General features: G+C 36.6%; 1 protein-coding gene across 1 annotated transcript; it reads left to right on the top strand.

The window, feature by feature from the left end:
- Window positions 1-30825: 30825 nt before the first annotated feature.
- Window positions 30826-62355, top strand: spata17 (spermatogenesis associated 17). The gene is made up of 10 exons (XM_051869263.1): window positions 30826-30978; window positions 31211-31300; window positions 33178-33259; window positions 34207-34257; window positions 37440-37543; window positions 42243-42366; window positions 44721-44906; window positions 47534-47682; window positions 51547-51682; window positions 62226-62355. The coding sequence occupies exons 1-10, from the start codon at window positions 30911-30913 to the stop codon at window positions 62304-62306; spliced, it is 1071 nt and encodes a 356-aa protein (XP_051725223.1). The 5' UTR covers window positions 30826-30910; the 3' UTR covers window positions 62307-62355.
- Window positions 62356-72089: the final 9734 nt, after the last annotated feature.

The following is a 72089-nucleotide window of genomic DNA, read 5'->3' as shown; positions in this document are numbered from 1 at the left end:
CTTCAGTCGAAAAGAAATTAAGGTTTTTGAAGAAAACAGGATTTTTCTCCACATAGTGGACGTCACTGGGGTAAAACGGGTTGAAGATCCAAATTGCAGTTTCAATGCAGCTTCAAAGGGCTCTACACGATCCCAGACAAGGAATAAGGGTCTTATCTAGCGAAACGATCTGTCATTTTCTAAAAAAAAAAAAACATTTATATACAAATGTTCGTCTTGCACTGCTCTGTGATGCATCACGCATTACGTAATCATGTTAGAAAGGTCACACATGACGCAGGCGGAGGTATGGCGGTAGGGTGAAAAACTCCATCTCATTTTCTCCTCCAACTTCAAAATTGTCCAACATCGTTGTTTTACCTTTTTTTTGTAAAGGCCATTTGACTTAAGCCCTGGGTATGATTCGTTTTTTCTACGCGTACGCTAATGTACGTGCACAGTCGAACGCACAGCTTTGGAAAGTATATTTCATTTGACTCGTACGCATACACAGGCATTTGACGCACGCGCAGTTTTGAGCAATCTCTCACCACGAGTTACAACATGTACAAATGAGGGTACTTTCTAACCTCTTCGCACAATATCTCATCTATGTAGGCCTCCATTGTCGCTGTAGCTTGCATGCGTTCCGGTCTGTTCTGTTTATGCAGTTTTTCTTTAACTACCTTGTGAATCGACGCCCCAGCTGCCACCTTGTGGATAAACTAATTACTACAAAAAAATAAATGCACATGTGCAACCTGCGCGTACAAGTACATGCGGTTACAAAAATCCAGCGGTGCGTGTACGGTACAAGCATACTCTTCTAATGACAAAATTTGCGTCATGCGCACCGTACGCTGACCCTTGAGTATGCGTAAAAATTGAACTATAATTTGGGCTTTAGTCTTTGCACGTTTGCTTTGTAGACACAGGATTGGTACTTCCGCCTACGTCACGTGTGACCTTTCCAATGTGATTACGTAATGCGTGGCGCATTGTAGAGCTAGTGAAAGACAAGCATTTGTGGTTAAAAAGTATATAATTTTTTTTTTTGGTAACACTTTATTTTAGGGTCTTTTAACTAGTTGCTTATTAGCATGCAGTAAATTAGGAGTTTATTGAGGGAAAATTCGTAATTTTTTTTTTTAGAAAATAACCAATCGTTTCGGTAATCATTTCATATAATTTCTTAATATTAATTTAACATTACTTGTCAGAATTAGTCTAATCCTCACTGATGTGTGAATTGACTATAAAATTAAATAATCTACCACAGTTGATTTTCTCAATTTGCCCAACATTAGCAAGTGTTGCAAAAATTTCATTTTGGTCACATCTTTGTCTTTAAAACAGCACAAGGGTAACTTCAAGAATAATAATTAATGTTAATGATACTCAGCAATAATAATGAGACTGTTGAGCAAGAAAGTCAAGAGAAAAAAATCAAAGGGGTGACAAAAAGGGGGTGGGATAAGAGAAAGGGAGAGAGAGAAGGAGAGAGAAGCAAAGAGACAGAAAGAGCAAGGGGAATAAATGGATAATAAAGGGAGAGTGCGGAGGGAGAAGTGCATCTGACTGGAAGGAGGGTGGTGATGTATGCGGGCCTGTCAGCGGGGGGAAGATGCAGTGCGCTCTTCCTCAGGGAGGCTATCTCCCTCCCACCGCGTGCCGAGTGTACACACACCAGTAATGAAGTGGTCCACCAGCAGACAGCACAAACACACACATGCACACAAACTCTTATCATCTTGGTCTCCCACAACCTCCTGCTAGGCCCAAATTACACACTGGCAACTAGACGGCATTCGTATTTAATCATACTGTAACCTAATTGCACCAGAGACTGACTGTATAGTAATTTGTTATTGTTGTTATGTGCCATTCTGTTCTAAGTGATTTAAATAAGGGCGTCAAACCCACAACTTATTGAAATTGCCGCCGAGCACCAGGAGGCAGCTCGATGTGGAGATAAAGAGCATGTGAGCACTGTGAGAACGGGAGAGGAGGCGAATGTGTGTAATCCGCGAGCGAGAGTGTGGAAAGGCAAATGATTCATGGAATAAGCATTAAAAAGTGAGAAAAAATGAGGGAGGAAGAGAAATCGATGTAAATGGGTCCCTGAGGACTGTGGGTAATAAGGATTACTTCTGTGAATATACCAATCCATACAACAGGCCAATGAAAACTTGTCAGATGTAGTCTTTGGGATTGTGCGAGTGTTTCTCACATTGTGTGCTGTGCATATGCGCCCGTGGCCTGCAGACTATCGAAGTGTACAGGCATGCAAGCGAATTGATTTGCATATTTTATTATGATAATGTGTATATACTGTATGTGCCTAGATGAAGTTTGACAATGGATGTATGACTCTGTGGATGTCTGTGAGTTTTGTCTTTTAGTCCCTGTCTATTAGCTTTGAGGTCCTCTACATTACCCTTCAAAAGTTTGAGGCATTTTTTTAAAGCAATTAACACTTTTAAATTCAGCAAGGACGCATTAAATTGATCAAAAGTGACAGTAAAGATATTTTTGTTACAAAAGATTTCTATTTTAAATAAAGACTGTCCTTCCTATTCATCAAAGAATCCTAAAAAAAAAATGCATCACAGATTCCACAAAAATATTTAGCAGCATAACTGATTTTAACATTGAATATAATAAAGTTTTTCTTGAGCAAAAAAAAAAAAAAAAAAAAGCATATTCAAATGATTTCTGAAAAATCATGTGACACTGAAGAGGATTAAATTATATGTGGTTACAAAAATTCCAGCGTACAGTACGCGCATACTCTTCAGATGATGAAATTCACGTCACGCGCACTGTACACTGACCCCTGCGTACGCGTAAAAAGTGAACTATACTTTGGGCTTTATCTTTGCACGTTTGCTTTGTAAACACTGGATAAGTAACGCATGGCGCATCGTAGAGCAAAAAAAAATTCAGCTTTGCCATCACAGGATTAAATTACCTTAAATTAAATATATTAAAATAAAAAAGTTATTTTAAAGTAAATTGTAATAATGTTTCACAACATTACTGTTTTTACTGTATTTTTGATCAAATAAATGCAACCTCAGTGAGCATAAAAGAACATTAAACTTTCAAAAACATTAAAAAACACTCAAACTTTTTAATGTTGCTGCATATGCTAACATCCCCCTAAATATTCACTTTTAGCAAATACTGTATATATACACACATTTAAAAAAAGACAGAATTTTATACAATCAAATGCTTTCTGAAATGAGGATGCACCGCCCTCTATTACCACCTTCTAATGACTAGCAAGTAGCAAATGATGGTTTGTGGCTGACTAAGTTAAAGACTATTAACCATCTAACCTCCTAAGACCAGGGGGAAAAATGTTTTTTGAATTTAGCATTTTTTCATGTCATTACATTGTTTAGAGCATAAGAAACAAAATGGAAAAAAGGAAGAAAAAAATTTTTTTTTTGAAAAATGATATTTTATTCATATGTTATGCTATGTCCTCGTAAGTGGACACCAGGACTCAGTTGTTTAAAAAATGAAATGACATGAAATGACATGTATAGGCAAAAACAATGGGATTTTTTTTTTTTTTTCATTCACCAATCATTTTTTAAACCAAACTTTATTTAAAGATGATTTTCAATTATGTTATGAAAAATTGCCATACATGGGTTTTCCCATTCAATGTAATATGTCTATACACTGTATCTAATTTGCATATTAATGTGTTCTTTGAGCAACAAGTAATGAAAAAAAAGAAGTGTAATAATGGGAGTAATAGTTGGCAACATCTAATATTTCATAGGAATACTGATATGTAATTTCTTTCCCTATTCACTGGTGTCTCCTAAAATGCCTAACCCAAACTGTTTCTGTTTCAATAAGAAACACATCAACACAAGTTGCTGACCAATTCATAGAGTCTTTAATGTATATATATACTCACTTCTACTCATGCTTGTGTACTGTATGTCAAGTATGTGTGTTCATGGAGTGTATGGACAAATGTCCATGTTAGTGTCATATCTGGTCCTGTTCTGGCTGGCTACATGTGTGTGTATGCATGTGTATGTGCAGACTTTAATCTGGCAGCTATCTCAGTGGCAGGTTGAAAATGGGTCTACGGCGTGCCACTGGAGCTCTGTAATCCATTCTCAACAGTGAAGCATGGAGGCAGAGAAGCCTGCGCCCATTGTCATGCTGAGTTACATGGACTCATGATCACATTATCTGGCCCTGGACCCCACTGATTCATTCAGTTTACAGTATTCTCTGTTCACAGCCAACTTATTTCCTTTAGCCCGGCCTGCCGACAACCTCCTCTATGCCGTATTAATCTTATTTATGGACTTATCGTAGCACAAATATCACAATACCACTCTGCGCTGGGCTCTCTCCCCTCGCACTGCTCGAAAATAAACATGTGGGTTTAAGAAAGTAGTCTTTTGAGAAGTGGAAGTAACAGAGTGGAAAGGATGTGTGTATGCTAGGTGAAGCTGTGCGAGACACACACTATAAATACACTCAAATGAAAGCTTAATGATGCATAGATTTACGCTTACCAATTAATTTTTTTTAAATGTTAAAATACTTTCACCAATCTCATCTTAATTCGCAAAATATGACATTGACAAGTGTGAACAATTTGTTCCTAGTGTTTTTTCCAACTAGTCTAACAATAGAAACAGTGGCTTGACCAATGGCATGAGTTTGGGGCGTCGCTATAGGATTGTCCGGCCAACGATGGTGTTTGGAAAACTAGATACAATACATTTTTGCTGGTAATTCTTTTTAGTTACACTAGCGGCATAGAAATTTAAGTGTTTTTTATTTAAACCTATTGTTTATTAATATTAAATTACTGTAAATGAGTGGGAAACCATTATTAAAAGTGAATGAAACCCATATTCACAGTGGGATTATGGCCAATCACATCATTGTAACATTACAGGTCAGCTGCGTGACACAGAGCGTCTGATCGTTCTCACTCTGCGAACCCGAGAGCCTGGGTTTATGATGCGTATGATTATTGGAATGTCATTATCGTGATACTGTATACAGAATTATGACACAGCCTCAGGGACCGATTACAGGAAAAGATTCATTCCGAAGGCTGGAATTTCCTCAACCTTCAGAGGGAGAGAGAGGGAGAGAGAGAGAAAAAAGAATGTCAGAAAGAAAAAAGGGCTGAAGAGTGATTAGGTTTATTCCCTTATATGCCTTCATCAGTGAGATATTTCCTTTACTTACTGCCAATTGAATAAAGCATGCGGAATGAGACGAAATGCAATACACGAAACTAGCACATATGTCTTCATTTCTGAGGCTTTATTTCCTGACGGTTTTCAAAGCTGTGGACTATATTGATTCGGCTTCCCTTTCCCTTGGTAAAGATAGGATAGTGAATGAATGTGCATTAGGAGGGTGAGGGGAGGTGGAAGGATTAGGATGATTTCATTAGTCCTCCGTGGTGGATTGGGTCGTGAATCCTGGGCTTAGGTTGACAGAAACACTTCCCTTTTTTTAATTTCTCAGGCGGATCACGGCGTAACGCATGCTTTTGTATAACGGGATGAGCCGCTGAGTTGATCGGGGAGACAAGACTGGCACTGTGCGTTTTACACCAGAACTGTTCTCTGTTTTTAAAGCATAAGTGCAAATTGTACAAGTATTGTTAGTTTAAAAAAAAAAAATAAATCTTATAATTTGTTCATTAACCAAAGGGAATATTTCTTCAATTTTCAGTATACAATTCTCAAACTAGAAAAAGAATGCATTTATAGATATTTTGTTTATATAAACATTACAGGCTCATGGAGGACTACAATATAATGGCATAAAGAGACGAGGATAAAAAAGCCACATGTGAGTGTGATGAATCTATAAGATGACACTCTTAGGTGATTTTAGAGTCGTGTGATGGCAGCGTAACATGGTGTGCTTCAGCAAAATGACACCTGTATTTACTGCCTTTCGGCTCTCCCCTGTAATCCACATGCCACGCATTCATCATCGGCCGATCAATTGTCCAGACTCCAGTTAATATTTTTTCATGGATAAATCATTTATCAGCTTTTACGAGCAACTGATTGATGATTTTTTTGCATTTGGATCTGCCTAGAAAGCTTTTTGAAATGCTAAAAGGGAACAAAAGACTAGATGCATATTTACAATGCATAGCTAAAGATATAAAATATGAATATTGTAATTCTAAACATAAAAAATGCAACAAAAAAATAATTCAGAAAGACATCATGATTGGTATCAAATAAAGTTAATGTTAAAATAATTAGAATACAGATGCAAATTTAAAAAGTGAATTAAAATGTAATGCAGAGCTCACTTAGAGGAAATGCTTTATGTACACATAATATATTAATGACTATGTATGTGGACGTTTGATTGTGGGAATGTGTGTGTGCTGGTGAACGTAGTCAGATCTGTGTGTAGCGTCTGACTGTCAGCTGTATGATATGCTGTGAGTGGCCTCTGCTGGCTAACTGAGGGCAACATGAGTCACAGAGCAGCAACCCTGCAATCATACATACACACATACACACAAACACACACAACATACACAAATCTATTTTTCATACACACAGCACTGTAGCATGACATCTAGGAGACTATTGTTGTATCTGACTTCACTGAAACAAAAGACTGTGCTAATATGAGGGGCAGGTTGCTGGAAGGTTGTGTGGGGTACAATATAACATGCCCCTGGCCGTCACATGCTATTACACTCACTGCACCAATCCACATTTCTATACACTCCCCTCCATACACTTAGTAAAAAGTAAAGCAACAAACTGACAACTTATTAAAACCCCCACTGCTAGATCTGTATGGGTGCCACTTTTTTTTTTTTTTTAAGTGATCTAAAGTTCGGCTTCCACAAGCCAACAGGAGAAACGTGGTCACGCAGTGGTTTCATACTGGATAGATATATTGATGTGAACGAATGGCAATATAAACACAGAGTGGGTCCCCAGGGAAGCTTTTTGGCAGAAATAATCAATACCACGGTGCAGTAAGAAAATTTATCAGAGGCTTAGTTTTGATTCTTTCTGTTTTTGTGAGGTATTACAAAAGTGTACCGCTTTCAGTGTTTTAATGGAGACTGAGTTCATTCCCGCAGAGGTCTTTAAACAAATGAAATCATCTCAATGTCAAAGTGAGAAGTCATTCCTCAATAACAAAAGGCAAATGTTTCCCAAACTGAATGTGTAGAAATAATAATTCATAACACACACACACTATATATTGCCTGCATCAAAATAAAAAACAGAATATAATACCCAAAATGATGTGTCATTCTTTACTATTGTTTAATTCAACAATAAGCCTAATAGTTTCAATCTAATCATTTAATCTAGTAATTACATCATTCTCTTACTGTGCCACTTTGATAAAAATAAATTGTGCTACTTTTCTGTATTTACTTAAATCACAAATGAAATGGATATTAAGTGACGATTAATAAATATTATATCTACAAACATTTACCCTGGTTTCACAGACAAGGCTTAAGCCTATAGACCTAGACTAAAATGCATGTTTGAGCTGTTTTAACTAAAGGCACCATGCACTGACATATCTTAAAATATATCAGTGCCATTGTTTTGTCTCAAAATTCATTATTAACAGTCAGCAAACTTTTCATGTGGTGAAACTAAAATCTAATCACAATCATGCATTCTTCTGTCAAAGTCATATTAATAAAAAAATTATATATATATATATATATATATATATATATATATATATATATATATATATTATATATATATATATATTCTATCTGGCAAATAAGAACAAGTGTTGAGGTGACAATGTCATGACCTCATATGAACGCAATCATGTGACAAAAAACAGCAATCCACGTCAGTGTACATCTGAAGGTAGGGGATTTCCAGTTTCACTTGAAAACCAAATCTTTGATGCTGATGTTTATAAATGTAAGGAGGATGAGTCAGAAACACATGGCTATGCTGTCTGTGAAGGTTACGACTCCAGCACATCAGAGAGGGAGACATCAGTAACACGTCTCATCCATTAGCTAAACACAGCCAGACTGGTGCTAAGCATCACTGAATATCTCTCAAAGAGTCTCAGTGAAAAATTACAACATGTGCCTAATAAGTGCAAGTGTTTTACACAGACACATGCATGACTGACACATAAAATATGACACTGATACTAAAGAAAATAAGAACACAATTTAAATAAGCGTAATGTTTACAGTTTTAATTTCATAGTAATCCAGCACAATTAATTACAATTTTGAGCTAGGTGTATTTTTATGCAAATATCCAATAAAACTGGAGTATTTATTTTAATGACTAATAAATTAGTAGCAAAGATAAACTAAAATATATTTTTAAAAATACTTTAGTGATTGATACTATTAATGCTATTTCTTTTAAAGTTAATATTGAAATAAACACAGGGAGAAATACAGATTATCACAACATCCATGCAAGAGCTTCTTCAAAATTAATTTTAAAATAAATGCATTTTGCTCATTTTCATTTCAGTGATGCAAGCAATGATCAATCATTTACATTTAGTATGACAAGGCTTCAGTAATGGCAGGAAATGCTGTGATAACACATAAATATGTCACAGTTGTGAGCCGGTATGAAGCTAGTTTCTATGCAACATACACAGAACATGCAGTCCTTGAAAAGGTGTCCAGTCACACATCAATCACTCTTCTCTCATACCATCATCAGAGCTCTTAGAGACATCAGCCACGTAAATGGCGGCAAATTACCAGACAGCGTTACAGTGATAAATCTAATGTGTGCTGGCCGCTGTTTAATTAGCAGTGTGTTAACGTATACTATACATATAAGTATGTTCTCTCTCACACACACACACACACACACACACACACACGAACACACTCTGAATCAATTTTTTAACTTGAAGATTTTGCTTTACTTCTTTTTTCTCCAAGTTTTGCAGTTCCTTATATTTTTTGTCTACTCCAGAAAGTACATAGTTCATAACAGAATTTAAATGACAAATTATATCATATAGAGCAAACCAAGGCTAAGTTGTATGTCAGTATCTTTGAAGTTTTGCGTCTTAACTCCAATTACAAATGCGTTTTCTTAAGCAATGGTTTTGTATGTTGGTTTCAAATACCTAGTTCAAGGCCCTCTTGTTTTAAATTAATTTCTGTGATTAAACTAATTTCTTTTGTCCTCCAAACTAAATTCCAGTATCATTATATTTTTGTAATCGCTAATCGATAAAAAGTGAACACCATAAAAACTATGCTGGTTGAATTGTGCTCTCAGACGCGTCTCAGGATTTTTATGTCGGTCGGGGCAAGTTGTCACATGTTTTAAATTTTCATTTTATATATATATTGTATTTTATATATATATATATATATATAATGAAAATTTAAAACACTAATATATATATATATATATAAATTAGAATTAGAAATTAATTTAATCACAGAAATTAAAATAAGAGGGCCTTGAACTAGGTATTTGAAACCAACATACAAAACCATTTCTTAAGAAAACACATTTGTAATTGGAGTTATGACGCAAAACCTCAAAGATACAGCCTAGCTTTGGTGTGCTCTATATGATATAATTTGTCATTTAAATTCTGTTATGAACTATGTATTTCTGGAGTAGACAAAAAATAAAAGGAATTGCAAAACTTAGAGAAGAATTTAGGAAAGCAAAATCTTCAAGTTCAAAAATTGATTCAGAGTGTGTTTGTGTGTGTGAGAGAGAGAGAGAGAGGAAAAGGAAGAAAAAGAGAGAGAAAGAGAGAGAGAGAGAGAGGGGCCGGACAGTGATGAAAAGTCCATATGTTACAGTGCCACCATAAATTATGTGGAAACGTATGGTAAGGCCACCAAAGGGGCTTCCAAAAATAGGCCACAGAACAGCCTTTGACTGGGTGGAAACAAATTGCCTAAATTTCACTTCGTGATATCTGTAGTTCCTGACACCCCTGTTTATACAGCAATCAGAGTCCAGAGAGAGAGAGAAAGAGAGAGAGAGTGTGTGTGCGAGAGGGTGGAGGAGAGAGAGGGGCCATGGTTAGGTCCTGCTTCATCACCCTCTCACCCATCTGCATCAGTCCCGCACCTCTCAGGGAGCTAAAGATTTATCACCACACACAGTACAAAGAGGAGAGGGGATTCACAGGGTCTGGGTCCAGGACTCACAGGTCACTGATGAGCCATGTACATGAGCGCTACGGCAAGCTGCTGCATCTCACAGAGAGTTTATTACTCACAGGAAGTATTGACTCAAGGCATTTGTGATCAGTTAGTGCTAACTGTGTGAGAGATTAATTAAAAAGAAAAACTGCTTACACAAATGACAGGTTGTCTACTTTATATTCATAGTTTTATCAAAAATAAATATTTTAATAAATGGTTTATAATTTATTATTTAAAAATTACACTACTCATTACAATATTTCTTATAAATAAATCTTTGATTTAGACCATAAACTGTATGTATAAAGGACAATTATATATTTTTAAATAATTAATTATATAAAATATAATTATTATAAACCATAATCAATAATATTTCTATCATTAAAATATTTATTTTTGATCACAAAGTACCAGTTTTCATTAAAAATAATAAGCAGCACAACTGTTTTCAACACTGATAAGAAATGAAGTGACACTGAAGACTGGAATAGCGGCTGCTGAAAATTCAGCTTTGCCATCACAGTAATAAATTAGTTTAAAATATATTAAAAAGGAAAAAGTTATTTTTAAATTGTAATAAAAATAATATTCCTTATTTTCACTGTATTTTTGATTAAATAAATAATAAATATTAATAAAAAAATTTAGAAGACAGAATTCTGATCCATTGCTGGAGTCAAGTTGTAGTGGTTAGCAACAAAATGTGCCGTGGTGCTCATACAAGAGTCTGAGATTGGCTTGTTTCGAACTTGTTTCCTCCCCTCTCCTTATCATTTCCTGTCCTCCTCCTACTATTCAAAATGTAAGTGGCATCTAGACCTAAAAATAAAATATAAAAATTAAAAAGAAAGAAAGAAAAATCAATTCATTGAAGTAAAAAGTACAAAACTATGTTGCCTAGTCTCGAGGACATCATTGAGCTAATATGCTAAAAATAACCAGAGCACACAGCCTGGTCTTTTCTCGCCGTGACTGGACGTCCGAAACCTACCTGAGGTGACAGACAGCTTCAGTCAGACTGGTCTGAGAAGGGGGTAGGAAGACGGGGGGAAAAAATCCCATTTGCAGCATGCCAGATGGGACTGGCTGGATGCTCCACTGCAAACAACACATCTTTCTTTTGGGCCTGCATGTCCGGCTCACCTTAGCGTGGGGCCTGGCAGGTAATGATGGATCTTGAAAGCCTGGCGTAAGTGGGTGACACTGGCTGCCTTGTTATAGCTGCCAGTCTTCTCCCTGCTCCTGTCATTATTACACGCTGAAGATTTATTTGAGTTTGGAGTTGTGCGCTGGGTGCCAGCCATTTGCAATTCATCACCGGCCCTACAGAAGCAGCCGGACGCGGCCAGTAGTCGGGGCTGTAATTGCCAGCGTCACCTGCCGGCGGAAATGATGAGGGGTCAGAGGAAGGGTCAAGCCCCTGTCCCGGCCGGCCCTGCTCACCGGGGGGACTGCTCCCCTCATGCATCCCTGAACTTCTGAATGCACACATACACAAAAACATACCAAGGACTCAAAATATTTTTTCAAAAGCATTGCCACCATGTCAACTCTAAAAAGTTAAATCCAAAGCAGCTATATTTCCAGTATTTTACTTGGGGATGCAAAAAAGAATGTAAGCAAACACTATATAAACATTTACATAATTAATGTAATTGAATTGCAATTTAAACAATGATTTCATATCTCTACCGCTATGGGAGGTTTATGACACCAGCGACATTTCATTGGAGGTGAATCCTCAAGCTACTAATCTATGCTTTATAATAATTTTTATTTTGATATTTATTCCTCCCTTCCTTTGCAACAGCTAATGAGCATACAGTACTTTATTTATTTATTTATTTTGCTTCATGTCCTATTTTTCTTTGGAATAAACAAAGCAAAAAAAAAAAAAAAAAAGCGGCAGAATTAAAGTGCTACCTTTTTTCATCCCGATAGAGCAGATGCTGTCCTCGCAAATATATTTATTTACTCTATAAATCATCACAATTAAACATCATAAGTAGGCCATCATAATTAATTGGTCTAGTGAGAGTTGGCGTGACAGGCAGGCACCGGCAGTGGGGAAACTGAAGCGGCTTCACCCACATGGCTCCATCCATCTCCACACACTGTGCCGCAGCTAAAGACAATGACACAGAAAGCAGCCAGCGAGTGGAGGAAACAGACCGCCTGCCACCACAAGTACTGAACCGCTTTCAGGAACCATCATCCCTAAAACAGCGCAATCCATATTGTCACATTGAAATGTCTAGTGACATAACATAGGGAAAAAAAGAAATGGAAAGCAATGAATCTTCCTTTTGATTAGCCTGGGAAATTAGTGTGTTCACTAATGGGCATGACTGCTCTGGAATGTGATGATTATGCAAAAATACTCTGGCATTACAATAAGTTTAATCACTTGCCAATAGCTTTACTCACCATTTACTGTTTCTACTCAGAATATATATATTCTGTAAAATCTAATGTTCAGAACATAAAATATAGTTTTGCTCATATCAAATACAGAGGAAATATAAATAAAAAATAAGAAAAATAAGATAGAAAAATACAGTATTAAAACAACATAAATTAAAAATGAGGAAGAAGCTGCATAACAGATATTTACATATATTCAAATTCTGTTCAAACATTTACATACCATTGGTTATTAATAATATGTTTTGCCTCCTTGAGCATCAATAAAATACATAACTACACTACCTTTCAAAAGTTTGGGGTCAATAAGATTTATCAGCAAGAATGCATGAAATTGATTACAGAGCATTAAAGTGACTATTTTAAAACTAAAGTGATTATTTTAAATAAATGCTATTCTTTTGATAATTTGGTAACACTTTACAAAAAGGTTTACATTAGTTAACTACTTTAGTTAACATGAACTAAGAATTAACAATAATTCTACAGCATTTGTTAATTTCAACATGTACTAATGCATTATAAAAATTGAAAGTTGTGTTTAACATTAGTTAATGCACTGTGTACTAACATGAACAAACAATGATTTAGTTTTAGTTTTATTAACTAACATTAACAAAGATAAATAAATACTGTCACAAATGTTTTGTTTATTGTTAGTTCATGTTAGGTAATACATTAAGACTTAACTATTAACTAAAAAGTTAACTTTAGTATTATTATTAGTTCTAATAGTATTATTAGTTCGTCATTACGTCATGCGTCGGGTCAGAGGTTACTCTTCCGCCGCAAATGGATGCGTACGGCCATCTGCCGGAAGCTAGTTATTATAGTTAATAAAGTTTTAAATATGGATATTTTTCTTACAAAAACCCATTACTTCACTTCAGAAAGCCTTTATTAACCCCCTGGAGCCGTATGGACTACTTTTATGATGGATGCATGCATTTATTTGGGCTTCTAAATGTGCCCCCCCCATTCACAACCATTTATAAAGCTTGGAGGAGCAAGGATATTTTTTAAATATATATCGCAGCTAGTTTCACTGCTGTGTTCGTCTGAAAGAAGATAGTCATATACACCTAGGATGGCTTGAGGGTGAGTAAATCATGGGATAATTTTCATTTTTGAGTGAACTAACCCTTTAAGCAACAACTATTTGCAACTGTGAAATGTTTCTTCAGCGTCAAATCAGCATTTTTAAAATATATTAAAATAAAAAAAGTTATATTAAACTGTAATAATATTTCACAATATTACAGTTTTTGATCAAACAAATGTAGCCTTAGTGAGCATAAGAGACTTAAACAAAACATTTTATCAAAACATTCTTACCAACCCTAAACTTTTGAATGGTAGTGTACATATAAATTAGATGGCAAAGCTGAACCATACAGTAACTGTGGAAAAAGAACTCAAATGTGCAAAGCATGCTGGGAAACCAAAGAACTTACAGGACCTGGAGGTGTCACTATTAAGACAAACCAACACCTCATGCACAACTATCGCAAAAGACTACAAACAATCACTGATGCTCATAAAAGGCAACGTATTAAGAGGTGTCTTTATAAGTCTTAATAGGAGCTTTTCTTAAGTTCACACACAGACAGATGGATCGCAGCTGTCCTTCAAAGGCTCCTATCTTGCCTTTCCATGTTAATGAATTCTCTGTGCTCGGTCTGTGTGTCACACGTACACACACACACACACTCCGGAATACTCCATGCTACTTTCAATCTCTGGCATCTCATTGTGCCCTTATCCCTTAGATGTCCTCTCCTTCTTTCTGTCCCCTCATTGTGTCTCTGATTAAATCCTATACCTCGACACCCGCACACACACACACCTTCCACACGCTCCTCCTTTTCTCTTTCTCCTAATGATACGGGCAGCACATTGTTTCCTCATGCTTAGAAGAAGTTGCGTTTCAAGCAATAAATTTCCCGCACAGTTAGGAGAAGGTCACCAGGGCCTGGATGCAAAACATAATGAGAGTGAGTACAAGGTAAAAGTTGTCTTTTCCTAAGAGCAAAGGTGCTTTCGGAAAAAGTCTAACTGAGACGGTCTTTTAAAGGGAGAAAGGAGAGGTCACCTTTATCTGGAAGAATGGATGACCTGTGATATCCATCTTTTGATCGAGGGGAAACAGGTGTGATTGTGTTGTGAATTATTTAAAAGACATTCTGAGAAGCGGCGGGAAGGATCTGTTCCAGCACGAGCACTAAAGCAAACAAGACAAGAGCTTTAGAAAGCCATTTTCATTCCGCTTCGATCAAAAAACAGTTTGTACTGCATGTGCAAAACACCATTTGCCCGCACACATGGACTATGCATGAACGATGTCCTCGAAAATGACACCAAAGTACAGCTATGGAATGGCATGCTCAAAAGTTAACGTAAGGTTTCACACGAACATTCAGGAAACACCGGCTGCATTTACATTTAGACAAGAGTCAAAATTTGCAAACGTCCTGTTTTAATGTAAGTGATGTCTACAGCCGTGGAGAGGCTGAGAGATTTATTGGCTTAATTTGCTGACCTCTAGCACATGGATCTTGAGGGCAGCGCGAGTGCGAATCGGCAGCCGCCGGTGCAAGTGGGTCTGCGAGGAGCGACGGAAGGGGGAGGGGGTTCAAGGTCAGCTCGTTTTAGCTGGGTCAAGTTCAGCCTACTTCCACTGCCTCCCTTATGCATTCAATTACACAGTCACCTGACACTAAATTAGCATGACAACCTAATTTACCTTTTCACCCCGTTCAAGTATATGCTCTTCCCTCGCTCTTCTTCCCAACACCGGTGAAAACCTGATCGAGATATACTGGAAGAGACAAACGGACAGAATAACAGACGGAAGGGGAAAAAGACAGAGAAAGAGATCGCTTGGTCAGCACAAGTTCCTCCTTAAGCCCACTGACTCAAGACCAATAATATTTTCAAAATGTCTGACTATATTAATTATTGAGGAATTGGAAAATGGCCTCAATCAGGTCCTTAAGTCCATACTCAGTCCCATTAAGCTCCATCAGCGCAGGGGCGCTGGAGGTACGGTGTTCAGTAATGAGTGGAACCTTCACGCCTGCAGGCTGACCTAATGAAGTGCTGCCTACTTAGAACAGCTCCGCACCGCCAGAGCACATGAAACAAAAGACAGGCAACCATAAAAAGCAACTGTAAAAAGGGAAATTAATCCCAGTCTGTGAAGCCTGTTCTCATCACTGACCTTGTTACCATACATGGTTGGATGTGGCCTTGTGTTGAGGTGGTGGGCCCGTGCGGGGAGTAGATGTATCATAATATGAGATGAAGGCAGCTGAACATGGAGGTTTGAGGTGCTAGACATGTAAATTCAGGGACGGAAACTGGAAAATTATTTCAGAGCTGCAAGTAGTGTGGAACTCCACAAATGAGATCACTTTAATTTCGCAATTATTCCTCCTAGATCAAGGGTTTTCAATTTTTCATTGCCAAAAACTCTCAAATATTATGACACCCTTTTGAGGGACCTGCTTCCTAAAATATAAAGGGATCTATACATTTTACACTTTTATATTGTGAAAAAAATAATGAAATAAACATTCTAATTCTAATTTAAACAAAATTAATAAATTTTAAAAAATGATTAAAAAAGAATCTGTAAAATCTTTATCTATAAAATAGTTTCTAATTTCTAATTCTAATTCTTTTTTTCTTCTTTTTTTCTTTTAAAAATAAAATTAATGATTCCTGATCAGTGTTTACAAAAACATAACACAATCCATACAATTTAAAACACTATATTAAAAGTCAACTTGATGACAGAAATTTGAAAATACATTCAGGTGTTAGAATCTGAAATATTTCGGTCACACTTTAGATTAGGGTCCAATTCTCATTATTAACTAACTATTAACTATGACTTTTGCCTCAATAAACTCCTAATTACTGCTTATTAATAGTTAGTAAGAGGGTTGTTAAGTTCAGGTATTGGGTAGGATTAAAGGATGTAGAATAAGATTATACAGAATAAGGCATTAATATGTGCTTTATGAGTACTAATAAACAGCCTATGGATGCTAATAAGCAACTAGTTAATAGTTATAAATGGAACCTAAACTAAAGTGTTACCAATATTTCAAATAAATGTTTTCTGTAGTATCATAAAAATTACGATCCAATGACAATGAAAGTAAATAGAGAGCAAATTGAAACTTTCGCTGAAGTCTCCTACTTCATATATTTTACTCATGAGATAAAGACCCTCAATAACTTCACACAAGTCTCTTCTAGAGTTGATATTTAAATGAAGCAGTTTTGAGAAAATAAATCTTTAAAGTTAGAAATAAGCAACCTTGGAGCAATAAAAAAATATTAATTTGGGTATTTACTAGAAACAAGATGAAAAAAGTGATATCAAAACCTCTGTTGAATAACTACGACACCTACTGTAGAAGTGATAAACATGGGAGTAAATATGTATCAAAAGAGCTGAACAAATATGTAACGTTTAGGTCATTTGTTAAAATAGACTTATCCTGTTGAGAAATATGAAATCTGCTTCCCAGAGGACAGTGTTTTTAGTACACAATGTGAACTATTTCCAGTCGCAAACAGACGGCCTCTTGCCCTTCACAGTCCTTACAAGGTAACTGCACTCTCATGAGCCTAGCCGTGGCTCAGCTATATCGGGACGGTACAGTGTACATCATCCTCCGAAACCCAGCCCAACACGAAGACACAATCAATTGTGTGTTCCTCTGAGTTCTCTCCTGCGCTCTTTGTTTCAGTTGAAACTTAGTGTGCGAGCACAAACCGTCCTCCCTCATTGATCAGAAATTCAATTCAAAAGTCTATAAATAAAAATAAATGAGCAGTAGTCACCCGGTCCCTCCCAGAAGATGCCAGCTGTATGGAAATCAAATCTATAATCCTTCAACTGTCGACAGGAATGCATCCAATAATGGCCCAGGCCAAATAATTCACATGCAAGAATTGAATGTCGCAGAATTAAATGAATTCTGTAATAATGGAATGAGCGCCTTAGCTTGAAAGCGCTGCTCACAATTTCTCATACATGACTAGTTTAAGAAGAAAGATGGAATGAGAGAGGAATAGTCGAGAGAGCACTTGGGGGTGGGGGGGAGAGATGTCTAAATCTAAATTAAGATGTTAGATGTGTAGTTTCCAATAGGACCTTGACATAACTGTTGACCTACTCATGACACGATCACAGTGGCGAGGATTTGGAATTCTATTAGTATTACCAATGGAAAAAAGTCAAGGAGTCATCAGGAAAGCAAATCTATAGCCTCTACTCTACCAGACAATTACTGTTGTTAAAGTAGAATTAGATGGGTATTGACAATGAGAGGAGGAATAGGATTAGGCTGACAGGGCCACTGCACTGAGGTGAGAGAGAGATGAAGGATGTGTCATAAACTTCATCTTGCTGGTTCATGTTTTACTTTTATTATGCTTGGTTAAATTCATGGAACAACTTGTAGATTTTCCTTTCTGCAAATAATGAAATAATCTCTGATTTCTACAAGGAGATACTATTTTGAAAATAGTCTGTTAAGAGTTATGCAAACCTTGTTGAGTACACATGAAGTTGTTTACTACATGAACTACATGGGTTCCTTTGGGAATCTCTAATGGATCTGTCATAGGGTCTTCATGTTTGAGGTTATAAAGATTTTTATGTTACAAAAATTAATATTTAAAAGAAAAATGCTGTTCATTTGGACTTTCTGTTCAAAGGTTCTTGAAATAAATTGTATTATGTGGTTGAAAAAATGTTTATTGATCATTAAATCGACATATTAGAATGATTTCTGAAGGATCATGTGACACTGAAGACTAGACTAGGCTGCTAAAAATTCAGCTTTGTCATCATCTTTGTCTCATTTTTTTTTTTTTTTTTTTTTAATTGAGAATTTTGTTTCAGTTTCAGGAATACAAACTATAAGGTTTCTTGTCAAGCAGTTTGTTGTCATTAAACAGTTTATGTGTAGTGTGCATATAGATATAGTCAAATGTCCACTGAAAAAGAATTAAAAAGCTCAAGGATTATAGATGTGCAAATGGGTGGTGGATTGGGGACAAATAATTGCAACAGTAAAAAATTAAAAGACAAAAAGCAAGTGCAGAGACATTATTGCACACTCTGATATTTAAAGATGTTCAGACACTTCTAAGATGAAATATCCATCAGTATACAGCATATTCAATGACTTCAGCTGCTGTGTTATGTTAAAACTTGAGACAAGTTAACTCAGATTTAATAGAGAGAGAATGAACAAGAGCAAGAGTAAGAGCGAGAGAGAGAGAGACCCACTCTGCTCGTCCCGTAGATCTTTACTTCTTATTGAAAAACTAGCTGCAGTTAATATTGACACAGCAAGGTGTGAATCAATACATTGAGAATGAGCAATACATTTTAATTTCAAACTGCTCAAACTTCAGCAGCAAATCCATGCAGTTAAGCTGTTGTGGGAGTGGGTGAGAAGGGGCAAGGGAGGGGATAGATGAGATAGAAATTTTCTGTAGATCAGATCCAGGATCAGCCTCCTCCAGCATGACATTTCCTGTCAGATGATATAGACTTGCTGAAGTGACTTTTTAACCTGCTGTTCAGCACAGAGTCACACAGGCCTGTTTAGCACCTCACTTTGTGCTGGCTGACTGCAAAGAGTCCATTATATTTAATACATATTCATAGCTAAAAACTAAGCTTCTCAACTAAGATCTAGTAAAAAAAATTCTGAAAGATCATGTGACAATGAAGACTGTAATGGCTGCTAAAAAATTTGGCTTTGCCATCAAAGGATAAATTCAATTTTGAAATATATTAAAATAGAAAACAGTTATGTTAAACTCTAATCATATTTCACAATATTACTGGTTTACTGTATTTTTTATCAAATAAATGCAGCTTTGGTGAGCATTAGTGTTGTAAGTACTTAAGTAACGGTCTCAGTCTCAAGACAATTTTTTGAAAGACTTGGTCTTGTCTTGGTCTCTACCACATTTGTACTCAGTCTCAGACTACAAGGACTTTGGATTTTACTTCAAAACAGGTCAAGACCACAACTGCAGGGATAATACTGAATTGCCACTGTCTGATTTATTTGTCAAAATCAATCATGTGTTTGGATGTAAAACTTACTGCTTCAAATGCAATTAATAACTTATTTCTAATTTGATTTATGTTGTTACTGTTGTGCTGGGTTTGAAATCAATGAGGGATTGTGTCAAAAATGTCATAAAAATTAATACAAATTGCACGATTTGCAAATTGCAAATTTTCTTTTTTTTAGCTAGATCTTAGTTGAAAAGCTTAGTTTTTAGCTATCAATATATGTATTAAATATAATGGACTCTTTGCATAATGGACTCTTCGTAAGATATGATTGCAAAAAAAGTACTTATATGAGATCTTGTTTATATAATATCATAGCATATTATATACTTTAGCAATATCTCAAGAGATAAAGAGCTATTTTCACAAATGGTTTGGGGTCAGTAAGAAGTCTCTTATGCTCACTAGTAGACTTGTAGTCAAGACCACCTAAACCGAGACCAAGTCAAGACCTAGGGCCTCATTTATAAAGCATGCGTACGCACAGATTTGATCTTAGAGTGTGCGTACGCTTAAATCCACACCAACGCTCATATTTATAAAAACGGTCTTTGACCTGGAAAAGTGCTTAGAGCCACGTCAGGGTCTGAGCAGACATACGCACTTTTCCTTGTCAGATTACTGCAGGTTTTTGGAAATCTAAGCTATTCTTGCAGCCTCGCTAAGGATTTGGACGATGACTGTTGATCTTTTATATGTAAATGACATTAATTAGGTGTTGTTTACAACACGGGGAACTGAAACCAGTCAGCTGCGTGCAAGTTCAAGATCATTTGCGATTTATAGATTTCACATCTGAAAGAGAGGCGTATGCTTCTTTTCTGTGTGTACGTTCATTCTATAAATCACACGTATGCACATCTGAGAAATGATCGTAAAAAATCTAATTTAGGATGGTTTCTGCACAACATTTTATAAATGAGGCCCCTAGACTTAGACCAGTGTGTGTTGAGACCAAGAAAAGACCAAGACTTTGAGGAGTTGAGACCAAGACAGGACAAAGACTAAGATCATCACTCCTTAAAATCATCTGAAAGATCCACATTTACTGCCAGAGAAATGTCTTATATTTAATCAATAAACACAAATAGAAGAATAAGACATTATACATCTTTAAAATTTCAAAATTGAAAATCCTTACATTGCTAAATGTACAGATATGCCCTGATTATCACGTGTTAAGCGTAAACGTTAAAACAGTAAATGTCTTGTTGAAGTCATTGCCTGTAGCCACACCTCTCTGCCAATGAAGCTAGATGACATTGAGGTTGAGCGATGTGAGAAACGGCCTCACGCTCACAGAATGTACACGGGCATGCGCAAAAATACACTCCAGAATGATCTATGTCTCCTCCTTGCTATCGATAACAGTTTAACTACATCACAGCAGACAGCTTGTGTCTCTTTATCAGCAGCTCCTCTCTCGCGCTCCGCATGCAGGACGTCACTGGCTCTGAGTTTCGGAATCAACCTCTATATCATTACATTCCATTATGACGTCAAACCGGTAGAGGCCTCCATGCCTGGATAAAAAAAAAAAAATCGGCTGTATTGCTGAGGTTATAATATACAAAAAGGTATTTTCTTTCATTATGAATTGTACTTATAATACAACCAAATGCAGGCTGACTTAAAACATCCTCTGCTTTTATGTATCATACTAATAGCCATACTAACACACAGAGTTGGATAATGAAATGCAGTCATTATGTGCATTATTCACAAGCAATTAGTTATGTTTATGTATCATTTATGAGCCTGTCATAAGCAACACGAAAGCAATTAAGACTTATTAGGAACTTGTATATTGCAATTTGTTTAAAGCTCTTCTAAATTATATATTAAAGGCAGATATGCAGATGTGTATGCAAGAAAGGGCTGCAGCCTACCATGACATTAAAATCAAATATATTTCATAAGGGCTCTGATTATATAAACTGAATATAAATAAAGAAGCAAATGTTCAAGTCTGCTGCAACAAGGCTCATTCTGTGATATGTTCAAGTCGAGTGTGCTAATGTGGTCGTGGGACTGACAGCAGGGGCCTCCAGGCAGTCACACAAGGGTCAGTGTGGCTCTCTCTGGTTTAGTGGGGCCAGGCAGAAGAGCTATGCACTTAATCACACCCAGAAGACTGGTCATTATTGCAGTCAGTCAGGGTGAATTACCATATCAAAGCCTGACAGACAAGAGAACAGAATGATTGGCACGTTATGATGACAGCTCCTGTTGAAGGAAGACGACAGGCCTATCAGCACCAAAGAAACGGGGAGAATCCAAAAACGTGTTTGCCATTTGTGTAGGTATAGTAGGCCTACTGATTACAGGAAGAATACATTTACCGTTTCATTTAGTCTAAATGTATGCAGAATATAGCCATCTTTTTTTAGGGAGGCACCAATTTTAACATTCTAGATACTGATAAGTTGATAATTATTTTCACTTTATGGCCAATGAGCAATAATATGGCCACTATTAAAATTCTACAGCATTTTGTTTAAATAACTTAAAAACAAAACAGTAAAACTAAAATCAATGGTTTTAAATGCTTCAAGTGAATTTCAGCATCACAACATTATAATGTACAGTTTGAAAAAATGATATTCAATTTTGAGATTTGCTAAAGATTACATTTAACAGTGTTATTAAATTATTTGTATTTTTAATGATTATCTTTTAGGGAACATAAGATAATCGAAATGTAAAACAAAGAGGGGAAATGAGCATGCACAGTTAAATATTTAATATAGAATGATACCCATAAAATAATAAGAAAAATATGTCTGCTAACCAATATAATAATGATAAATTGCACATTCCTATTTTTGTTAACTTCATAAAGGTGGGCCACACTAAAAGATTTTTAAAATCTTGTAAGATTTTCAAAATGTGAGAGACCACAAATATGATGATAAGAAATCAGATTTAATCGTTTTGTTCCTCTAGTGTGTGGAGTGCCGCGATGTGACCAGGAAAGCACACCACACACACTAACAGATTCCATTCACAAACAACCAGTTTGGGAACAGTCCCGTCTGGGAACACAGGAAATCTTGTAAAATTAACTGTTTTCACATTTCTGGGTTTCTCAGAAGCGGAAGTCGTCATAGTTGGGTAACCATCTATAGTGGTGAATGAGAGACTGCATTAAATATATTTTTGTGTTCCTATTTGCTCAAATAGCAATAGAAAAACTTCACCATAGTGTTTTCACAACTTTCAGAGAGAGATTGATAACAGCAGTCAGAAGAGAGAGAAATGTCCATTGTTCTGTCACTCCCACAGCCACTGTATTAGAAACACCCTCACAACAGCGTTAAAGGTCCGCTGAAGTGTCATGGAACGCGCCGCATTATTCAATGTGTTGACGTAATTTCAACTGAAACAGGAAGACAGATATATTGAACAGCCCCGCCCCTTTTTTTAAAATAGCCAATAGCATTTCGTTTATATCACAGCTCGGCCAGAGCCGTTAAACTCAGTAACACCTCTGTTTCCTTTTAATATCTAACCGTTTATCCTCCTAATCTCCTCTGTATCACTTTAAAATATAGCATTCTGTGCAGAATTTAAATGGGTCCGATACCTTTCCTGGTCTGAGCCGACTCGCGGCCCGCGGATATGATCTGCTCTATACTCTCGTGTCCCTGGGCCACAGCAGACTGTGCTCACACTGCGGCGGTTCATGTGACACTAATGCGAAAACGAACTTCATTCACGTCAATGGAAAGCTGTCTGAATCATTCCCTATCCTCTATATAGTGCACTATGTGCCATTCACCATGTAGAATCTAATAAATGTGTGAACAAATGACCGATTTCAGCTGCAGCGTCAGTGTCTGTTTATAGTGTAAGAAGGGGCGGGACTTCAGATTCTAGAGAGCATTTGATTGGACAGAAGATTTGATGAGAAGCTGAAGCACGATGTGATGTCATTAAAATCCGTGATCCATTTTAGCGGAAGTAAGAGACTTGATGAGATTTGAATGCTTATAACTCCTAAATGCGAATTTTGTCATTGTTTTGGAACACACCAGCTTATTCGTAACATTAAGGCTAACATATTCATACTAAAAGCTAAAAAAACTTAAATTTTGATTTCAGTAGGACTTTAACCAGTTTTTTGTAATTTGATGCAAAGGTAATATAATACAAAATATAGCGTTATAATTTTACATACATTTTTTAAAAAAATGAAAATATAAAAAACTTACAACGATACTGATGACCATTAAAATGTGCAATCACAGAAAATGGTCCATCTCTCACATCAAACGTGACTTTAGAGTAAACAAACATGGCAGACGACCAGCAAGAAGAAATGGCACTTATAGTGTATGGACTTTTTACAGAAAATTTGCAGGAAATAAAAGAAAGAAAAATGTTTAGATGTATTCGTGGAGATGGTGTGAACACAGACTTTGCATGTTACAGCACGAGCTGGAGGTGAGTCTTCCATCAGCTTGCTTTCTGATTGGGTGTTTAGTTTCACATGATAATCTCCAGAGCGTGAGTGCGTTTGTTGAATATTTACGAATTGAGATCGGGGCGGCTCTAATGTTCTTCTGAGCAGATTCAGTCACTCTTAACACACCTCACACCACAGGAAAATCTGATAAGATAATCAGTAGAACCATCTAGGAAATCGGGACTTTACCTAGGATTGTCGAAAGGGGAGAAATCAGTCCGAAATCGGTCCAAAATCACCTCAAATATCTTGTAGTTTGTGGCGGGCTTAGGCAATGCAAATTGTCATGCAGCATTAATTCTTAAATAATGGGTTTACTTAAACAGCTTAGAAGATTTTAAAACTGAACTAAACTACTTTAAATGTTGTTTTCTTGGTAAAGCAAGAGTATGTAATTAAAGTCTTAGAAGGGGAAACATCTGTTTTCGTCCCATATAATTAGCATAATTAATTAATCCTAACAAATTATTTTTTAACACCTAGAATAAATCACAAAGCCCTGCTTCTCTCGACTGACCCTGTCTGTGTAGTATGGGTAATTGATCAAGAGTAAATTGGACAATGTGCAGCAATGAGGCGTATTGTATCCTCGTATTTGAAACACACCCAAATCATTAGTCTGAGAGCACAGATGGATTGAGGACCATCTTTTTGCAATATAAAATCTTGGCTTGATAGCAACTACCAAAGTCTTAGCTGGTTGTTGACAGCATCTGATGAGGTTTGCATCATATTTTAAATGGCACTGCTGTGCAACATAACACAGCCAATCAATTCATAGCCTCAGGTAAAGATCTGACGACATGGAATAGTGTAAATGATTTCTAAATATACTGAATGCAGTTATTAGGCCCGAAAAATAGTCTCTCTAGCCCACCTTTGTTGGACAAAAAGAAAACTACAATCAGAAAAGCATGTACAGGCTCACATGTGCACACACACACAGGCCAATAAAAACTCTTTCAAAAATGTCTAGAACGGTTTATGAAAAGACAAAAAGAGGGCCTCAGGGAATACCTCCCGTGAGCAGCACCGGTATATTGCTGTCAGGTTCACTGTCGGATGGGTTAATCAAAAACTCAAGGGGAAAGGTGCTATCTTCACCGCACACTGCCATCTTTATCGATTCTATTTACAGCACCTCACCGGGATCGCACTTCTTTAACTATTCAATTGGTCCAAAATAGATTTTTCCATTTTACGCAGGAGCGACAGGGAAAACATTAGACCAGAACAAACGTGATAGAAATGTATCACAAAAGCAGATGAACAAACATTGTGGAAGATTTATGACTGGGATTTTAATAAATTCGAGGGAGATGAATTGATTTTGGTTAGGGGTGTAAGCAGCAATTTATTGGGTGGGAAAATGCATTATTTTCCAATTGTTATCAAGCTACAGTAAAACTGATTTGTGTCCTATTGCGTTTTATGGATAAAAGGAGGAGGAACCTTCACATGATTTAGATTAAATGTATTAATCAAAACCACCCAGTGTGAACAATATATCTACAACTTGAGAAGATTTTTGACATTTAATTCTGTCGCAACATTTTGGCTCTGTACCTCTTCCTCCAAATTCAATGGCTGCCACAGCTGAGGGAATGCTCTGTTTTAATTTTATGAGGCTTAAAGTAGCTTTTAACCAGCCAAGCGGCAAATAACATAGGATTAGAAATATTTAGTGTTTTCCGACTCCTTAACAAGGATAATCCTTTAGAAACAAGTCTGACCTTTGCGGCTTAATAACTTGGCAGTAGTTAACTCTTTAAATGATAGCTGGGTAATTTAAAGAATGATTTCGTAGCAATAATGATTGGGAAAGAGATCAAGTGAGACCGAGAGAGAGAGAGAGAACGATAGAGAGCGAGAGAGAGGGAGAAAGAGTTAGATATGCAGAGATAAGCAGTCAAAGAAAATTTCAGGAAATTTATCTGGTGTGTCGTTGTCAATTAATTTCAAATTACTGACAAGCCACTAGACTGGAGATGCAAACATTAATTTAATAAACATGCATTAACACAAAGTCAACTGTTATCCATTAATGACACTGCAAATAGAATGTTGCATGTTGCAGAATTGCAAATTCTGATGTTCAAACAATAAAGGTCTACAAAATGTACTAAATGGAAACCCAATTTACAATATAAGCTAATATTCAATTATTTGAATACACAAATACTCATTTGGACTTTTCCAAACCACTATTCCTAAAACTGACCACAACAAACCACTCTATTATTCCAGTCCATAATAATGATAAAATGCCCACCAAGGTCTCTGAACAGAAATCCATTTTGTTCCAAGAGTGCCTGTGTCCAGCCACTGTGCTCCACTTACTCTCTTGATTTGATAGTGAAAGCAGAAAACTTTTCAGTGTCAAATAGTATTTTAAACCAACAACTTACTAAAGTCCCATGTCATCAGGCCCATGAAAACTAATCTTTCAGTAGTAATAGCTCCTATAAAAGTGGACAGAGCCATTGATATAGAAGCAAGTAAACAGGCAACAAATCCTTTGCTTGGCTCAGGTGGGCAATGAAGCAAACAAAAAGCTAGAAATGGGATCGGGCCCTGGATGGAGCACACTGGACCATGACTAAAATAGGCCAGAGTTCATAGGTCAAGGTCTTTACGAGAGCTGCCCCCCTCCCATCCACAAGATGGATAGCTTTGTATACTACTCAGTTTAAGATTGGATTCAATTCAATTCCTAGCAATTACAAATAAGCCTGTAACAAACAAGAAATCTTTTTTTTGTTGTTGTTGTTTTTGTTTAAATCAGTTCATGATAGCATTTTATAATCATTAATAAGGGGAAAAAAACAATGTCTTGTTTGTTACTGGCCTATATACAGTCAAACCAAAATGTATTCAGACACCTTGAACATTTTATTCATTAATAGTTTATTCACTATAGTTAAAAAAAAATGGTGATAATATATGACAAGATCTCAGAGTTAAACTGACCAAAACATGGTCAGGTCAAAGTGTTTGAATAATTTTTGATTCCAAATTTTTATCAGTTTTATCAATTATCAATATTTTGCTATCCTCACTTAAATAAATGAACTATAGTGTCCTGTACCCACTAGTAAAAATATATCAAAAATATAAAAAATGTCTGAATAATTTTTGGTTTGACTGTATATATATATATATATATATATGTGTGTGTGTGTGTGTGTGTACATATATATAATATTAAAAAAAATTATAAATGTATAAATTCTTATAAATTTATATAAATACATCTAAAATATATAGGCTAATGGTTCTTTCTCCTTAACTTTATAGATACATTAGATTTTAGAATATATTTTATGACTATATAAAATGTAATGTATAATCTAATATAAATCTATACAATAAAATTCAGAACAAAATATATTAATATTTTTGCATACACATTTTTTCTCACTTGCTTTATTTTACAGATCTATTAGATTTATTTTTTATATGATTATCTAATATCCATCTCTCTGTATTGACTGAGTGAGTCTTGTTTTTATATCTGGATGAAACTGCTCCTCTCTAGTCAGGTAGATTGAACTACGTTGCCTTAGACATTCTCAGCCCTACAGATATTGAAATAATCAAAACCAAAGTCACAACCAAAGTCGTCACATTTGATTACCGATCACACTACACAGCAATGTTCGAATAAATGCACTGTCATGTTTTTATCATCAGAAAGATACTCCCTGCAGGAAAGAAATGTCATTTTATGTTTCAGTGAGTGTAAGTAAAGTACACTACAGACAAAAGAAAAGTGCGTACAAGGGGATTTGTATGACAATAAAATTCACAAACCCAAACAACACTGTGACAAGCAAATCCCAGGAGACTTGTAGTCTTATTCACTCTCAAACCACCGTTATTAACAACAGCACAGTAATTCTGGCACTGGTGAGCTCCTGAAATCAAAGTCTTGCTTAATCTTGGCAACACAGAGCCATTCTACTTTTTTGCAAATGTTTCAAGTCCTACGTTCCTCTCCTGCAAAAGGATTTTAGAGTGGAAGTAAACACCTCAGAAATACAACTACGATGTAACATTGCCCAGGAGGATTTAAATTGGGTTTCTTTTTTCATGGCCTCTAGGCAATACCTATATGACAACAACACAACAGCCGCAAAACAAAAACAGTCTGACTCAATAGAGAGATGAAGGGGTAACCGACAGATGAATGGTAAAACGATAAAAAGAAGCAAGTTTGTGCTTACGGTGGACGTTCACAGCCAAAGCGAGATAACAGAGAGCAACATGGCTTGATTTATTTTCTCTTCAGCTCTTTTCAAAATTGGATGGCAAACACTCCCTATTCCATTAACTACAGTCCATATGATTTTTGGCAAATAAAACTGTGCGGTAGCATCTGTGCGCCTGATACAGTGGAGGAGAAACTGCAAACGCAAATGATACGTTTTATTATTTGCCGCCATCAAATAGGCCCTTGCATCTGCTTCTCTGGCACCGTATCCGCAAACACAGCGCCCGTGTGAGATGGGAGAGACCTCAATCAAACGTAAGCTAAGCCTTTCTTCAGGACATGAAACAGAGCACTCCTCTAGCTGATATTATGTCTGCCAGAGAAAACAGGAGAAGATGAAGAGGGAAGAAAGGAAATGCAAAACAGAAGGAGGATGGAAAATAACATGAATTACCTGATTATGAATAATAAGCAGCAGGCGTACACGCTGTACTTATAGCTTGCATGATAATCCCATCATGCATGGTAGCGTAAGTTTCTAATGAAGTCGTATAGAGTTGAAGCATAATCACATTTTTAAGCTTTGTATAAACGCAATGTATAAAAGATTCTTCTCAATTATATTTTGAGGGGACAAAAAAAAAAAAAAGAGTTTGCCTTTCCATTGGTCACCCAGACAGAAGCACTGCAGATTGTTTGGAGAGTAGAGGAACGGAGAGCTATGATGAAACTGTGAGTACGCAGGTGATATATCCCTGCACACTAGCAGTGAGGCCGGCAGCACTAAACGCCCTTCTGCATGGGGCAGAGGAGCCTCAACTTCATCAAACCCCTCGCAGGATCAGCCCCCTTCTTAATGGATTACTGCTGTCTCAGTGGAACCACACTGCAAATAATGATAGAACACCTGCAGATTAAACCATCTTACACAATACTCAATTCATTACCTTTTTCCCCAGATAAAGGCCAGCTAATAAAAATATGATTTTCTCTTGCACCGGAACAGTCACACCTTTATCCTTTAAGGGAAACAAAAGGAGAGGGGGAAGGTGATATCATCCAAAAGCAATAACGGCTATCATTGCAATTACATGGTTGCTCCATTGCAAGGAAAAAGAAAAATGTGCAGTGGTTTCGAGTGAAAATTTCAACAAAACTTTGGTACTTGAATAAAGTGTTTCACTATTTTTCTAAACTGACATTTTTTGGATTATTTAGGAATGTTACATTTCAAATATAGCATACTAATTAGCACTTTTTTTTTTTTTTTTACAAGTGTTCATATATTTGTACCAGAGCAGAATCTTTCATGAGTCAACAGATAAGAAAAATCTGACATTAAAAAAAATGAATAAACAAATATGTCGCACTATTTTGAGAAGCTTCAATATAGACTATGAAAAACCCCCCTCAACCTTGATGCATTTGGCACTGACAACCAATTCAAAGTGATTCACATAATCAGTAAAGTGTGATCTAGAGAAGTGAAACCAATGTGAAGAATGCAGTGGTGGTCTGATGCAGGGCAAAACTGGGTCACCTGGCTGCATGTAAACATGTGGGCTCTCAACAGCTCTCTCCAGGTGACACCTCATCACCGTGCTGCTAGAATGATGGCTTACACCCGTCTGGCTTGTCAAAACACTGTTTCGCAGGCAATTACCACGGTGGCCAGCCCACCACCGGGTTCGGATGGATGGGCGACACAGCCAAAGGGTCACTCCTCTGCCCATATTTCTAATGCTTTGCTCTGGTGCGGCGGGACAGCAAATTGGCTGGCGTCTGTCAGCGGTTATCTGTATTGCCGGGAACTCACAAGACATCTTGTATCTTGCCTGTATCACATCCAGACGCATCTGAAAACAGAGAGAAGTGTTTTGTGAACATATTGTCAGTTATCCGTTCCAAATCATGTTATGTTGAAAAAACAGGATGTTGTCTTGCAGTAAGAATTTATTAAGTGTGTATATGTATTTACTATGAACCAATGATTTAAATAATAAAATATATATGGCGTATATATGGCCTTACTTCAATTTGCAAAGAAAAATAAGTTGGTTTGTACTAGTTTACAGAGACTAAATAAATACACATTAATATACAGTTTATGGCAAATCCTGCAAAATCCTTTGTGATATACTTATTTACTTATTAAATACATATTATAAATTTGACTATAGTTGTATTAATTAACTGGTTATAACAGGCTGTCCGTCAGGAAATAACCTAAAATCACGAATGAATTGCATGCAAACATTCGTTTGCCATACGTATAATGTTTAGCTGTTTGAGGCAAAAATGTGAAGGCTTTTAGAGAATTTATTAAGAAGAAATATCTTTACCAACTTCGAACAGAGCTGTTTTCCTCCAGTTCACTCAAACAACTTCCCGCTCATTTGAATGGACGAGTGCACTTCACTTCCTTCACTGCGCGTGACTGACTAGCACTCGCTCTACCCGCGCGCACGTTGACCTTTCCGTTGTCATGGACACCTATAAACTTCCGGAACCATGGCGAGACTTGTGAAACTTTACAGTCAAATTGATAACATCAAACAGCAATATTTTATCAGAAACAGGTGATTAAATAATATTCGGTTCGTTACATTTGAGAACGGTCTTGTTGTGTTGTATCAATCGATGTAGGCGGGAAATAATGCGCATTTCAAAACGTTTATGTCAACAAGTTTCTTCTTCACAGCTGTTTTAATAAGATAAGAATAACAAAGACACATTGGTAAAACGTCAAGGGGATAAGATAAATCATTAATTCGGTGAACTCATACCTCTCATGTTACTCTCACATGTTAGGATTGCGGAGGAAAACAGACAGAAAGAGAATGAGGCTGCAGTCAGAATTCAGAGCTGGTTCAGGGGCTGCCAGGTGAGGGCATACCTCAGGTAAGACAACTTTTGTGATCTCATTTTCATCTGACAATATGCGTGAATTATATGATCAGTTTGTCAGTGTGTACAAACAAAGAATTAACTCTTTAAGCCAAGATTTATTTGTTTGTTTAGAGGGGAAATAAGTGGCAGTCCTGTTTCAGTTCATTCCCTAAGCTATATAAGACATGAAAAAAAAAAAACAGTTATCTGCATTTTTATAAACTTGTTACATATAATAATCATGTACTTTTATTTTCATTAATTTCTAATTTATGTATGTATGTATTTATTTATTTTAAAGTTGGCTATAAAATCTGAAGGCAGACAATTTAGAGTGCAACAGTGTAGTCCGGAATTAAAAATCCCACTCATTTTCTCCTTAGGGAAGTTGATTACTTGATTACTATTGATTATTTTAACAATAACTTATAAACCTTTAAAGACAAAACTATTTGATGGTAAATGCTTTTGTTGAAGCCATCAGCCCTCATTATTTCAACTTATTTTTTTAAATAATCACGTTTAACAGTGTAATTCTTGGTAAAAAAAAATTATTCTGCTAAAAAAATCTCCAACAATCAGGGAATCGAAACAAACAAATTGCACGTTTTGCAACTATTTAGCGTGCACTGATTCCCACGAAGCACTGCAAATGACGAAATCAAGTCAACCTCCCTATTCTATCAAAATATTCAGTCATCATGAAATCTAAATTTTTTACAATTCTTATTTTTTATGGAATATTGCAGTATTTATTATAAATTATCCCCGCACACCATTATTTTTTAAAATTATTGTGCCCTCATAATATTTAATCAAAATAGCTTCCCCTCTTTGTTGCAGCGACATCTCTTCTCTTCTCTGATGACATGTTTACTGACATGAGGGAGGAACAACCGGTCACTCACATAAGATTGCAGCAATAGCAAACCACAACCATCTAATCAATTTCAGATGGGCAAAATCAAAATCCGCGCTTTTTCTTGTTTGAGAAGCCGTTTCCCTCAGATATACGTCACAATAGGGAAGAAAAGACTAATGTAATATTGCAACTTCCATTTCCATTGTTTTTATTTTATGTAATTTTCAATGGTTTATGAGATTGTAGTTCTTTCCCTTATTGAGGCCTTTGTCTTTATGTCTGATTTTAAATACTTTTTTGCTTCAAATAAAAGATTGTAATGTTGTATTTCACCTTGTAGCTGGTTGGTTTGGTCATGGCTAATAACTCTTTAGTGAAGACTTTTTTTTAAATGCCTATGGGAAAAATGTTTCCCGAACCACTGAAAAAGTGGGCGGGCACTGTTGCACTCTATAGGCGTGACACTTTTAGGATCCATATTGTATAGGGTAGACAGATGTGTTAATGAGGACAGGCCGTATGATTCTATATTCTCAGCATATACCTGTAAGTGGTCGCTAAAGCCTAAATCTAAAGCATTTGGTCTTTAGAAGCAAGAATTAGCCAGTGCACAGGGCGCTACAGTGTGTAACCTCAACATATTTCTGTGCAGTGAGCAGACAAACTCCCAGACAGTAGGTTAATTTAGATTACTTTAGTTAATTGATCAATGTGTTAAGTGCCTAATTAAGCACAATCTAGGCTTCTTGAGTGCAGCTCCAGGGTTGCCACCATCCCTATACGCATTGATTTTTTTGAGTTATAAATGGCCTTTTGGAAATTGATGGCCATGTTGAGTTCAGAGTTGCCATAGACATACATTTAGAGGGTGGTTAATGATGAATGCAAATGTACAGTTGTCCAAGAAAGACCTACCGCGGGCAGGCAGAAGAAAAAAAGGGGACTTTGAGGAAGGAAGTTTTGATTTAATCAGTTTGAAATTACATAAGTATAATTAAACCTTGTCAAGTGTTGTTTTATTTTTCAGTCATCTGCATAAAAACGCAACATTAATACAAAAAACATGGCGTGGTTTCACTGCTCGGGTGCTTTTCAGACAAAGGGTAAAGGTAAGTTGTGGAGACATGTAATATTGATTATGTTATGATAACCCTCATTAACATTTAGCAGTTAACAGGCATGCCATGACTTATATATATATCTGGCGTAAGTTTGTAATTTGACAATTCGTATTGATTTTCAGTGGAATGCTTTTATCTCGTAGATGTTTTAAATTAGTGCTCATATTTCCTATCTTCATTTTTTAAATAAAACCTAATGGTTTTGTGGTAATAGATTTTACTTTAGACTTAATTGTTCAAGAAATTGTTGTTGTCTCAATTTTTTGCTTTATGTTCAATCATGACCTGCAGTTGGTTGCCTAATATGTTATGTCTTTCCAAAATGTACAGTTACAGTTATTGTTTTGAATTTTTTCTTTACATAACTTCTAATTTCAGTAAGTGTAATATGGAAAATTCTGGAGTGAGACAATAAATCATGGCCTCTTATTAAATATTTTCTTTAAAAAAAGGAAGAACATTTTACATGGTCTTATTTTTTTGTCTGATTTCTTTTGTTTGTGATCAAAAGTATGTATGTCTTTCCTCTACCATCATATAGAGCAGTTCATATCAAGTTTCTTTTTGAATGTGTCCCCATTGAGTGAATCATTTGTGCCTTGTGTGTCTCGTGAATATTCCTCACTGTGTTTAGTCAGTCCATTCTCAGCGGCATTCCATTGATTATCAAACTCAGCAAAGAGTATTTTACCTTCATACATCTCCATTAGTTACCAGCCTGACTTTCATAGATTTTCCCAGCCATGTCTGCATTATGTATTAAGAACAGGCACTTCCCTTCGATACAAAGTATGACTTGCCACTCCACCCTCTTATCTGCTGGTGCTTCTCCATGACTTTTATGTATTATGTATAAAGAGGATTTTATTCCTCGCATGTTAGGAAAACATCAGAGGGCCCAGTCACAATGTAATGCTATCTCCCTCTCTTCACAGACAGCATATTTTATCATGAAGATGAATTTCTACAATAAGATGGCTGTCAAGGTAAATATTTCTCTTGCTGTTTAGTGAGTGAAAAGTCAGTGGGTCACACATTTGATTTGGATGAAACCTGTAAACAGATTTTACTGGTGTGTGATAACTGCATTGAAATGTAAAGTGAAAGTGGTGTATAAAATCAAAATAGGTTTAAATATATTCAATATTTTTGAGTGTTTTTAAAATACCTTTGTTTTCTATTTCAAATAAATGCTGTTTTGAACTTTCTATGCATCAAAGAATCCTGAATTTTTTTATCAGGTTTTCCACAAAAATATTAAAGGGATAGTTCACCCAAAAATGAAAATTATTCCATGATTTACTCACCCTCAAGCCATCCTAGGTGTATATGATTATCTTCTTTCAGACGAACACAAACAGAGTTATATTAAAAAATATCCTTGTTCTTCCAAGCTTTATAATGGTAGTGAATGGCGCTCCTGATTTTGAAGTCCAAAAAAGTGCATCCATCCTTCAGTGGGTTAATAAAGGCTTTCTGATGCAAAGTGATTATTTGTAGTAAGAAAAATGTCCATATTTAAAACTTTATAAACTAAAATATCTATAGCTTCCGGCAGACTGCCTATGCAAGTCGACAAGCTCCTCTTCTCTTATCAAAATCTTCCGATATTTCTCTTTTAAAAATTCTAATTTTAGACTTCTAATTCATTACCCGTGTTTTGTTTTGTTTTGCTCTATCCTCTGCGCTTCCGCGTTCATCAATGCGTCATGCGTCAGGTCATAGAATACACTTTTGGCGTAAGTCGATTTGCATAGGTCATCTGCTGAAAGCTAGTTATTTTAGTTTATAAAGATTTAAATATGGATATTTTCTTATAAAAACCCATCACTTCACTTCAGAAAGCCTTTATTAACTCACTGGAGCCATGTGGATATCTTTTATGATGGATGGATGCACTTTTTAGACTCCAAAATCGTGAGCCCCATTCACTTAAGAGCCAGGATATTTTATAATATAACTCAGATTGTGTTCGTCTGAAAGAAGATAGTCATATACACCTAGGATGGCTTGAGGGTGAGTAAATCATGGGATAATTTTCATTTTTGGGTGAACTATCCCTTTAAGCAGCACAACTTATCTCAACATATTAAGAAATTTTCTTGAGCACCAAATCAGCATATTAGAAGGACACTGACATAATATTACACAATATTTCTGTTTTTACTGTATATTTGATCAAATAAGTGCAGCCTTAGTGAGCATTCTTTGCATTGAGAAAACATGAAAAAATCTTAAAAACTTCAAGAATTTGAATGACAGTATATTTATTTATTTATTTTAATTATTGTCCTTATCCATATTGACAAGGTAACTGAAGTCAAATCCAAAAATGAAAGAATTTGCTATCATATTTTCTCATCTTTTATAAGACCTAAAGTTGTAAAAAGGTAGCAATCTTGCATGTTCTGTTTCACAGCCTATAAATCAAACACGTTTATATTTGAGTGAGACTTTGGCACTTTTATAGAGCTAATGGTATGCATAGAAGCTTTAGTTTTACAATTGATTTTCCCTGAGGTGAAACTTTTAAAGAATTTTATAAGTCTTACAAAATTTCATAGCTTATTGAAGAATGTTGCATTTCTATGGAGGATTGCATATTTCTACTGTGATGATTGGACATCACAAGAAATGTGAACTGAGGAAGTGATTTATACGCAAATCTTTTGTGTTAAATCTAGGGCCCACCCTGCATTCTTCACTACCGCTTCTGTTATGTGAGTCTAATTTGAAACATGAAGCTTGACCTCTTCTCAGAGGTCACAGAATATAAGACTAAAGGTCCTGTCACCACTTAGACACAAACAGAAGTCGCTTAACAGGACAGACAGCTTTTATAGCCCTTGTAAAATACGGAGTGCTATGTCCGGGAAGCACTGGTAATGTAAAAATCTGATGAAGGAAAAAAGAAAAGACGACTGTGAAAACAGTCACTGAAGTATTAGTTTCAAGCACAGACTGGGTGTGTTGGATGGAAAATAAATGGACTGTCAGTTCTGTTAGAGTTTGGAAAGCTTCATGGGAACGTATGCATGATGTTTACTAATGAATGTCACTTTATACAATTGTGGTCATAAGTTTACATACCCCCCAATCAGTTGTCCTCAGTGTGTAAAGATGGATCTCAAAATCATAGTCACTGCTGGAAAAGTTCAAAGATGCAGAAAATGTTGGAAAACCAAAGAATGTGCAGGACCTGGAGGATTTTTCTGAAGAACATTGCACAGTTTAGCTCAGGACAAACAAGGGACTCATGAACAATATCAAACAGTCTTTGATCATCCAGGTATCATCACATAGTATTAATAATTATGCGTATGTAAACTTTTGAATGGGGTCTTTTTTTCGTAAATTCAGCTGTTATTTTGTCTCGTGGACTATATGTAAACATCTGTGTGATCTTTTAGAATTGATTATTCAAACGTATATCAAAAAAGCCTGTAGATTGCAACTAATCAGATGCACAGATAAGTATATGATGACAGAAAGCATTAAAGCAGAAAGGAAAGCTGTTTTCATTAAAGCTGAAAACAACAACCACTGACGCTTCAGTGTTGAACTTCTTTTTAGTCATTTCCTTTATCCTATAAAGTGTTTATCGCGCTTTTTATCAAAAGCCAATGTGTTAGCCTTTTAATAGAAATCAGTGTTTACAAGGGAGGCCTGATTTGTATTAGATCTAATTGAGCAATATGCATCATTGATTTTACTAGTCTTAAGAGGTCACAAAGAACTCAGAAACCAAGCCTGCAATTACTTTATTTAAAATTATCTATTGACTACTGATCAATGGCAATTCTTGTTTTGTTTAGTTTTTGCCTTATTATTCTTTTTTTTCCACTTTTACCTGCTATTGTTTAAGCACCTAATTAGCCTGAAGGACATCTGTCCTTTTTTGTTTTGGGTCCTCAGTGGTGCTGTCATGGTGGCACTAGCTAGCACTCTCATTCTTCATGGAGTGACAATGACTGCAAGCTCGAAAGTGACAGGGAACTTCTTTAATTTGCTCTGACTTTGATTTGTCTTTCAACTTTTAAATACTTTTTGCAATTCCAAATAAAGCTCAACTTCCTACTTTTTAACAGCCATACAGTGGAATAGTAAAGGCAACCAAATAATAATCAGGTACATGTATTCATAATCAGAACTCGTCCTTCTTTTGCAGATACAGCAGAGGTGGCGAGGCTATTATGTGAGGAAATATGTACACAATTATTATGCACGCAAGAGATATTTGGAGGGATTGACGAGGAAGAATGCGTACATCAGGTGAGAAGAATTAAAATTATTTCATTTTTTATATATACTGCTCCAAATGAAGTAATATTTGTACAGTACATAGCATTACGTTAAACTAGTGTTCACAGATGACCATTGTCTGAAATTCTTGCAAAGACAAAGGAATGTCATGCCTTTAACGGCATGTTTGAGACATATACATTAGCAGCATGTCATGCATTAATCGCCTCTGGTTACTTGAAAATGAATAACTTTATGAAATTTAAAATTAGCCTCTGATTTGCGTGTACCCCCACATTTATTAAAAAAAAAAAAAAAATCCTGCTTCGGGGGCTGAAGGAAGATGCCATCTTTTACTTTTGATAAAAACGAAGTCACTTTTTTTAATGTGACCAATATATTTTGTGGGAAAATATCTTAAGGGTTTAGCTAAAATTAAATGTAAATCTGTTAAGTGCTCCTTGGATCACTGACTCCCATACCCTGCCCCCTCCCTCCCTACTCCAGCATCTCTTTAAGTGGGAATGTTCTCTTTTAATAGGGTTTCTCACCTATGAATCACGTTAACACATTGCATTTCTCTATAAAAACACTGGACCATCATGTACTACACTGTCTGAAATGTTGGAAACTTTCTTTTTTTCCTGTTTCCCTTTTCAGGAGAGGCTAAAATTTAGTGTGGGATTGTCATGATCAATCATTCTGAGTTTTTTAGTAAGCCAATATCTTCTGAGCAGAGTGGGAAAAGAACAATAAAATGCAAGATCTGCCAGTAACTGATTAACAGAAGTCTAAAATTCAGACCGTAAATTTCCTGTTTTGTTTTATATATATATATGTATATATGGACAGATAAAAAATGTTAATTATTATATATCAGTTATTGGCTCAAGCTCACTCAGAAATTCCCAAATATTGTCTGATTAATCCACCTGGTCAGTATTAAAGTATTTTAAGTCAAAGTTGCTTGATGTGTAAAAAACCTAGGAATAGTTAGTCTTGTCTCAGTGAGTTTTGGATATCTGTCCAGCTGTGTTTTACAAACAACATCCCATTTTTTGATTGTCTGTCCTTTCTCTCTCATTCTCCCTTCTCTCTATCCGTCGGTAGACCCTGTCTGTTAGCGCATTAATTAGTTGTTTATGTAACGCTTCTGAGGTCATGATGAATCAGTCATAGATGTGAAGTGAAAGATCACTGCGCTGATTCTGACAATCTGTTCCACGTTGGGCTCAGGATCACCCACTGACTGATTAGTCACCCCTCAAAGGTCTCAGTGCCAGGATTTTAATCCGTACAGCTCCGGCGCTTGAATAAATTATTCAAAATTTTCCTAATGGTTCCCATTTAGCACAAGCAGACCAGCCCGACATGCCAATGATAGGAGGCCAGCGACTGCCCGTGTCAGGGCGGCCCCTCTCTCTCATTCTCTCTCCCTGCCAGCGGTGAAGGATCCCCCTCCTCCCCATGCAAAACGATCTGTGTCGTTTCATTAGCTCTAGCCTGACGACAAGGCCCGCTATGTTCTAGTGTCCATCTTCATTCAGTTGTCCTTCTCTGCATACCTTAATGAAGTCAAGACCCGAGTTCACCGCGGCAATTCCACAGCAAGAGTTTGTGCAATGTAACAATTTATCACTTGTCAAGAAGACACTTAAAGTTCCAGCACTTAATAAGGGCTTCCTCTGGGCTTGAGTAATTAGAACTGAGCGGCTTGCATATTTACTAAATGTGGAGTGTCATTGCCACCATGGCCTATTGCCTGCATGAATTATTTCTCTATCTGTAATAAACAGCTGGGTAATTATTACTGCCATAATCAGATAAATTTCTCTCTGTAATGTTTGAGCATGGCAAATCTTTAACTCTTTGGAAGCACAGGGGGAATTTATGGACTCCCATTGCTCAGGCTACTTTTTCCGCTCTCATGTCCCTTTCAAGGACATCTGTGAAACTCACTCCTTAACTGCAGGCCTTATTTAATGTTTTTTTTTTTTCTTTATAAACATTTCATAGTATTTAGGGCAGGTCTTTTATCAAAGAAAGACTCCAAAATACACAGGCCACGCTATGCATATGCTTAATCACACAAATTACTGCATTCATTACAGAGAAGTATACCAAATCCCATTTTATGGGCAAATTGATCTTGATGTTTTCCACCTTAAAAGCATTTAAATTCTCCTAATTAATCATATTAATTTTTTGTGTGTGTTTTCATAAAAAAAAACAACTCATAGTAGGTGGCTTTTGCTGGTTTTTGCAAATTTTTTAATTAAATTACAGTAAGTGGAAATGTGAGAATTTATAGATAATACTGAAATTCCATTATGACAAATGTCAAAAAGCACTCTAGTAATTATACTTCATATGACACACACACACACACACACACACACATATATATATATATATATATATATATATATATATTTTCGGCCATTGGCAATCACAGCGTGCTGATATACAGTCATATCGCACGGCTACAAGTGTGATATTGTGTTTATACAACAGTTCGATGGCACAAGTGTGTAAATAAATAAGAATAACAACGGAGTCTTTTATGAGGAACTACTTCCGTCCACCACTGATTCAAATCTCAAGTAGACAGTTTAACAGTTGAGTCCAAGCCTCCATTACTAATTCTGAAGTGTCACTTTAGAACTAGTAACGAAGGAACGTTGAGTTGCTTCATTGAAACTCACTGTAATATGTAGAGTATTATGAGAGAGAGATCGCCTGAGCGAGTGTATTACCTGCATCTAGCTGATATTCTTCAGGTTAATCTTATACTCATAATCACAAATTCAGCTTGAATGTCCGCTGAGGAAAGTGATATCTTTTGTCTTTGTCCTTTTAACATTTAAGACATGTGCTAGTCAATGCATTTGTCAGTTGTGTCTTGTAAGATGTTTAAAGTAAAAACAACGTCCTTGTTTCCTTGTTTCAGTCCATTTCAATATAAAAGTCTTTGCGACTGACTGACTCACTCATAAAGACAGTCATCTCATGGCATATTAATGTAACTTTCACTGATGTCAAAATCACTAACAGACTCTTTCTCAATACCAAAAAATACAGCATGTTATTTATATAAAATATTATTTATTGAACAATAATATTTAAATTAACAACAATAGCCATTATAACAGTATAAGAAGTAAAATAGGAAATAAAAACAAGCAAACAGTTCAGTCAAACGTACAAAAGCAGAGCTCAAGTTAGTACAGGATTTAATTTCAATGCAAATATAAAGTTATGACACTTAATATAGCCCTTAAGCCAAATCTATTAGCTATAATAAGTAATATATTAGTAAGACCAAAGATTGCCCGTTAAATATACCCAAAATTACATTCCGTTACAAAATAACAGTAGTATCTATAAAAAATATGGTGGGTTTGCTCGTCCGCCATGGCATTGTGAGAATGCTGAGTGATTCAAATGGTGAAACGGTTCCTGTGGAGATATTTGTAGAATATTGCATGGCTGGAAAGACCTCTCAGCCAATCAGATTCAAGAACCATATATATAAACAAAACACATTGAAAAAAAAAGGTTAAGAATAGAGTGAAGTCTGCTGTAAACAGCCTGTATTTTTGACTGAATACTATGTGCCTAGCTGTTGATAGGTAAGGGTGATTAGCACCTGGTGGATTCTACAGTAAGTGGATGCAATTCAGTGGGCCCAGGGTGCTTATAGCAGTGTGTTGTGTAAGGACACACAAAGGTCATCTGTGTTAGCTGCTCCCATGTCTCCCTACTGGCCCATCAACACTAATGAGGTTTATGTGTTACACCAGCCTTCTCTTAGACACAGATCGAGATCCCCTTCCATGGTTACAAATCTATTTGGCTTTTGTCCACTGCAGTGCAATTAATAATAAGCAGGAGATATAGGTTGACAAAGGTCACACAGACAGCGTGATGCCAAGCGGAAGAAACCGAGGCTGGTCAGAAAGCGTTTGAACAATGTGACCTCAGACCACAATAGAAAACACACTCACAGCCCAAACTACTATGCGTATTTGATTTATTTGGCGATTTACTTTTACGAGGAGAAGGGAGAGAAAAATGCATCATAGGAAAAGTAAGGTGAGTTTTAAAGGTCAGTGTACAGAGCAAAATAACTAACAGGAAGTATTTTGTGCATGTTATGTACATTATTATATTTTTTTGATGTTTTTCTTTTCACATGCTTTCAAGGCCTTGCAATATTCCAAAACATATGCATACTATGCCAACTGGGGGCAGTTTAGCCTAATGGTTAGAGAGTCTGGCTTTTAACCTAAAAGTCGCGGGTTCGAGTCTCAGTACCGGCAGGAAATGTAGGTGGGGGGAGTGAATGAACAGAGCTCTTTTCCACTCTCATTACCCACAACTTATGTTCCCTTGAGCAAGGCACATAACCCCCAATCACTCCCCAGGCGCCAGAGCAAAAATGGCTTCCCACTGCTCTGTGTGTGCATTTGGATGGGTGAAGTGCAGAGCACACCATACTTGGCTGCACGTCATGTCACTTTCACTAACAACACCCTTTGGTCATGATTCCTAATGTATTATCATACATACAAGTTTGTTAAACTATTATTTTGTCAGTAAAGCTGTTCTCTTGAGCAATCCACAAGTGTACTGAATATCGTCTGATATCTTGGGACTAAGAGGAGAGTTTACAGAAGTGTGAGCTGGAAAAACTGTGGGTTTATTTGTAGTGTTCTCTGCTTCCCAGGAGAGACCTGGAGGAATTTGCAGAGCTCCAGAGAAAAGAGAGAGAACGGATCACTCTGGAAAAAGAGGAACAAGAGAAAAACATCCAGGCTCAGAGATTCCACTTCCTCCTGAGCACTAAACAGGTCAGTGCCGAATCAATGAGATAGACATGCACGTATATCCAGGATACATATAAGTGCATTTATTTAAGGTCACAGAATCAAAAGGAACTGTGCCGATATGGTGTATGAAGATCTGCTGTAATATATTCTTACAGCAAGCTCTTAACCGCTGCGATCATTTGCTGATATATATATTCTTTTCAGAAATCCCTCTGGCTATAATGTGTCTTGATAATTATGATGAAGTGCTCTTGCCGTTGTTGATTCAGCAGCAGTGTGGGGTGAGCAGATATTTCATTTTGTGGCCTCTCCTTCATGCTTTTATGGTCATCACAGCCTCCTGTGGCCACACCGCTCATGCCATGTTCCTGCTCTGGTCACTGGATGCTTAGAGCCAGCCACACTACGAACAGGGCAAGAGGACATTGCTGCCAGCTGCCTGCAGTCTGAGGCAGGAAATCAAGAAATAATACACATCAGCTAATGGCTAATGGACAACAGATGCGAGGGACCACATGCTAGTTAAAAGATGCTTTAGTGGGAGATAAGGATAAAATATGGGTGCGTGGGCTGGGGTTACTGGTATTGACTAGTTTACCAGTCAGTTTTCTTTCTTTCTTTTTTTAACTGGTTACTGTGTACTTTTTCCTGTGTCCCATTGACTGAAAATATTTTGAAAAGTCTAATTAATAAAAGTAGTAGTATATTGACAAAAGTATTTCTAAATTTATATAGCGCTAGGGATTTTCAACCACGGAAAAGCCCTAGAAAAACATGAAAAAAAACTATCTATTATTTTTCATTTATTATTATTTAAAAAGAACTGATGATTGGATAAGCATTTTATAATGTAATATAATATGTTAAAATAATGTTTTAAAATATAATTAGTTATGATTTTTTTTTTTTTATGTTTTTGAAAGAAGTCTCTTATGCTCACCAGGGCTGCATTTATTTGATCAAAAATTCAGTAAAAACAGTAATATTGTCTAAAAAACTATTTAATATCATTTAAAATGTAATTTGTTATTGTGATGGCAAAGCTGCATTTTCAGAAGACATTACTCCAGGCTTCAGTGTCACATGATCCTTCAGAAATCATTCTAATATGCTGATTTGTTGCCATTTCTCATCAATGTTAAAAGCAATTGTTCCGCTTAATATTTTTTGTGAAAACCATGACACATTATTTTCAGGAGACCAGCATTTATTTGAACCATCACTTTTAATCAATTTAATGCATCTTTGCTAAATAGAAGTATTAAAAAAAAAATCGTACTGACCCCAAACTTTTGATCGATAGTTATATTATAAATTATATTATATTATAGGGGGGCCTCTGCGTTTGTAAATGTAAAAAATATTGTGCATATGACTATGCACATAATTCATGACGCATCCTAATAAGGACTGTCATTTAAACCACAAACCTCAATCTGAGACTTGTCAGTTGCAGGAAAGGTTTAACTCTCTTCTTAGTTTTCTCACTCTCTTTCAGTCTCTCTCAAGTCTAACTCTGCTCTCCCCCTCCCTGATTTTTCTCATTCTCACTCTGTGTCTCTACGCTGGGCAACTTATGTTCCCACAGTCTGACCTTGTCTCCGTGAAATGGATGGGTCTCCCATGGTTCATCGTTAACCAGAGAAAATTCCGCTGGACAAAAGTGGCTGTGCTGACATAGATGTAGTTCCTCGGTACGAGGGTCAACATCATTGCTCTTTTCCTGTAAGTCCGAGGCAAGTTGGGAGTTTGTGGTATACCCCCCACCATGTGACACCCAAAGCTACACTATCCAAACCGGCGCAGGAGCCTTACTGAGGCGTATTACCTGTGAAAGCTATTAGCATATATAGTAACAAAGCTTTAAAAAACTTCGGCTGCTAATTAAGCACATATGAGGAAGCATCTGATTAGAGACTAATTATTCTAGCTGTTATTCCTCAGGCCAAACCAAGAACCACTGAAGTGCTACAGTAAGATCAGACAGCTCATAGTTAGCTAGCAGACATTTACGCTAGCAGACATGACAGATGCCAGAGTGATGGATGTGTGTCCATTCAGGGGAGGTGACAAGTATAATTGTTTTGCTGTGGTCGACCGAATAAAGTGGGTTCCTTTTCCTGAAAGCTAAATGTGTTTTGCTGTGGGTTTTGCAAGGATACCTATGATGAGAGGTACAATGGAATCTGTTAGCAGTCCATTGCTAGCAAATAAGTTATTAAAGGAGGCATGAGGATGTGTTTGGTTCGCAAGGTTTAAGGGCAGTCATTTAGAGAAACAGACTTTCTCTTCATTATGCTAACAGAAGCATAACATTTTGTTCACCTTGCTTATCCAAACAACACCCTTTTTTTGTGTTTGTGTGCTCATCTTAGCGTCCGGGTGTTTTCAATTCACCGTTCAGAGCAGAGCCTGATGAGATGGAGCTGAGACTGAGAAAAGTAAAACCGCTTCTGGTGCGATCAGCTCCCAAAGAGAGGAAGACCCCTGATATAGCCCCTGATCTGTCCAACCTGATGCCAAACAGAGAGCGTCTACCACCCATTCACAAAAAGCCACAGGTGAGATCATGGCCAAGATTTCCTTATAGGAAATAGTTCATTCAAAAATGAAAAATCCTTCATCATTTTCTCACCTTTGTGTCATTTCAAAAATGTATAACTTTCTTTCTTCACTGGAAGACAAAAGGATTTTCAAGCAGTCCATATGACTTGTGTGCATTATTCCAAAACTTCTAAAGACATAAAATAAGTGAGGAACAGACTAAAATTGTTGTTACTGAAAATCTCGACTTCTGTCCTAGCTGACCTTGCTGTTTTCATGAGTAGCGATGTCTCATTCGTGAACAAATGGTTCTTTTGAGTCGGATCTCTTCAATGAATCAGAAAATCAAGTTTATAAAACCATTCTGAATGATTAGTTCATAAACCATACTAAACTGAACTCTCGTATGACCTCATTAGACTTGGAATATAGGGCACAAGTTGTATTTTATGATACTTTTATGGTCCTTTTGTCTTGTTTGAAACTTGAAAGCTCCAGTCCCCATTTATTGTAACTGCATACCCATCGTATGGGTAAGTAAATAATAATAGAATTTTTATTTTTGGTGAACTATTGCCATATTGTGGTGAAATTCAGGGAAAGATAAATATAGTGTTGTTATAGGAACTTTTATTTGTCTTTAAGCAAACTCACACTAAAGCCTTAATTTATATTCATAACAAATGTCTCACTAGGATATTATATCAATTTAAAGCATTTGTAGATGTCCCTATAGACTATTCCAATGAAATGGCCTCAAAAAGATGATAGAGTGTGGTGACAATTAACAAAAAAGATCCTAAGATAACTATGATTCAAGCTAGGATTTATTGCCGCTGTGAGATCATTTAGAAAAACTTGCTGTAAAAATGGAATAATATCATTAAACGTGCCTCTCTTCTCGCCTGGATACCGCCAAAGCATTTAGACAGCTAGATAACCGGTGATAAGCATGCCTGTCAACCCAAGCCCCTTTATTCCATGGATCCCATTAAGGGACTCTCAGCAAGGGAATACTGCAACATGTAAAGGTGCCCCGATAAAGAATATCTTTAAGTACTTCCAAATCTAGCATGTCATCTTGTCCAGCTGTGAGGGAGATTTGATGATACGTATTTGCCATTTGTGTTATTTACGGTCCATGACTTTTATGGTAACTGGTTCTTATTATTGGTTTCTATTAATGTAAAACATAAGTGAGCAGAAATGAAGCGTGAGTCATTTCTTTTTATTAGAGCCCGAGTTCTTCTCCCTGGGCTGGCTTTTCACTCCAGCTGGGCCCAGTTAGTCGGCATTCATTAAAAAAAACTGCCACATCTTTCACACAATGTGCAATAGATGAAGATGCATTATTTATCTACATTTTGCCCTTACAAAGACCCCAGAATAAGCACCCACCCTCAAACCTCTCCTCCCCTTCCCTCATGCCATCTCTCTCTCTCTCTCTCTCTCTCTCTCTCAATTATTTGTGGTCTGAGGTGGAGCCCCCTCCCTAGGCATCTCTCCCTGTGTGATAAGCATCTGCGAGTGATAGATTGATTATGTGTATTGTTAGGGGAAGTAAGGGGATTGGTCAGTGCCAGGTGCTGATCTGGTCTTGATAGTATCAAGGGCAGAGAATGTTGCGCCAGCATGAATTAAAAACAGCAATGTCTGAAGGTCACATTTAAACTAACAGCAACCAAAACAATAAGTTATGCATGTGGAGCCATGCCACAAGTGTGTGCGCGCCAGTTCAAAACCTCGCTTCGGTTTAAAAAGTATATAGCATAACTTTATATTTGGGCAATTAAACACATCTGAAAACTTGTGATAAACATATCAGTTATTTGTGTTCAAAATGTTTGTGGTACAATACCATATCTGTCCAAAATGAATGCCATACCATGGTAATTCTATTAATTTTGGACAGGTAACATGGTATTGTTTGCTTACCATATTCATATGCCATGGTGTTTACTTTTTATTAGCATTGTTGAATGTATAATAGTGGTTAAAGTTTTATTGACGCAGTTAAGAAGTCAAGTCAAACTTTATTTTTAGAGCATGTGTAAGCCAACAGAATTTGACCCAAAGTGCTTTACAATAAAAAAAAAAAAAAAATATATATATATATATATATATATAGTACCTGCAAGAGAACAATACACTCTTGACAGCTCCAAAACTTCAGATTTCATCAAAATGTAATGTGACATTAAGCGATTGAGAACGTATAGACAACTCAGTTATTTAAAGTCACTTTAATTGATTCAATTAAAGTGTTGATATAAATGAACTACAAACTCTTTATGTGACTAGAAAAAAAGCCCTTATAAGAGTAAAAATGTACCTGAAAATAAATTACACGGGTATAATTTATTTTCTTAATAAAAATAATTTTGACATGGCTATTCTATGTTTGCATGTATATTTGGTAGTGAAATCTAGTGCATTTACTTGAAGTCTGTACTACCTCGACCTCTTTAGGGCCTTCATTGTATGGTCAACGTATCATTATCAGCACTGGTCAGGTGTGTTAATGTCTTAGATGAAAAGACTGGGGCTTTCGAGGGTCCAGCTGGCCGTCCACAGGGGCCTCATCAATAATGAGGCGGGCGGGTCTGGGCAATAAAACATTTACCTTATTCCCCGTACCTGTCAGGGGCCCTTTCGCCCAGCTCTGGAGGTGCAGCAGCAGCGGCAGCGGCCCCTGGAGCCAAGCCTGCGCGTGGCCACATCCATCACTGCCCTGGAGGAGGCCAGAGAGGAGCTCAAACGGCAGGAGTGGAGGACTCGCGTCATCGACCAGACGTAAGTTACACACACACAATGTACACATCCCTAGAAGCTGCAGTAGAGAAATGCTTGTATGTATTGATCTGGAGCTGAATATAGTCAATGGCACATATTCTGTAGCAGTACTTGATAATGAAGTGTAAATTCATTGTACAAGATCTCAATAAGATCCAAAAAAGTATTTGGACACTTATGTACATTAGTGTGGCTTCAATTACTCACCCTCGTGGCATCTATGAAACACGAAAGACAAACGTCTTTCTCTCTCTCTCTGTATAAAATGAATGTCAGTGGTGTCCTAAACAATGCTGACTTTATTATATGGACAAAAACAGTTGAAACATTCTTCAAAATATCATCTTATGTGTTCCACAGAAGGAACATACAGATTTGGAACAACATGAAGGTCAGTAAATAATGACAGAATTTTCATTTCTTTGCTGAACTATGCATTTAAGTAACACTTTAAAACATATAAATGGCATTGCATACTGTAAGTGTCCAAATACTTTCTGGAGCCACGTACTCTTATCTTATAGTGGGAGCACTACAAGATATGAAAGTGAAAGTGAAAGTGACACGTAAAGGCCAAGTATGGTAACCCATACTCGGAATTTGTCCTCTGCATTTAACCCATCCAAGTTAGGAGCAGAGTATTGAGTAGTGAACAAACACACACTGCAAACCATGATACACACCCAGAGCAGTGGGCAGCTGTGGCACCCAGGGAGCGATTTGGGGTTAGGTGCCTTGCTCAAGGGTACCTCAGTCATTTCCTGCCGGTGCTGGAATCGAACCAGCAACCTTTGGGTTACCAGTCGGACTCACTAACCATTAGTAACCATCTAACCATCTTGTACAGTAAATTTACACTGCATTATCAAGTATGGTTAGGGCTAATTTTAATTTTTGGGTAAACTTAAGTGTCCAAATACTTTTTGAGGCCACTGTAGATATTAATATGTGCATAAAATTATTTTTTCAAGTGTAATAGTGTAAATTGTTGAGTGCTTAGACTCTATTTGTGACATTGTATAGATGCACATTAATCACACAACAAGATAAACCCCACACTTTATTCTCTCAAAGTTTGAAGCAGATGGTAAAATCTCAAGTGGAGTTAGTTGCTAAATAACTTAACAAACAACATCAACTATTAATAGCCCTATACTGTTTCATCCTTGCTGAGACATTATTAGCATTATTAGTCTTCTCTGTTATATAATTATTGAGGCAGATTACCATAATAAATACTGTATTTTTTATGTTACTTCAGTGCCATCTCTGCTTTAAAACCCTTCCGTTTTATTTTAATTACAAGCTAAATGTGCAATGTTTTTTAATCATGTTTAATTTTTTTTCTTCTTACTCCGACTTTAAACAGTAAATTAGCTAACCCCATTAACACAGAATACCCCAAACAGGCTGTAATAGGAGAGGTGGTTACTGTGTAAATCGTATTATACATGTGGTGTCTGCAGGGCATGGCAAAGCATGATTAGAGTCTTTTTGATCCAGGATCCTATTCTCGTTTCCCGCTAATTTCCTCCAAAATGTTTCAAAGAGCCACTAAAATGTTGCTGCTCCTTTTTTTTTTTTTTTTTTTCATCGCCAGCTTAATTTCAGTCCTAGTGATGTCTCCTCAGCCTCCGATGCAGATAATGCTGGGATGGATTACCATAATTTAGAAAAAAAACAGCTCCATAGTGGACTAAACACGTTGGCTTATAGTTTGACAGATAATTTAAGTACTTGGACTATGAAGTGTTTATTAATTTTGAAAATATCTCTTGTTTATCTGGTTTTAAAGAGTATCATTGAGAAGTACACTGTGAAATATTTTGTCAGGTAAACTAATAATATGCTTCATGTGGTAAATTAAACTTAATCTAAATACTACGTTGCATAAACAAAAACTGACATTTAATTGAGATTATACAGTATATATATATAGTATTGAATTTTTTTTTTTAAATAAAGTTTAACATTCATTCTTTTATTTTGTCTTTTACATTGTTCTGTTTAAAAGTGTTACTCTGTATGTCGGTTTACAAATGTGCAAGGCTGAATACACACATCTATACATATTTCTCTTTTTATCTCCCCCTGCTTCTTCTCTGTTCCCTTCACTTCCTCTTGCACACTCCCCCTTTTCCTGTTTTGGTGGCCTCCTAGGGTGTTGTCACTGGGCATTGGTCTGCACTGCCAAAAGATCCCCTGCGAGAAGTCAAACTTTCCTTAATGGCTTTCAATGAATAAAAACTACCCTATTAAAATGCAATTCAGTGGCAATGAAAGCAGTAAGTGAAACAGCCGGCAAGCAGCAGAAGCGTTGTGTATTCTGGGACATTGGGGCCACATTAATTTTTGCTCTGTGATGTCCGTCCCATGTGCACATTAGCATGGGTTGCACTGTAATCTGTCTTGTAGGGAGGCTGGTGTCTCTAGTGGATAAGGATGTCTGTGGGAGATTGGGCCATTATTTAAAGGGCCAGCGTGGTGTTTGATGTCACCCCCCTTTTTTACCTTGCACCATCAAAGCTTTAGCAAGCATTATTGCTTATGTGGTACTTACGTGACAGGAGAAGTCCTCTAATAAATAATGATCTTGTTCAGGATGGTTCTTTAAGGAAATGACTAAGGAGAGTGTCAAACAAACTCCAGTTCTGCCAGAAAGTTTCACTTTAGTTGGCGCAGCCAGTATTATTTTATATTTTTTCCTAAACAGATGTTTCAGAAAGCATTAATTCGAAAATATGAGACATTAATCTAATGTCTGTTTAGACAATCCCATCTGTTTTGTTTCTTTTACTCTGAATATGTGCCAGTTTTGCAATGTACTGCAAACTTTTAACTTTTCCAGGTGGAGCGATTATGTTTATATTTTCCATATTTGTCTGGTTTGATTTTATTAAAGAGGACAGGGCTTCACCTGCACTTCAGGTTTCATCATCATAAAAGGGAACGAACACACCAAGCATCGGGAATAAAAAACCTTTCTTTGCAGATTGTGTTCACAGAAAGTGCCAAGGTTGTTGGTTGTTTGTTTGTTTTGTGACAAGCCAAGCCAATGCCCAGCGGACGTTTATCCAGCCTCGCGCAGACACCTCTTGTACCGCACTGGATAAATCTTCCTCCAGGCAAAGTGTCTTGGGTACAATTTACAAAATCAACCTCGCTGTAATTAACATCTGGCATTTTTCCTAAGTAACTGCTATTTGCACTGAACGTGTGCCCAGCAAACACGCAGCATGTGCAGAAACAACCACAAGACATCACAACGATTAAGAAGCGATTTGGGTTTGGAAATGATCTGGACTAGAAAGTAAAGTGCCTGCGAGGGAGGAATGAGGCAATGTGATGATATATAAGTAACATGTGCTGTGAAAATAGCAGAGCGTTAGCTCTTAGCAGTCGCGTTAGCCAAGACCAGAGGCCAGTAATGGGGCCGACACTGAGGTTATGCTCTTTTCCATACATAAGTCTAATACAACAAGCCGTTGTTGAAAAATATGTTCCTATTCATATACATTACCAGTCAAAAGTTTGGGGTCAGCGCGATTTTTTATTTATTTATTTTTTTTATATTTTTAAATAAATGAATGCTTTCATTCAACAAGGACACAATAAATTGATCAAAAGTACCAAAATCAGCAAAATAATGATTTCTGCAGGATCATGTAAAACTGAAGACTAAGTAATGATGCTAAAAAATTCAGCTTTGCCATCACAGGAATAAATTACATTTTTAAATCAATTACAATAGAAGACTTGCATTGTAATTCACAATTTTACTGTTTTTAATGTATTTTGATCAAATAATATTCAAAGTATATCAGCTTATTAAGTATTTTAATTCTTATGTGTTTTTTGCCACAGTTTCCTTCCATTTTCAAACACAAGCCGAATTAAGCGGTACGAAGGCCTGATGCACACCTCCACCCCCTTTGAGCAGGTGGCATATGGGACCAAGCACTTCCGAGAGGAGCACAAGGAGTACCTCCAGGGGAAAAAGGTACACGTTTCGCTAGCATGCACATGTAGAACTGCCAACACGCATTGTGTGCTGGCATGTATCTGGAAAAGGGATATGGGGTCTGTGATGGTGATGGGAGGGGGACTGGTGAACCCACGCACCCCCACCAAAACAACCTCCATGATGAGCATCGCAAATTTGTCATATTTGACAGCAATTTAATAAATACCCACAAGTAAATGAGGAGAAAAGGCTTTCTCCCCCCCTCAAAGTCCTCACATTAGGTAATTGACTGTGTCTCTGCTGAAGGCCGTTCATGGATGAGAGTTCTTTATTGGCTCTTACCAGCAGGCACTACCCTCTGCATCCAGCGCAATTGCCCAGAAATACCTCCTCCGGAATGAAATAAATAAGAGAGCCCCTACTGCTGACACCGCTCATGTATGCTTGGTTGATACTAGATGTGGCGCCTCGGTTCCGCTCTGTTTTAATTGTTATCTCTATAGCATAAAATTTTGGACTTTTTTTTTTTTTTTTTTAAACGGAGCAGAATTCATCAGGTCATTCCTAGAATATATCAGACACTGGTCTAGTTTCACTATATCCATGCCGCTCCGTAATACGTTACAGGTATAAAAAAACGTGGTACATGATTCTCTCTGATTCTTTTGGAAAGTAGCCCAGTATATCTTGATTTATACCGTGATGGTCTGAGGCTGGTGTTCACACCATCTGACAGTAATGAAGACTCAGCATAACGAGCGTGCCTATGATCAGCATAATTGATGTGGCAGAGGACACCATTTTAAGGATTATCACTGATCCATAGCTAAACAGGAGGCAAACCCTCAGCCTTGGGGGTGATTCCCCACCCAGAAGAGCTTTACCACAATAGCACGTACACCACACTGTTCAAAAGTTTGAGGTCGGTAAGATGTTTGTTTGCTTGTTTGGAAAAAAAAAAAACTTTTATTCAGCAAGGACACATTAAATTGATCAAAAGTGACAGTAAATTCGATACGATACAACTTTATTATCAGACAAAGTCTGAAATTTGTTTTGCGTTACAGTAAGTTCATTCACACTTACAAAAACCTTACACTTCACATGTATATATATATATATATACATAAGATATTAAATCATACATTACAAGATATCTATTAATATTTGTAGACAAATTTATTGTGATTCTTTTATAGTGTGTTGTGAGATATAAACTCACAATTACAAGATTAAAATTCCCATTACCTTTTTGTTTTTTACTTGAGCATGAACAGGCTTGGATAAGTAACCAGCTACAATTTTGTTCATGGCATTCTTGCGTTTGATCTGTTGGCACATGCCAGGCTCATTAACCCTTAGCAAAGCTGCCTCAGTTTCTGTAATTAATGAAAAAAGCTCATGCAACATACGCACAGCATTTCTGCTTTGAATGGATTATTCTATCCCCCTCAACACTATTTTGATAAGTTATCTGGAAGAACTCGCTCATTCTCTCCCACCTCATCATCAAGGAGCCCATCCATTCCTCTATCACTGGGGCGTGCTGGGTATGTTTTGCTTGTCTAATTATTTTGTTTGCATATTTATTTATTTACGTCCTTCTCTGAAGAGTGCGACTGCAGAGCTGTTTTTGATTAATCAAAATGCATTAGACTTCTAAGAGAGTAATGTACTCCAAAAGATGCCCTCCATTTAACCCGGGTCACACCGAGACCCAGGCGCCAGAGGCACTGATGTTCCCATGAGAATTACGTATGTTAAGATGACGGTACTCTCGATGGGTTTGATACGGATATTAGATTTATGCAAACCGCAGCTGGAATATGTATCTCTGTCTTATATAACAAAATACTGTCTGCCATTTAGTACATTTTCATTATAAAGGTTGTTTACTGTTTAAAAAAATAAACATAAAAATATGATATTTCCCAGTAAAAACATAATGTGGAAAAGGCCTAAAAAAGGTAGTTTGCGTTAGATATGTTAGGTACGTTCTGTGAAAAAGAAAATTTAAACTCTAATTTCTCACAGGAAAAGCTTTGTCCCTTGATGACGATCCCAAGCTTTGAAACATAAATTGATTCTAAAGAGGAAATTAGATGGCACTTATTACACTGTCTAACTAGTAACCCAGTGTCATTTGTCTGTGGTGTGATAAATGTTCCACGTTTGCCTACCTTTGACGGTTACCAATGAGAAATACGTTGCAAGCAAACCATTTTTTTTAATAAATCTCCTAAGCCTCTCACTTTTTTTCCCTTGCATTGACTCACATGAAGATAATGATGGATATGGTAATTTCCAAGTGCATCTCTGATTTAATTATAGCCATTCTCGTTTTCCTTTTCTTCTCCATTCATTTGTTCATCCCACACCTTGAGATGTGTTATTTCCCAGATTAACATGTCTTAACCTGAAAGCAGTGCTTGGTGATTTATCTCAATTGTGGAGATAAAAGGAAGTGATGCAGGAAGAATTACAGAGGCTTCAGACATGCTCAGATACATAACTAATGAACTTTGCCTCTGATATTTGAATCTAGGTCCTTTTTATAAAAACCTTTTGAGGTCTCTCTCTCTCTCTCTCTTTTCTTTTTTTTTTTTTCTTTGAACAATGAAGTCCATTAAAAACAAAAGTTTTCCTGAACTAAGTGAACTATGGTTATGGTTAGAGACGTTAAACCATTGCATTGTGTCTGTCCTTTTGTCTTTTTTCTCCTCCATTTAAGGCTGTTTCTTCAACTTACAGGCACTTCAAAACGAACAGTTTTATATATATATATATATATATATATATATACACGTCACATTCTGTCTTTGTATTTTTTTTTTTATTCAACATTTTCAGTGTCTATTATTAATTTAGACTTGTCCCAGACCTAGACTTTCAATCTTAATATGAAAATCTAGCTAATAAATATATCAAATTTTTTAAGCTTTGGTAATCTAAAAAGAGTGAAATAAATGTAAAACTTTTTAGTTTTTATTGTGTGAAGCCCATTACTTTTTCCCTTGCATTGACTCGAATGAATATACATTATTTATATATGACTGTTCCTCAGTTGTCATTTCCAACAACAGTTTGTTATAATTAAGTTTTAAAATAATATTTTTAATAGTTTTTATCAAAAGTTAAGTTTTAAGTTTTTAATCTAAAGTTAACTTACAATGGTGTCAGTGAAGAGCATGTTTGAGATGAATTATGAGATTGTGACAAATAAAAATCAAGGTACTGCAAATATCACTTGTAAGCAGAATATTTTTATTTTGCGACATTTCTGAATGAAGAAATACATTTGTCAAGTTATGCAGAAAGTATGAAAATACTATTTAATTATATTTAGGATATAATATAGCTATTTAAGGAGGTGAGCTATTTTATTCCTTAAAATTCTTAAAAATGTTATTTCCACTTCAAAAATTAATGGCAGTTTGAGGTGGAAATGACATTTATTCATGATGGTTCAGGGAAAAAGAAATGACAGAAAATTTCTGTGGTGCATGTACAGTACATAAACTGGTATGATAAAATACACTAGTCAGTGTTAAGAAAAAAAGTGCTTCCAGTTTTAAGGGAGTTTAATTTATGAATGTCTACAAAATGCTCGTAGTTGAAGAAACACCCTTAAATTGAATCAGTGAAAGGCAGCATTACAATGATTTGAGCTCTTTAAGATATGAAGTGACGTCCACAGCGGTGTGTTGTCAGCCCAGTTGTGGATCAGAAGTGATGTGGACAGACAGAGAGGCACGGGTGCCGCGCTGTTCCCTCTTCTCTGTAATTAGTGCATTAGTTAATAGCCCCTTGACAAGGATGACCCTTCATCAGGCTGTACGCCGGCCGCTGACTAGCCAGCCCTGCGATCTGATTTTTGCATCATCACCACCGATTCTAACAAATTGAACCACCAGGGCTAATTATGGTGGCTAATAAAGTGCAGGCGGTGGCATTGCCTCGGCGCAAAAGCCTCTCCATCGCCTTGCATTAGACTTTCATCAATCATGTTTTCAAACTGATATATCTTAGCGCCAGAATACCAACATAGGCCTACATTTATTTTCTCTCTCTTCTATTCTAATGTTGCTTCAGTAATTGCTTTTTGCTCTCCTAGACCCCCATCTCCATTGTCCCCCCCTGAATATTGCCTCTAAGCACAACTGGAGCAACTTTTTTTTTTTTTTTTTAATTATTGTTGTAGGCAACTGGAATATTTAGCCTAAAATGATTCTTTGTTAGTGGCTGCTCTTGTTAATCACTGGCAGAATAATGCATCACCATGATATGTGTGATATATGAGGTGTGTTTAAATGCGAATGATATTCATAATGAGCAATAAATAAGTGATATAAAAGTAGGACAACCTGCTTTGACTCCAGGATAGGAAATGGCATGTGAGTGTTTCTATTACGCACACACACACATATGCTCATATCCCAGACCGGACTACATTAGTGACCAAGAGCCTCTGGGTGATTCACTATATCCATTTTATAGGGATATAAAATCTCTCGGCCCCTTCATTTGCCACGTAATAAACAATTCGCCTGACATGCCTCTCACTTTTTTCTTACATATGTATCAATTAACTTTACACCTTCTTCTATTATGTCAGCATTTCCTTTTTTATCATCATTCATATAAATAGTAAATAAATATAATGTGTTGAGACTGATTTGAAATGACCTTAAACTTTTAGAAAAATCATACCATCCTTCAGCAGCAAATAAAGGTAATTTAATGTCAATCTTGGATGACTCTAAAAGTTAAGAAATGTGCATTGTAATGATTTCATATTTTGTAATATTTGTATTTTTGTGGGTTTTTTTAATGAATTTATTTATTTACTCTGTGGAAGCACTGCCTTTTTGTTTTGCCTCCAGACAAAACAAACTAAATGAACACACCTCTGGCTTTCATTTTTTTGTAATTTTTACACTTAAACAGCAGAAATCCGCACCTTCATTCAGACATGACTTTGATACTTTAGTATCTAATAAACGCACAATGCAAATAAACATTGTATTGTAGGGCAGAGTGAGAAATGCTGTAATAAAATTACTCCAAAGTACAATGTACTTTTCTAACCCCCAGCTCTTTTACACAATCTCTTTCATCTGTGCTTTCCTCTATGCATGTTTATTCAAATATGAACTGGTTTCCTCTGTCATTCTGACAATGAAAACAATTTCATCTGTGCTGTGGCTCATGCAGCTACTTGAAAGCTATTGGATTTTTTTGCATAGCATGAATTGAAGTTATTTTTCTCTTCACAGTGTGATTGAATTAATGAAATCAGAATTACTGTACGTTAGCTTCCAAGGACAGGGATTTGTGTTCACGTGCCAATTATATGTGACTGTTGCAGGTAATAACTAAGCAGGAATCTCATTTAGATGACATGCACTAGGTCTCTTCAGTAGACACAGAAGGATTACTTTAGCCACACAACATTACGTAACTGCACAAAAAAATGCATCATTCTGGTATTGTCAGTTAATCTTACTGAAATTGCCTGTGTGTGTTAGCTGATTGAGAGCCATATTGGGGTCATGTCACCTGAAATAGCTTGATTATATCAAGTTTATGATTTTCACTGACTTAATTGTCATATCTACAGCATTCTGAAGAGCGTGAGAGCATAAATTACATTAGGGATTTAGATAATGCATTCTCTGTTGATAAAGCACAATGATTATGCACAAAATAAAATGTAAGTTTGTACTGATCACATTTTTGCATATTACATTAAATGCCTTAATTAGTCATCCACTCCGGACGATTAAAAGACAAAGTGAAATCCAATAAAAATATATATTACAATATATATGTAACTATTAATTATTAAAATAATATTAATATTGTGAGCATTAGGGATCCCAAACCTTTGAACGGTAGTGTGTGTCTGATAAATATTTGCATAGTATTACTTATTGCCAGAAACAAATCTATTTTTAATATTACTCTTTTTTCATCCTACTTAATGTTGTCATTGCTGGTTCATTGCAATTCTTTTTTTTTTTCTTTTTTTTTTAATGCATGTGGTATTCTGGTTTTTCATGAGGGAGTAATTTGTATGTCTTTAAAACTAAAGACTTTTTCAGTATGAAAAAAATAAATAAAAGTGAATGTAAGGTTTATGAAATGCATATTTCATCAAACATTTGATTAAAGAGAAATGATTATGCACTGCCATGTCAAATTGGGCTGATTACAATATAGCATAAAGAGCTTTTGTTTTACCTTAGATTGATTAAGTTTTTGATTGATGTTTTTGTAGACCATTTTTAGGGTATAACCGTATACCAAATGTGTTTTTGAGAACACAAGCTCTTTTAAAATCCTAGTGTTTTAGTTTTTTGTACATAACTCTAACTCATATTAAAATCGAATAGCATTTCACATGTCATCAAAAATGTTGTCAGTCCACATACAACAACAAATATTATAATGTGCATTTGAGCAGTCAGAAGTGCAAAGGGTACATGCAACTCCCCTCAGAGTGAGCCAGGAGCGGAGCAGAGCCTGCACTGGGACACACAAACTTAATTCTTGAGGGGGCCATGGCCATCATGTTAGAGAATCAGATCTGTCGGATTTACATCACATAAATTCATCCATTTCTCCCATTATACATAAGAGTAAGTGGCCAGCAAACTGGGAGAAGAATAGAGTAAACTTTAAAGTTTTCTACACAATGTGTATCTGATATGAATAAAACAATGTCAAATTATAATTGAAAGGATTATTTTCCACTTACATAAACTATTAATGTTTTTTTTGTTTGTTTGTTTGTTTTTTGCTAGTACTTAATTTAGATGTCTATTTAAATGTCCGAAACCTAAAAGAAACATTATTTGGTTGAAAACACGGAATAGCTGATATATGAAAGCTCTCCGTCTCTGGCTCAGTGCCAGCCGAAGCACGAAAGCACATTTGAATTTAGCAGTTGATCATGTGACACACTGAATGTTCTAAACAAACCGGTGTGATCGTACGCATCAAAGGGTTTTTAGGGTGGAGGGGGGACAAATTGAAACTGAGGGGACACAAATCAGATCTGAGGGGGCAATGCCCCCCTTTGCCCCCTCCTGGCGCCAGGCCTGGTAAGGAGTAGCCACGTATGAAAGAGTCCTCTGCCATTTCCCTACCGGCCTGTATAGAGCTGTGCAGTGGGAATTACGCCGTCAACTTCTCACTAGCTAAAATAATGTAAACTCATTTCGGCTGAGGCCCAGCTAAGATGTCAACGTGTATGAATGCGAAAAGTGCATTGGACACATTAGGACTTGACAGGGGCCCTTCTTGAAATAAGTGAAATTAATGGAGCTCTTTTCATGTACGACAAGGCCGCGGCACCCCTTTCAGCCTGCTTACAGTCAGAGAAAAGTCAATACTTTTTTATTACTCCAGGCTGACCTACCTTCTGCACTACAAGTGCTAGCTGTGCTAATTGGTTTCAGTTGTGAGGGGAAAAAAATAGAAAAGCTTCATTCCGAAGAACATTGGAGCAAATAAATCAATCTCATATTTTTTTATCCCTTGTCTGTTTTTATTGGGTAATGTTGGCGAGAGAGGCAACAAATGCTTGGTTAAAATATGGGTTCCATGGACTAAAAAGTGTCTAAGTGCCCTGAGTGCTTATCTGAAGTCCGCTGTTGTTCCACTGCTGTTATGTAGCTGTTAAATGAAACACACTCTGAGGTGAAAGATAACAAAGAACATGGGCTACAGCTATTTTAAGAGAACAGGTTGACATGACAAATAAGAACATCAGCGAGAGGAGAGATTCATTTTATACATTCAAAAGGACTGAGGGCACTTTAGAAATGTGTCTCGCTGCTTCCAATTAAGGCCATTTGTTAATGTTAAAAGAAAGAGGTTGGTTTAAAAAAAGATACTAGAATTCTGAAATACTCAATACTTGATCAAAGATAAAATAACAGGCTCCTGTAAGATCCTTTTTATCTCAACACCCTGTTTTAACCTTAAAGTAGTTGTAGTTCAGCTTGTACGCGGCTACCTACACCGACCAACATCAATCATTAGTCATCCAATTATGCTTCTCCAAACCGAGCCTTGTTATGGGACAGAAATCAAAGTTTTTGCAATTTTTGTTGTGTAGTGAATGATATGAATTAATCTATTTTTCACTTTGGAGATGGTGTCCTTTTGCGTTTCTTGTGCAGTTGTTAGTTAGTGTGGAGTGCTGTTTACAAGGACAGCTAGCTGCAGCGTTTCCCGAGGCCAAGACACACAGATGATTGTCATGGTGGCGTACGCTGACTGACAGAGGGATCACATGCATGCCTGCCAGAGGGAAACAGTCAGCGCCCCAGTCTATGACATTAGTTTGTCCTTGCTCAACTTCGGCTTTTTTTAGTCTTAAAAAATGAAATATATAATTAAATCGCCTTTCTCCCAACCACCCTTTCCTCTTCTCATTCTTACTCCAGTCCGTTATTTCCATTCCAACACGGCAGTGCTCCTCACAGGCTCTTGCATTAAGTGGTTGTGGAAATGAAGGTGGCGTGTTTTAGACCAGGTCAGCCTCTAGGGGGGGTCACTGAGAGCCAGCATGCTCTGAGAGATGCTCCAAGACATGTATAGCTGCTGCAGCAACTAGGCCACTAGCAAAAGCTGAATCCAGTCCAACTAAAAATATCTGACGCAGATATTTTGTGCAGTGCTGCAAAAAAAGAGGGCAGGATTTGTTGTGGCTCATGTATTCATCATTAACTGGCTGACTGGGAGAATGTATTATAGCAGTGATGAAGAGCCATTGCTAGTCACAGCAGCTACTGTGAGTTTAGTGTAGTCATCCAGGCATCAGGGAACAGAGATTTTGATAGTGTTTCTTTTTTTCATATGAAGCCATATTAAACACCTGTTAACCCCGTAATTTTAGATCTAAGTGGAGATACAATCATATTAGCTAAAATACTTGTAGTGAGAATTAGTGCACAGTTAATGTACTGAATAAACTTTTACACTGTAGTTACACTGGCCATCCAATAGCATCCCTGCGACCCTACATTGGACAAATGGTTTGGAAAATGGATGGATGTCTATGCGATTTACTCACATATGCTCACATCATTAAAGCATGAGCTCTACTCCCCAGGCCGCGTCTTGAGCTAAAAGCTCAAATTTAAAATCTTATATGAGCCTATTAAGAAATCACATATAAGATCTCTTGAATATCTCACTTTTTTGTCCTAAACAGCAAAAAGATTAAATTGTGAAGAAATTGAGATTATTTTCCCCATATTTTTCTTCTGGGTAAAAGAATTTAGTAATCTGACATGTCTACTCTAGTGTTTCAGAATAGATCTCAATTATGTCTCAAATAGTGCTAGGATTTGCAAAGACAATCTGCCATCAAAAGTCACATTTCAATATGAACATATAAATACACCTAATTTTCCTAACAAACCACATTTTCTCAGCTATCCTACCTTATAAAATTATAAATTGTTATCGTTATCTTTCTTTTAATATCTCTAATATTTGTATAATTGTTATTTACACTACCATTGAAAAGTTTTGACTTGGTGAGCATAAGAGACTTTTCAAAAACAAAATCTTACTAAGGCTGAATTTATTTGAAGAAAAATACAGTAAAAATAGTAATATTGTCAAATACTATTAAAAATAGCTGGTTTTGGTTTTATTTTATTTACTTATTTTGATTATTATACATTTTAAAATGTATTTTGTTCCTGTGATGGCAAAGCTGAATTTTCAGCATCATTACCCCAATCTTCAGTGTCACATGATCCTTCAGAAATCATTTTAATGAGCTGATTTGGTAGCCAAGATACATGTTTGTGGAAAAATAATAGATTTTAATAGATTTAATAGATTTTTCATTGATAAATAGAACATTCAAAAGAACAGTTTTTTTTTAAAGATAAACATTTTGTATCATCTGTAACATTATCAATGTCTTTACTTTTACTTTTGATCAATTTAATGCATCCTTGCTGAATAAAAGTAGTGTAATCTTACTGACCCCAAAAGTTATTCCTAAAGAATTTTAGGAGACACATCTGAGATTAAAGGGATAGTTCACCCAAAAATGAAAAGTCTGTCATAATTTACTTACCCTCAAGTAGTTCTTTGAGGCAGTAAATTTCTTTGTTCTGCTGAACACAAAGAAAGATATTTGGAAGAATGCCAGTAACCAAACAGATCTCGCACCCCCCATTTACTACCATAGGAGGGGAAAATAAATACTATGGTAGTCAATGGGGGATGAGATCTGTTTGGTTACTGACATTCTTCCAAATATCTTTGTGTTCAGCAGAACAAAGAAATTCATACAGGTTTGGAACAACTTGAGGGTAAGTAAATGATGACAGAATTTTCATTTTTGGGTGAACTATCCCTTTAAGTTGATACTTCAACATAACAGAATGTGAAAGAGCAAGCTCTGAGCAATAACATGTGTGTTTTTTGTTTGGGTGTATGTGTGTGAGGGAGCTAAATGGAAAAACTAATAATTGTACCATCTCTGCTGAGTGTAAAACTTTTTTTTCAAACTGCTGACATCCAATCAATGTGCTTATCATTTCAGCCCTTCAAGACCGTCTTCACCACATGCCACGTCTTTGACAAGTTTGGACGAATGTACTCCAATGCTGGTAATATTGTATGAGATAGCTGAGTGGAAAACAGACAGAATCAATAAATACAATAAATGAAATATCCAATTATGCATCATTTGTTTGTCTGGTTCAGAAAGTACGAAGGTGAGATGGGGTGAAGAAAACATTTGGTGACGCGTTCAGAGTAAAAACAACTCGTCCTCTTAGCATAATTACATGCTATTTGTATTACGCACAATTGCTTTTTGCACTTATCCGCTGTGTTGATGAAAAAATTCTTTAACAGCAACGATTTTGATCCTGGAAAAGAGACTAATGAAATTCCTCCATTAGTTTACGCACTTACCGATGTCACACGCGGATTCTTACATCACTTCCATCAATCAACGCATACAGGCCGAGCAGGCAGCAACCTCATCGCATTGCTCCCGGAATCAGCCGTTTTGAAACATTTCCCATGCATTGTTGCCACAGAAAATAAATGTCATTTAATTTCAGTGAGTGGGAAAAGGTGAAGGCACTGGTCCAGTCTTCTGCTACAGAGGTTTCATTTCCACAAATAATTCTGAGTGCTTCGTTCTATTGTGTGTGTGTGTGTGTGTGTGTGTGGACCTACAACTGTATGAAGCCTCCTGGCCGGCATAGCCACCAGCACCCTGTTGATGAATCTGAGACATGGGCAGCAGTAATTTGGAGATGCAAGGGCTATCTCTTAGATTGCTCCTGGTCTGAGGTAGTCCATCACTTCACAATAACTCACCCTGCTGCTGACTCCTGCTTCCGAAAAAACGACGCTTTTCCATCAGGGTGATTAGAAAAAGCCCTAGTTGGCTGATCTGATTACTCCCTGTTTTAACACTAAGTTTGACCCCATGATGGAAAAAGCAGCGCCCCGCTTATAGCTACCGGACATGTGGGTATGCAACAACATCCCAGAGCTAACACGCTTGTAGAGGGATGCAAAAGTTGGCCTTTGTGATGGGCTATGGAAAACCTTTCACTCAGATTATTAGCTGGTGATGTAGCACCTGCCTAAAAACAACATACTAGATGTGCAATTGAAACACAGTTTCAAAGGCATTCTTCTTTATTTTCATGATCATAGCATGACCTGTAAATACATCTAATTTGGTATTCTTTTATTAGATAATGAAATAATGAGACTTACAGTAACTTCACAGAAGCACCAGATCTCTGAGCGTGGGCTCACAGAGTGCTTTTTGATGGGCTATCTAGACAGGTCTTGGCTTCAGCTCCACCGTGGAGCCCAGCCAACACACACCAAAGAGAATGAGGCACGCTGATGGCGGGACGTCCTCTTCACAGAGTGAAGCCATATGCAAGAGAGAGGATACGCCACTGAGGAGGCAAAGAATGAAGAGGAGCGGTAAAGCTTGCTAATGAGTAGAGACAGGAAAAATATGAAAAAGCCTTGTCTTCATAACCCTGTCTTTGGGAAAACTTCTTCCCTGGCCAGAAGGGTGTAATGGAAATGAAATATGATTTTTCAGTAGTATTATCACAACTACATGTTTGGATCTATTTTTTCCCCCCCTGCATACATTTTTTTTATTTTTATAAATACATTAAAATTCAAACCGGTCAAAAAAAATCCATCATATAGAGGACCCCTGCAGAAGTTTATTCAAGTGTGCTACTATAGTTCTTTTACACGAAAGAATTCAAATTCACATTTAAACTCAAAACAGATGAAGAAGAAGCAGAAACAAGTGATAGAAACATTGCTTATGCATGTGTAAAATAACTAGATCATCAAACATCAAAGGATTAGTTCACTTTCATATAAAATTTTCCTGATAATTTACTCACCCCCATGTCATCCAGGATGTTCATGTCTTTCTTTCTTCAGTCGAAAAGAAATTAAGGTTTTTGATGAAAACATTCCAGGATTATTCTCCTTATAATGGACTTCAATGGCCTCCAAACGGATGAAGGTCAAAATTACAGTTTCAGTGCAGCTTCAAAGGGCTTTAAACGATACCAGACGAGGAATAAGGGTCTTATCTAGCGAAACGATCGGCCATTTTCTAAAAAAATGTAAATGTATATGCTTTATATAAACAAATGATAGCCTTCCAAGTGCTTCCGCCAAAACTGTACTTTCGTATTCTTCAAAAAGCTTACGCTGTATGTCCTACACCTTCCCTATTCAACTTACGGAACGAACACAGCGGCAGTTACATTTTTTCCGTAAGTTGAATAGGGAAGGCGTAAGACATACAGTGTAAGCTTTTTGTTCAAAATGTAGCTTTTTTTTATTTTTTATTATTAAACTTACCCACATTCAATTGTTGATAAAAAAAGAATGCATTAAGCTAGAATAAAATTGTTGTTGGTTTTTAAAGCAGAGGCTCTGTTCTTTATTTTAAAATAATTTTATGTTCAGATATTCTTACAACAAAATATTCTGGGAGCCATAAATGTTTTGTGAAAATGATCAAATGCTGGCACTGACTGGCAAAAATACTGGTAGGGAAAGAGTTAAAGTACTGTTAAAGGTTTCAAGTATAAAAATTAATACCTAAAGTGCAAAAGTAATATATAAATAGTAAACTATAAGTATGATGTTCACTTATAGTATACTTGCAGTATAAAACTACTAAACTATTAGTTTACTGAGAATATACTTCATAGTGTACTTTCATTATCTAAAAAATTTACTGCAAGTATTTAACAAGTAAACTATCAGTATACCTATAAGTTCACTTGTAGTATAGGTCCAGTACAAATGAAAAACATAGTTGTAAACTAGTTGTGTACTCAAAGTACAAAGTTGCACTTACAAGTATACTACTAGTATATTGATATTAGTATACTTACTACATAAAATATACTTGAACTTTACTTAAGTATACTTAAAATTAACTTGAAGTATACTTATTTTTGTAAGGGGTGTCAAGGTCAAAACTCTCTTAAAATTCAATTCATCCATGCATATGTTTCATTTTATAATTTTTATTTTATGTCATCATTTTTAATCAGAATGTGGATCTTCAAGTGTAATGACAGACTTCTCTTTGGTGACGTATGCCAATAAATTGTCCGGTCAAACCGATGGATAAAACCAAATCCCCACCCTACATTGTTTTCCTTTTTCGATAATCAATTTCAATCAGATGTACATCACAATACAGAAGAAAACATATGTTTCTACTTCAGTTATATTCCGACTTTAAAATATCAGATAATTTGACTTTTTTATGACAAGGTTAGTTTAGGTTGCAAAATATGTTTTGTCAGATTACTATATATGATTTGATTTTTGTTTTTTACTTTTTATATTGAAAAATATATTTAAAAATTTTTCAAATGTCAAACCTGCACCACAGATGTCATGCGTGATTTGATGGCTTGAGAAGACATAGGGGGGGAAAACATACTTTTAGAGTGAACAAATTCTTTAACCAAAAAATGTCTTGTTCATGAATTACTTGTGATATTCATCACTATATGCTGTAAAACTGGCTGCAGTTCTTTCTAAAGAACATGAGCTATCATTCATTCTATCTGGCTTTGAGAGAATGACTGTGTGAGGCTGGTGAGACTCTGGGTCGGTCCAGGGTTTAGGGTCAGAGTCATCATTCAGGCCATCACTCACAAAGAGAAGAGGGGGTCCAGGCATGAAGGGTGGGGGGTCCTCCTACTCCGACTCAAAGCCAATGGCTTGTGTGTGCGAGGGAGCTGGCGAGAGAGAGAGGGGGGTCAGAGTGCTGACAGTGAAGTGATGGGCTGTCTTAGTTCACCGCTGAGCCACAGCAGGACGTGTCAGAGTTGGAGGCTCACTGCCCGCGCTGGCTCGCCTCCTACCTGTCTGTCCACCCCGACCAACTCGCTTAAAGTACCAGCAGATCTCTCTCTCTCTCTCTGCCTCTCTTCTACTTTTTCTTTGTAATTAGTCTGGAGATTACACAGCATGCAAATGGGATACGATTTTAAGATATAGCATGAAACTCAAGTGTAGGTATCAAAAGTTGAGTAGAGTGCATGAGATGCATTTAGGGGTCAATCTCTGTCACATTTTTACCCCAAAATCAAAAGAAAGCAAGAGATTATACTTTCAATAAAGAAAATTAAGCCCATTTTAAGATGATTGAGACTTTGTTTTTGCATTATGACATTATTTTTATAACAATTAAGCACATTTTCCTATCAGTTAATGTAATGCAAACCTTTTTAAATAAATATTAAAAATAAAACAATTATAAAATTGTATTAAAATAATCATTAAAAATAAAATGACTTATTTTTTAATAGTAATAAAATATTATTATTATTAAATATTGCTTAAAGGGTTAGCTCACCCAAAAATGAAAATTCTGTCATTAATTACTCACCCTCATGTCGTTCCACACCTGTAAGACTTTGTTAATCTTCGGAACACAAATTAAGATATTTTTGTTGAAATCCGATGGCTCAGTGAGGCCTCCATAGCCAGCAATGACATTTCCTCTCTCAAGATCCATAAAGGTACTAAAAACATATTTAAATCAGTTCATGTGAGTACAGTGGTTCAATATTAATATTATAAAGCGACGAGAATATTTTTGGTGCGCCAAAAAAACAAAATAACGACTTATATAGTGATGGCTGATTTCAAAACACTGCTTCATGAAGCTTCGGAGCATTATGAATCAGTGTATCGAATCATGATTCGGATCACATGTCAAACCGCCAAACTGCTGAAATCACGTGACTTTGGTGCTCCGAGGGTGAGTAATAAATGACATTATTTTCATTTTTGGGTGAACTAACCCCCTTTTTTAAAAAAAAAAAGTTTCAAAGTATTTATACATCATGGTCATATTGGTTTGTTGTACTGAATTTAATTTATGCTGATTTAAATACATTTTTAGTATTAAAAAATGTAACTATTTATTTTGATTTGGGGTGAAATGTGACCTGAACATTTTTTTGTAAATTTCAGCATTAGATTTTTAGGGATAAAAAAAATCCTGATTCGCAGATTGAGAGAGGATGTCGTCTAATCTTTTTCTCTCCTACAAAGGCGGTGATCTTATTACCCTGAAGTTTAAACTAATGATCGGCAATTAACCAAGCTTTCATGCATTTGTGATTCAGAAGAAATTGTGTCTGCTTCAATTCACGGCTAAATGCCAAAATCTGTGTTGCCGCCTACAGTAACACATCGGCTTTCATCCATCTTTCCGAAACCTGGAAACTATTCGCAGCCTTTCATGCAAATGCATCTCATTTGAGACTAACGCACAGCAATCTGCAAAATTAAAAGACACAAATCTCCTCTATCGTCCCCTGAGCGGAGAATGAACCTTAAGTAGAGATTGAGCGCTTTGTAATCTGCGTTAATGTGCTTGTAGGCATGGAATTTGAATTGTACAGAACGGAGCGGGCGAGTCGAGATGAGAGCCCCGCCAGATGTTGTGGCAGATGTGTGGCCCAGCTCACTTGGGTGATTCCATAATTACATTTCGCATGCAGATACGAGCAGGCATTTCATGCTGCTTCAACGAAAGCCTCGGCCCCTCTGACTTCCCTCAGACTAATGCATAATATTGTGACAGTTCCGAGTGTGATTTACTGATCATCCTATTGATTTATATGTTTAAAAACATCAGCTGCAAGCAGCAACAGATGTTTGTGGTCTGCTGTCAATCCATGTTTTGATTGTGTGCTGTTTTAACTTAGATAAGATGTTTGGCTGGGTCAATTGGAGCTCGAGAGCGTGGTTAAGCTTGATTTGTGTTATGGAAATGTTGAATCTTTGGGTTAATGATGATTTGTAGTCAGAGCGGTGGCCTAGCAGTTAGAAACACTTTAGAGAGTGTGTGATAAGTGTTTGAATCAGACTTGCATCATTTTCTGATACTTCTTATATCTCCCTTATCGCCCTTAAAAAAAGTGATTACGGAACTTTTTGCACAAAAGAAGTTGCTCTTTTCCATACAATGAAAGTGATGGTGTTAAAATGCTGAAGAACATGACTGTCATTTTCACACTGCCCCAACAAACACCAATAATACCATATAATATAATACCATAAATAATTTGACTAGCATTTACTATTATATGAAGAACTTTTAAACTGTTAAAAGGTTTTTTGGCATTAAGCACATTTACGGCCCCGGTATACTTCAAGCGAAGTTCTTTTTCGTTCTTCGTTTAGGGGTAAAACGAAGTTCGAAATACATGAGAAGCAATGTTATCGAACATCTGACGCCACCCACACTGCTGAGAGTGTCGGTTAGATGAATATGTAAAAATGTTGCACGCTTTCCTCTCAATAACAAAATAAACAACAAAATTGAGAAACTAGCAAGGATTTTTTTTTTAAATAAAGCATAAGAAAAGCATCTGATCATGGCAATGTGGATATGTTTGCACGAGCTCTGTAATTCAGCACTCCAGTAAAGTCACGTCGCATTTATATTATAACACTTTATAAAATATATTTCTTAAAATCAAGCAGCTTTACCGTATTAAACACGAAAAACAGTGTCAGTTTCTCATTTCATCAGAAGTACAACTTTGTTTTCTACTATAAAGCAGCTCTCCAGTGTTCATGTTTTCACTCACGGACGTCTGACTTCTACGGACTCGAGAAGAGAAACGAACTGGAAAAGTTTTTCCGAGTGAAATAAGGTGGAGCCTCAGCGCACACCTACCTTATGATGGCCACGGACCAATGGTAGTACGAAGGTGTTTACCAGCCGAAGCGAACTTTTCCAGAAAGTTTGCTTTGGCAAGCTGTTTCGAACTTCCAAAATGAACTTCGTTTTGGCCTGATTTTTGATTTTTACATCACATCAGTTCGTTCTTCGATTTCGTTTGAAGTATATCAGGGCATTTATGCACCAATTCTCCTAACTGTAATGCAAAAAGAAATTCATTCTTTTTACCTTAATTGAAAAAAAATCTTCTGTATTTTCTTATTATTACATTAAAGACTTAAATACATTATGTCTTATTACATGTCTTATTTTTTATTGGTACCAAGTCAATCAGGACTGCGACTGGTATCCTCTCAAATAAAACAGATCCATGACACCCCTTGGGCCAAGTGGCGTGAAAATTGTGGTTTCACAGATGGCATGTGCTCGCACAACATAGCTTTGAGCTGAATATCATGGTTCTCCAAAATACACTGACTAAGATTAACTACATAATGTTGTTATCAGTGGTGTTATCATGCATGGATTAACTGGTACATTTCTGTCTCTTTAGGACACTTACAAAAAGCTCTTTTGTTTTCACTTTGAAGTCCAAACACACAGGAATCTCCACACACCAAATCGGGATACAAATGGAATCCAACAGCCAAGGCGATGATGAATACCAATCAGAAGAGGTATTGACAAGCATTTGTTCTGCCCGCTGCATCACAAAGAGACAGGTGTCTGTCTTAAACAGACGTATTGACAGGTTTGTACCTCTGGCAATTGTCAGCCATCTGAGTGACAAGGCATTATTGATAGATGGGATGTGCTGACATGCCTTTAAGAAGAGATAGGGAGAGAAAACAAAGAAAGAAAGACTTTTGAAACCCATATGATCACACACAAAGCACCACACTTGAGAAACTGACCATCTATTGCATCTATTTGAGGAACTGTGTGTCTGCCTGCCTCTGTTATCCGGGCATGACAGCGGCGGATTACTAATGGTCAGGATACATGAGTTGGCTGAGGTGGTTGCCCTGACATAACAAGAAATAAAGATGATGCTAATGGGCAATGGAGGGACGTGTCAGCTGCGGCCCACACCGAGTGACCCCAGGCCCTGGTGGTGACCCCGGGCTCTGGCAGGGTGGACAGGTACAGCTCACCGTGAGGGCTGTGCCCCTGCCTGGCTCTGCTCAGAGAATCAATCAGCCCAGCTGTCAGAGACTAACCTGAGCAGACAGCAGGGCTATGGAGAGGTAGAGAGAGACACTCCCGCAGGGACTCCACACGCTTCTACGACCAATACTGAGAACCACCCTAACAGAAAACAACTTTCCTCTTACTTTACGTATCTACAATTCTCTGGGTGAAAATATCATTTGGATGTCATGGTAGTGGAGATTTATTTATATTAGCTTTTCTCTGCTGATGACCACTTCACATGGCTAGTTAAAACCATTGTATTGTTGGTTATTGCAGGTATGTCTTAAATACTTTCAAGCTGATTCTCTGCGTTGCTACACTGGTCAAGTTAGTCTGCCTGCAAGAATTAAACATCATCTTGTGCATTTAAACAAGCTTTGCTCATGTACAACCAGTCAAGAAGAACTATATATATATAGAGACCAACAGCATGATTGCAAGTGTGATAAAGCTTTTATGTAACAGTTCAATAAGCAGGACGTTAATGTTGAGTAATTATTAGCAATATTAGCTGTTACTTTGTCTATTTTTGTTTTGTCAATCAGAATCATGAGTCATGCGTCTAGGAGCAACAGACAGCTATAGCGTTTAATTTCTGAATGAATCAGTGTTGGTGAACTAATCCGTTGAGTGAATGATTCAATGACTCACTTTAAAAGACAACCACTTGTTTTGTTCTTGAGTGAATCTGTGTTGTTGAACAAGCTGGTTAAATAAATAATTCAATGACTCACTCATAAGCCCAAAGTATACTTCACTTTTTATGCGTACGCGAGGGTCAGCATAGAGTATGCGCATACTGTACGTGCACCGCCAGATTTTTGTAATCGCACATGCGCATTTAATTTTTTTTTTTTTTTTTTTGCAGTAATTAGTTTATCCACAAGGTGGCAACCATGCCCTGGGGGCGTTGATTCACAAGGTAGTTGAAGAAAACCTGCATAAACAGGTTTTCTTCAACATAAACAGACCGGAACGAATGCGAGCTACAGCGACGATGGAGGCCTATATAGATGACAGATTGTATGAAGAGGTTAGAAAGTACTCTAACATGAAAGAATTCAAACATATTTACATGGGTTGTAACTCATGGCAAGAGATTGCTCAAAACTGCTCATGTGTACACGTACAAGTCAAGTGAAGTATACTTTATAAGGCTGTGCGTTCGTCTGTGCACGTACGCTAAAAAAAAGAAAAGAAAAAAAAAGTATACCCAGCTATAAAGACAGTCACTTGAATCAGTGTTGCTCAACGAAAGACAATACTGAAATAGAGTAAATTGTCGCCACCTACTGGTGTAACAATGTAACTTTCAGAAAGAGTCCCACATATAAGCAGTCTTAGAACAGCAACTAACTTGCAAAATCAACTAGCTGTTGTAATAACATTTTTATTTGTTATACATTAATATTGATATATAATTTTTTTTTTTTTTTTAATGAAAAAGTATTTGTATGGTAAACAAAAGATAACACTAGACTAATTCATTTTATGGCAGAAATCCTATGTTTTTATCCTGTTTTTACCCAAATGTTGTTGTTGTTTTTCCTCTGGTCATGCTTATCTCTCCCAGGACTGCCATTGGTGCCCCATAAAAAAGGTTACATTTATTTTAAGGTGACATTATTAGAGTGTAATATGTACTGGTAAAATTAACTACTTGTACTTACTATAGGGTTAAGATTAGGGTTTTGTTTAGGGTTACTTTGTAACTATAGTGTTATCAAAATTTGTTACATTGTTAGGCTAGTACAAAGTAGTTTAGACTGCTTAGACGAGCTGTTATAGAAGGGAATTTATAAATACAAACCTTTCTTAAGATAAAGAACAAAGTGTAAACAGTTTATTTTTTACAGCGGATGTCAAATGTGTTAGTCTAGAACAGTACCCAGTCAAAAGACACCTTTATAAGCTCTTACATTTGACCACACTGGCATGTATGCTCTCCCTCTCTCTCTGTCTTTAGCATCA

Source organism: Ctenopharyngodon idella, chromosome 17 (assembly GCF_019924925.1).
Source record: "Ctenopharyngodon idella isolate HZGC_01 chromosome 17, HZGC01, whole genome shotgun sequence".
In the NCBI taxonomy this organism is placed as follows: domain Eukaryota; kingdom Metazoa; phylum Chordata; class Actinopteri; order Cypriniformes; family Xenocyprididae; genus Ctenopharyngodon; species Ctenopharyngodon idella.
This window is presented reverse-complemented; position numbering and strand designations above follow the sequence as displayed.

Excerpts from the sequence above, each read along its gene's own strand:
- spata17 (XM_051869263.1), top strand. The coding sequence starts at position 30,911 with ATGGCGAGACTTGTGAAACTTTACAGTCAAATTGATAACATCAAACAG. Across the intron at positions 31,301-33,177 it reads CAGGTGAGGGCATACCTCAG|TCATCTGCATAAAAACGCAA; the intron begins GTAAGACAACTT and ends TTTATTTTTCAG. Across the intron at positions 42,367-44,720 it reads TCCTCCTGAGCACTAAACAG|CGTCCGGGTGTTTTCAATTC; the intron begins GTCAGTGCCGAA and ends TGCTCATCTTAG.